The sequence below is a fragment of the Triticum aestivum genome, chromosome 7A, assembly GCF_018294505.1.
Source record: "Triticum aestivum cultivar Chinese Spring chromosome 7A, IWGSC CS RefSeq v2.1, whole genome shotgun sequence".
NCBI classification, from domain to species: Eukaryota; Viridiplantae; Streptophyta; class Magnoliopsida; order Poales; family Poaceae; genus Triticum; species Triticum aestivum.
Window position 1 is genome coordinate 316,324,346 of NC_057812.1, and position 72,089 is coordinate 316,396,434.

Here is a 72,089-nt window from a genome sequence, read left to right on the forward strand (position 1 = left end):
GTGAGGATGGGATGGATCCAATCTAGGATGAGTCGATTCCCCCCCTAAGGTGGTGGCTAGTCCTATTTATAGAGGCCTGGGTCGTCTTCCCATATGTTAGGCAGGAAGGGATCCCACAACGGACAAGTTTGAAGGGAGACAACTAGTACAAGCTATCCTGACAAAAGGTGGTCTTCGCCTTCCAAAGGCTCTGGTGGTGACGCTGTTGTGGGCTCCGCGTTGACCTCCGTCCTGCCGTCCTGCTGGTCTTGGTCTCGTTGCACCGATATGGAAACCTTTGCCTGATGCCTTGGGTATCCTCGCCCACGCCTGCCTCTTTAGCACGAAAGAGGAAACTGTTACACTGCGACCGCTGGCGCCCGCCTGGCCTTGGTCATCATGGGTCACGTCACGTGAACCTCGCGAGGTGCCCCTTGCATAGATATCTCTGCTCCTCAGGAGCCAGCCTAGTGAGGCTGCCCTTGAGGAGGTCTTGGTGTCATCCGGATCGCGAGGCTTGGTCCCTCACGAGCATCTTGAGTTGTTGCTGCCGAAGCTGGTTCGTACTGGGTCATTGGAGGAGCCACGCCATGGGCCGCAGGCAGGCAAGTCTGGGTACCCCAGTTCCTAGAATGTCGATAGTAGCCCCTGGGCCCAAGGCATGCTCAAACTTGGCTTCGAGGCGAAGCCAAAGGGCAAGTGTGGAGCACTGCGGGCCCCAATCGCCCGCGTCCTCGGTTGACGTGTGGCGATCGATGGTATGTGGGCGCCTCCACTTCCCCATGCAGCCTTGATATCCGCCAGGCTAGGTAGCCGCCATGGTCTACACAGCTCCACTTCCATCGCTAGCAGTGCGCTTTGCCAACTCCTCCGCCTTCCACAAAAAAGATGTCTCCTCCTCCAACCCAACCAGGATCCAACCCTCTCCATCTCCATGGCGCCGAGCTGGAAGAAGAAGGGGAAGAAGAAGCCCCAAGCCTAAGTCGCAGCGCCACCGAACTTCGAGCCCGCTGTCGAGAAGTCGGTGGTGCTCAGCCAGGAAGGGATGGACAAGGTTTGCCCAGCGCTCGCTGCCGACTCCAATGAGCGGGGGCGACGCTGGTTTGCCTGCATCCCGCGCTGTGATTGACAGGACGGCTACTGAGATACCCATCCATCTTCACATCCTCTGGGCTAGCCTGATTCCCCCTGTCTCCGCCTTCTTCAACGCCGTGCTCTCTCACTACCAAGTCAATGCGCTGCACTTGGATCCCCAGTACATCATTCTCCTTGCCGTCTTCACCTTCGTCTGTGAGGCCATGGTGGGCATTGATCCCTCCATGGCTCTCCTTCGCCATTTCTTCTTGCTGCGTCTGACTGATGCCCGCCAGCACTTTGGGTGCACCACAAAAAATGACATTTTCGTGATGATACGTGTTTGTCATAGTAGGTCACGTTTTCTGTCATGCATGTACATCAATGACAAATTTATGACAGAATCAAGATAGTCATACCTGTGCTGTCGTAGAAGTGTTCCATGACATTACGAAAATTATCATCACGAAAGTGTCCACTTCCATGATGATAAATTGCGCGTCATGGAAGTGTTTTCGTCGAGGGTGACCGACACGTGGCATCCACCATAACAAAACGCCGTTAAGCTATCGGGTCCGGTTATGGATCCGATAACCTGCTAATAGCCTGGACCAATGAGGATTTTCCACGTGTAAAATTCTCATTGGCCGGAGGAAACACATGTTGGCTCACCGTTGGGACAAATGTCATCCATTCATTGGACAGGAGGCGCCTATGATACGTCGACACATGGCACGGCCCAACAGAGGCCCATTCTGGTGAAAACATCAGCCCGTTTGATCAAAAGGTAACGGGCCAGCCCGCGGAAAACCTGTTAACGACCTATTCGTATATAGCCCATTTACGACCCGCTGACTCACGGCCCGTTACGGCCTATCCGAATTAAGCCCATTAGCTTCATCTGGGCCTTCCAATATGATTCCAGCCTGTTGTAACTTCCAGACCATGTATGGACCATGATGTCTTTCGGCCCAAACAAGACCATTTGTAACTCTTGGCCCATTAACAGCCCGTGGTGAATCTGGCCCGCAATGAACATTGTACTCCTTTATACCCATTAACGGCCCAATATTCCATTGGGCCGTTTCCAACCCGTGTTATCTTTCGGCCTTCTCAGGGCCCATTTATTCTTGGGCTCATTTCCAGCATTCGGTTACTTACAGCTCATCAATGGCCTTTTCTGCCTGTGGGCCAAATTTAGCCCGCGGTTACAATCGGCGCATTTGCGGCCCGTTACTCCGTTTGGCCGTTTTCATAACGTCATCAAATATGGCCGATTAACGACAGCCTATTATTCTCGGCCGATGAACGGACGATTCAAAATCTAGCCTGTTTACGGCCCATAATGCGGTCTATTATTGGCCCATGGTTGGCCTATCGATGATATGACATGTAGAAGGCCCATTGATGCTACGGCCCGTAGAAGGACCATTTATGCTAAAGACCATAGAAGGCCCATTCTTTCTACGGCCCTAAGAAGGCCCATTGTTTCTACGTCCCGTAGGAGGCCCATGGTAACTACAGTAAGTAGCTAGCCCATGGTTATTGTGGCCTAGTTTTAAAAATAGGTTATTGCGGCCACTAGAAAACCACAGAAAAAGAACAGCACTGACTAGAAGCAAACAAATAAACAAGACAAGAAGGAAATAAATAAGCAAGCAACTTACGCTAGGCTATCACGACTATTACACATATTACATCCACCGGGCATCAAAGTTCGCCACTAGTGCAAATATAAGGAACAAAGCAGCATATCATATGCATTGGTTGTCAAAGTTGGCGACCAGTGCAAATAAATGCCGCAACAAAATAAGACAGAACTGAAACCACTTCAGAAGATCTCAAGAAACAATATCCTGGGTACCCATAATGCTGGCAAGATGCTTAGCAAGCTTATTAACTTTCTCTTGTTTAGCGCTTAAATCCTCTAGCGCTTGCTGTTGCACCAGGAAGTATGCATCTGAATTCTGCAGGGATTTTCCCAGTCCTTCAGCTTCCTGTCGTACCACATCTGATCGATGTCTTTCAACTTGAAGTTGAGACTCTAGAAGATGAACTAATTCAGGCAGCGAGTTCGAAGAGCTTGTGCCAGCAGTATTGGCCAGTAACTCGAACACTACATCAAGACATGACTTTTGGGTTCTCTCACTGTCGTCAAGGTAGATTTTATCAGCTTTCTTGGAGACCAACAGAGATGTCTCACTATCTTGAACCTTATCTACATTACTTCCTTTACCATTGCATAATGGGGTACTGTTCTCCAATATTTTGTCCGCATTCTAAAAGAGAAACAAGCAGACACATCACAGGTTTACCATGTTGTATATGAAACTCATTTTGGTAAATCAGTTCAGTAGTAAAGTGCACAGGATAACAACATGAAACAAACATATATCTATTTACCATGGTCACTTTATGGTCTATATCATTCTAGTTTTTGTTGCCAAATCAAGATAGAGACACACTTCAAATAATATGTGTTCAAAACAAAGCAGAATAGACAAAATATAAGTGTGGGAAACTATAGAGCAATAACAACACTTGTAATGTGCATGACATGAGAACATAACTGTTTATTCAATTGAAACTCAAATCAACATAGAGCAAGTTACAACAGCAAACTAGTTAAAGAAACAGGTTTAAAACATACCTCTTGCGCCATTGGAGTTTCAATTCCATCCTTCAAATTTGAAAATAGTTGGTCTGAGTAAATATAGTGATGCAAGAGCAAAGGAGTATGAACTATAGCCAGAGAACCTAACCCGAGAACAATTATTCTTCTCCTTTAAGCATTGAGTTGGGATTCGGAGTGGTGGTCCTCGTGCTTTGGGCACTGCAGTTCCCTTACTAACTGCTTGTGTTTGGGTGCTCCATGGTGGAGACGGTGCTGTGTCAACTGGAACTGGGTTACTATCTGTTGGGGTAGGGTTAGAAGGGGTGTAGCTGGGGTAAGGGAGTCCTGTACTAAGGGGTCCTCGAGCGTCCGACCTATTGGACATGGGCCGGACTAATGGGCTATGAAGATACGAAGACCGAATACTCTACCCGTGTCCGGATGGGACTCTCCTTGGTGTGGAAGGCAAGCTTGGCATCCAAATATGAAGATTCCTTTCTCTGTAACCGACCTTATGTAACCCTAGATCCCTCCGGTGTCTATATAAACCGGAGGGCTAGTTCTGTAGACATATATCCTTATAATGATAGTCAGACAGGCTAGACATTTAGGGTTTAGCCATTATGATCTCGTGGTAGATCAACTCTTGTAATACTCATATTCATCAAGATCAATCAAGTAGGAAGTAGAGTATTACCTCCATAGAGAGGGCCCGAACTTGGGTAAACATTGTGTCCCCTGTCTCCTGTTACCATCGACCTTAGATGCATAGTTTGGGACCCCCTACCCAAGATCCGCCGGTTTTAACACCGACATTGGTGCTTTCATTGAGAGTTCCACTGTGCTGTCGTCAAAAGGCTTGATGGCTCCTTCAATCATCTACAATAATGCTTCCCAAGGGGAAACCTTCCTCCCCGGACAGATCTTTGTATTCAGGGGCTTCACACTGCGGGCCAACTCACTTGGCCATCTGGAGGAAATCGAAAGCTACACCCCTGGCCATCAGGTCAGGTTCGGAAACTAGAACTACGTCGTGGATATCCGCGGAGACTTGATCTTTGACGGATTTGAGACCACGGCATCCGCTCCCTGCCACCACGATGAACATGACGTGAATCTGTCATCAGACCATACCTAGGAGATAGTACCTGTAGCTGCTCTGGCCCTAGACCCGCAGCAGAACACAGCCTCCGAAGACAGGGAGCTCAATCCCGCCACGAAAGCCGCAGACTTAGTAGCGTTGGAGCCGCACACAAACCTAAGTTCAAGTGAAATCTGTGTCACTAGAACCATGGACTCGTCTCCGGCTACATGTAAGTGCATCTAGTGCCCCTTAGTGACTTTGGTGTATTGAAGACATATAGGTTAAGGGACTAATGTGTTTTTAAGTGTACACAGGTCTATAAGTCTATGAGGAGTTTGATATTTATAGAGAAAGTCGACCCCTAAAAATGAAGTTCTTTGACTTAATACTTTGGATTTCTGAAGACTTTCTGAAGACTTTGAAAGTGAAGAAATTGGTGCAATCCTGAAGACTTGGTATTCATCCGAGGAACATGAAGCGTGAAGAATTTTTTTTTGTAGTTTCATTTTCTCTTTCTTGAGTCATAGGAAACACCGTACTGTTAAAGGGGGTCGAGGAAATACTAAGGAAAAATTTCCATGTGATGCTCAACTCAAAATCCTACACCTACCAATCCCTTCGAGTGAAGCCATTGGAAGGCTCATATAGTTCAGTCATATTCTTCAGTGACAGAGACGAAGTTCTTCTGGTCTCTGAGGAATTTGTTCCGACTGAGGAGTTAGGAATTCGCTAGTGCGGATTGCCTACACAGTGAGGAACATGATAGCCCTGAGGAATTTGATACTCAAATTTCCAACCGTTGCTGTGCCTATGCGCCAGCTGTCCCAAAATATCTACCCACCTAACGGTCATATCATTGAAGGGCATTTATGTCTTATCATGTCGGGCTGCTCCCTAGGCTATAAATAGCCGCCCCCTACAACCACTAGCTGGTTGGCTGCTCTGAGAGAAACTGACACTTGTCATTTGAGAGCATCCCATCCTCCGAGGACTTTGAGCGAAAATCATCAAGTGAGGAAAACCCAAACCCAAACACCTACAAACCCCAAGTGATTGAGCATCACTGAAGAGATTGATCCTGCGTGGATCCGACGCTTGTTACCTTTGAAGACTGTGCTTCTTCCAGACGGTTAGGCGTCAAGGTCTAGAGCATCCAAGAGGAATTGTGGATCGCCGAGTGACCAAGTTTGTGAAGGTTCGAAGTCACCTGAAGACTTACCACGAGTGATTGGGCGAGGTCTGTGTGACCTTAGCTCAAGGAGAATACGGTGAGGACTGTGTGTCCTCAGGTTTAAATACCTAGCCGCTCCAACCAGATGTACAACTGAGACAGCAGTTGGAACTGGTCTACCAAATCATTGTCTTCACCAAGCTCACTGGTTCTATTTCCTCAACTCTTTCATTTCCTCATAACTGTGTTGAGTGCTTGTTCGTATCTGTGTTTGAAGACTTTGACTGAAGACTTTCTCAATTTCCTCAGTTCAATTTCTTCAGTCTGTTTGTCTTCATCCTGTGTTATCCTGTGTTTACGCTTTCTGTACTCTGTGCTTGTCTTCATTTCATCATGATGACTATGCTTGTGCTCTGTTATGTTTACTTTTGAGTACTTATTCCGCTGCTAGTAGTTCTTCGCTAAGGAATTTCCTCACCTGCAAATTCCTCAGTGAAGAATTCATAAAAATCGCCTATTCACCCCCCTCTAGTCGATATAACGCACTTTCAATTGGTATCAGAGCAAGGTACTCCCTTGTTCTGTGTGATTTTGGTTTAACCGCCTGGAGTTTTAGTTATGTCGACCGCAGGTATGATCAAGGTCTCTGCTGGGTGTCCTACCTTCGATGGGATGGACTACCCCTACTGGAAGAATAAGATGCGAATGCATCTTGAGGCAATTGAGAATGATCTCTGGTATGTTGTGGAAAATGGTGTTCCCTCAGTCACACCTTCTCTGAATGCTGCTGATGTGAAGAGATTCAAGAAACTCGACTCTCAAGCGAAGAATATCATATGTGGCCATCTAAGCAAAGGACAGTATGGAAGAGTGAGTGCGTTGGAAACTGCTAAACTTATCTGGGATAGGCTGTCCAAGGTCAATGAAGGAGTCTCAACACAGCGTGACTCTCGAGTTGATGTTCTTCGCAACCTCTTTAACCGCTTCAAAAGACTCGACAATGAAAATGTTCAACAAACCTTCGATCGCCCCACTAACATCTCAAATGAGCTTCAAGCACTTGGTGCCACTGACATCACCGACCATGAGGTGGTGAAGAAATTGCTGAGATCGCTTGATTCCTCATTTGATACTCTAGCATTGATGATACAAGAACATGCTGATTACAAGTCACTTGATCCCGCTGATATTCTCGAAAGGCTAAATACTCATGAGTTCCAGCTTGCTGAGAAGAGAGATCTCTATGGTTCGAGCTACGGCAGATCACGTGCCCTGAAGGCCAAGGCAGTGTCTGAATCTGAAGATGAAGATTCTAGTAGCAGCCTTGATGATCCTGAAGAACTGAGCCATGAGCTAGCACTGCTCGTGAAGAAATTCTAGAAGTTCTCAAGACATGGTCACTTTGGAAAATCCTCAAGGAGCAATGATTCCTCATCCAGTGACTACAAGAAGAGGCTTTGTCACAAATGTAAGAAACCTCGACACTACATTCAAGATTGTCCTCAGTGGGAAAAGGAATCAAAGAAGATGAAATACAAGGATTATAGTTCTGATGACGCGATGAAAAAGAAGAAATCCTCAAAATCTTCATCATCAAAATCCTCGAAGTCTTCATCTTACAAGAAGATCAGCTGCAAGAAGGCTCGGGCGTTCATTGGCAAGGAAATGGACTCTGAGGCTGAATCTGAGGAACATGAGGAAGAGGAGGCATCTGAGGAGTTTGAGTCTGTTGTGGCGAGCCTGGCCCTCGCTACTGCTTTCGTCAGCAAGTCCATCTTCAACTCTAAAGAAAATGGCTTCACCAACATGGCTGATGGTCACCATGATGACTACGCTCCCACCTATTGCTTCATGGCAAAAGGTACCAAGGTACTCAAATACCCCTCCTCCGAATCAAGTGAGAATGAATCTGATGAAAACCTCAAACCCAGCTACTCCAAACTTGCTAAGATTGCTGTAAAACAACAAAAGGCTTTTGAAAAGGTTCAAAACATGCCTGACAAAAGTGATGATATGTTGGGTGAAGAAATGGATCGCACTAAAACCTTGACTGAAAATCTTCAGAGACTTCAGTCTAGGTTTGACAACCTTCAAGGTTATCTGATCATGAGAAGCTTTCATATGAATTTCTTCAAAGAAAGCAAGATCTTGAAAAGCTAAGAGTGAGTTATGAAGATCTTCAGAAGGAGCGTGATTCATTACTTGCTCAACAAATCAGCGCTTCTCAGGAAGAATTTGTTCCTCCATGCTTGAAGTGCATTGAACGTGAATCTGCTAATTCTTCACCTGAATGTTCAAATGCTGCTAATGTTTCAAATTCTTCACCTGCCTCTGCTATCACTAATTCCTCATCTGAGGACATTGCTAGTATCACTGACGATGCAGGGCTGAAGGAATTGTACATGACAGGCATGTACAAAAGCCTCAAAGGGCATCAGACTCTTTGTGATGTGCTTAAAAAGCAGATCCTCAACAGGAACCCTAGGAAAGAGGGTATTGCCTTTGAGAGGAAACTCAATGCTGATGGTACATATTGGAAGCCTGAGCAGTACCCCAAAACCTCATGGGTTGCTGCAAAGGGACCTCCAGTTGATCCATCTAACTTATCTGGCTTTGCATGTGAATCTCCTCGTTCTGATGATGAGTCATTTGACTCCAACTATAAACTGTTCAAAAATCAGAATGGTGAAATATTTGCTAGATATGTTGGCACTAACTGCAGGAACGGTCCTCCTATGAAGAAAATCTGGGTTCCCAAAAGGTGCCTTGAAAGTCTTCAGGTGAATGTCCTCAGGACACCACCTGTGAAGAATAGGAACCCAGATCAAATTCTTCATATGGACCAAATTCCTCAAAAGGATCAAAGTCCTCATATGAATATCATCGTGCTAACAACTCTGTTTCGCAGGGAAGAGCTAAGGGCTATGAATATGAGCATTATTCTTCTAATCATTATGTTCATAAGTCCTCGAAGAATTTCTCTGCTTATTCATATGCTTATCCTAACCCCTCTTATGTGAAACGAAATGGACTGGCTTCTATGCCACCTTTCTCGTATGGAGCTCGCAGAGTGATGAACTCTTTGCCACCCCTTCAGATGTGGGTGGTGAAGAAAAAGAACTAATCTCTTCTGCAGGGTCAGGTCTCCAGACGTACGTAATCGTCTGAAGAATTTGCTGGAGACCTGAATGTGCCTGAAAGGACGCAGGCTAATCATGAAGAAATGAACTTTCATTTCTCATGTCCTCATACTGCTTTATCTGTTCTGTTGCTTGATGAAATTGATCTGATCAATTGATGTCATATTCTTCACTGACGAAGTATATGAGTTCGTAAGTTGCACTAATTCATCTGCAGGATGATCAACCCAAAGCCACTGAGTGGGTCCTCGATAGTGGATGTACAAATCACATGACTGGTGACAAGAATCTATTGATGGATGCTCCCTTATCACCATCGCATCTGAAGCATATCATCTTCGCTGACAAAGGCAAAAGTCAGGTATTGGGTCTAGGTAAGGTTGCGATCACAAAGGATCAACACATGGACAAAGTCATGCTTGTCGAGTCCTTAGGATACAAACTCATGTCTGTCTCAATGCTTTGCGATCTTGATATGGTTGTTGTCTTTGGCAAGTACCGTTGTGTTGTGGTTATGGAAGCTGACAATTCCAAAGTCTTCGAAGGCTTTAGGAGAGGAGACTTGTATATTGTTGATTTCTCTACAGGACCACAACCAGCCGTGTGTCTACTTGCAAAAGCTTCAGAAGGCTGGCTCTGGCATCGACGACTTGGTCATGCAGGCATGAGGAATTTGCACACGCTTGCGAAGAAGAAGCATGTCATTGGCATTGAGAATGTCAAATTCCTCAAGGATCACTTATGCGGAGCCTGTGAAGCTGGAAAGATGACCAAGGCCAAGCATCCAGCGAAGACAATCATGACTACCACTCGACCATTTGAATTGCTTCATATGGATCTTTTTGGCCCTAACCATTATTCTGCAGTTACAAATGATGCATCTCTATATGGCTTTGTTATTGTTGATGATTACTCTCGTTACACATGGGTACACATTGTCACTTACAAACATGAAGTGCAGGAAGTCTTCAAACGATTTTCCTCGAGGGCTTCAACCAACTTTGGTGTGAAGATCAAGCACATCAGAAGTGACAATGGAACTGAGTTCAAGAATTCTGGTCTTGATGACTATCTTGATGAACTTGGTATTACTCATGAGTTATCTGCTCCTTATACTCCTCAGCAGAATGGCGTCGTGGAGCGCAAGAACAGGACTCTTGCTGAGATGGCTCGCACTATGCTTGATGAATACAAACACCTCGTCGTTTCTGGATTGAGGCAATTGATACTGCGTGCCACATCATCAACAGAGTATATCTTCACAAATTCTTCAAGAAGACTGCCTATGAACTCCTCACTGACAAGAAACCCAATGTAAGTTATTTCAAAGTCTTCGGTGCTAAATGTTGGATTAGAGATCCTCATCACAACTCAAAATCTGCACCGAAAGCACATGAAGGTTTTATGCTTGGTTACGGAAAGGACTCGCACACCTACAGAGTCTTCAACAACGTTCTTCACAAGGTTGTTGAAACTGTAGATGTGCGGTTTGATGAAACTAATGGCTCGCAAAGAGAGCACCTACCTTCTGTGATAGATGAACCAGCACCTGAGGAAACTATCAAGTTCAAGGCTACTGAGGATGTCATTCCTACTGAAGAATCTGCTGAAGAATTCATTCCAGAACATGAAGAACGTCGAGCTAATGCACCTGAAGAAAATACTGAAGAAAATGGTGCTGAAGAAAATGCTGATCAAATTCCTCAACGACAACCAGCTCATCCTCGCATTGCAAAAGAAGTGCAAGTTGAAAAGATCATCAATGACATTAAAGCGCCAGGTCCTCTCACACGCTCAAAAGCTTCACATTTATCTAACTTTTGTGGGCACTATGCTTTTGTCTCTATCACAGAGCCCACTAAGGTAGATGAAGCATTTCTGGAGCCTGAGTGGATTCAGGCCATGCAAGAAGAATTACATCAGTTCGAGCTCAACAACGTCTGGGAACTGGTCAAACGTCCAGATCCTCGCAAGCACAATATCATTGGCACAAAATGGATCTATCGCAACAAGCAAGACGAAAATGGCCTTGTGGTAAGGAATAAGGCACGGCTTGTAGCTCAAGGCTACACACAGGTTGAAGGAATTGATTTCGATGAAACTTTTGCACCTGTTGCTAGACTTGAGGCTATTCGCATATTACTTGCTTATGCTAACCATCATGATATCACTCTATATCAAATGGATGTGAAAAGTGCATTCCTCAATGGTAAGCTTGAGGAAGAAGTATATGTTGCTCAACCCCCAGGTTTTGAAGATCCAAAGCATCCTGACAAAGTCTTCAGACTCAATAAGGCCCTCTATGGCCTCAAGCAGGCCCCACGGGCGTGGTATGATACTTTGAAGGAATTCCTTATGAAGAAAGGCTTCAAACCCGGTTCACTCGACCCTACTCTTTTCACTAAATCTTATGATGGTGAATTGTTTGTGTGCCAAATATATGTTGATGATATTATCTTTGGCTGTACTGACCAACGTTATAGTGATGAATTTGCCTATATGATGAGTGAAGAATATCAAATGTCTATGATGGGAGAATTGAAATTCTTCTTAGGTCTTCAAATTCGTCAACAACGCAATGGCATATTCATATCTCAGGAGAAATACCTCAAGGATGTACTGAGGAAATTCGGCATGCAAGATTGCAAAGGCGTCAAAATTCCTATGCCCACAAATGGCCATCTGTGCACTGATGAAAATGGTATCGACTTCGATCATAAGGTATACCGCTCCATGATTGGTTCTTTATTGTACTTATGTGCATCTAGGCCAGATATTATGCTTAGTGTTTGCATGTGTGCCCGATTTCAAGCTACACCGAAGGAATCACACCATAAGGCTGTGAAGCATATTCTTCGATATCTAGCTCACACACCAACACTTGGATTATGGTACCCCAAGGGCTCGGCTTTTGATCTCATTGGATATTCTGACTCTGACTATGCTGGTGATCGTGTGGACCGCAAGTCAACATCTGGTACATGTCATTTCCTCGGACGATCTTTGGTCTGTTGGTCCTCGAAGAAACAGAACTGCGTATCACTATCTACTGCTGAAGCTGAGTACATTGCCGCTGGTTCTTGCTGTGCTCAATTGCTATGGATGAAGCAAACTCTCAAGGACTACGGCGTCAACATGAAGAATGTGCCTCTCTTCTGTGACAATGAGAGTGCCATCAAGATTGCTCACAACCCAGTTCAGCACTCGAAGACAAAGCACATTCAGATTCGTCATCATTTTCTTCGTGATCATGTGTTGAAGGGCGACATTTCTATTGAGCATGTGAAGACTGAAGAACAGCTAGCCGATATCTTCACAAAGCCCTTGGATGAGAAGAGATTTAGCAAGTTGCGGTGTGAGCTAAATATCTTAGAATCTTCGAATGTTCTTTGAAAAGGACACTCATCCTAACACTTATGCAAAATTGATGACTTAGATGTGCAACACATGAAGAAACGTTTTTCTTCAATCAATGAAGAATAACACTCTAAGTGTGAATAAATTAACGAAGAATTTGATTCTCAGAACCCTACGACAATTGTACGCGGTGTCTGAAATCATCATTCTTATACGGTGGGTCACGCCACCACCAAAAGTTGAAAATCCTTCAATTTGAGTTTTTTTGTTTTGAAATTCCTCAGTTGTTCAAATTCTTCAACTTTGCATTGTCTTCACTGTTTCCGTCGTTTTTCTTCATTGGCTATATATATATATATATATGAGTTTATGTCCTCTACAACATTCACTTATGGCTATTTCTTCAAGTTGGTTTTTCTGCTAAGTGAATGTGATCGGACCCTTCCCCCTCTATGCTATACTCAACCAATCTGTTCACAAATTCTTCATGTGCATTCTATTTGAAACTCGTTCAAAATCTTCACTGTGTCCTTGCCAGCTGAAGAAATTGTGAAGGGAACTTTAAAACCTATCTTATCTAAATTTTCGGCTTTGCCGCTCAAACCATTCCGCATCCCACGATATACTTATCCTTTCACCCACGATCGCACACGATCTCCACCTCTTAGTACGTGGGTGACACATGTCAAGCGAATGAGAAGGGTTAGAGGCACGTTCGTCCAAATTCTTTGGGCGAGCAGTTTTTCACCATGGCTATAAATACTCCCCTTCCCCTTCCGCACTTCCTTTACTCCACTCGACCTCTCTCCAGCTCGAGCTTCTCAAACCCTAGTGCCGCCACTACATCATCGTCGCCGGTGAGGAAAAGCTTCACTGCCTCGACCTCATTGCCATCGTACTCGTGCCGGCTGCAGAAATCTTCACTCCGCCGCCACCGTAGTTGTCTTCCTCCGCCAAGTTAGGGCGTGGAAGATCTGCACTGACGAACTTCACATCTCCACATTCCAGTTCGTCGTGTTCTTTGTCCAGGGTAATTAAAAGTTACTTTTACTACCCTCTTTGATTCAAATTTTTTCTACAAAATCCTCAAAGGTGTTTTCCTTCATATCTTCACACACTAAAACACCTCACATGTCATCTGCTCTTGATTCGTTTCTCTAAGCTATGTTTTTCTTCAAGATTCCTCAAATGTGTGGATTTTCGATCTATACATCTCTGGAACCTAAGACAAAGAACGCTTAGTGAAATTCTTCAAGACTCACTTGGTCAAATTCCTCAAACTTGTTCTTTATAAAAACCTTCTGAGAACGCATATGACCTCTTCAAATTCCTCGCAACTATACTTTGTTCACAGGTACTGATGTCAGCTGCTGAATCACTAGGTTCTCATCAACTTAACCCATTTGCAACGTTCCTCGAAGAAAAGTTGCATACCTCTTCAGAGAATTCAATTGTTCAAATTCCTCAACTGAAGAAAATCGCTGATGGTAAGAAGCCACAGAAAGGAGGAAAGTGGCCTGAGGTCAACACTGCCTTTGAAATACCTGAGGACATCTATGCTGGGTACTGCACACCCACGGAGGAAGATAAAAATCAGTGCAAGGTGCACATTCAAAAGATTGAGAGGAGATGGGCAAGAGAGTGGAGGGAGTACAGATATGTCACTCCCAATTATATGAAGAAATTTGCATTAAATCATCCATGCCCAAGACCTCCATTGGCACATGGCCAAATAGCTGATCCCACCAGCCTCAAGCGTGGTGAGGATTATCCTGATGAATGGGCCAAGCGCCAGGCCAAGTTGGCCAAACAAGCAAAAGATGCAGTGAGGAAATTCAACGAAGACTCTGCTGCCGCTGCTGCTGTTGAGGCCTCTGTAAAGCCGAAGAAGGCCATGCCAAAGAAGCCTGCTCACAAGCCCAGTGCTTCACCAGCAATGCCCTCACGGACAAGTTTCTCAGCTATGCCCTCACGGCCAGATTCCTCAAAGCCCTCACGGCCAATTCCTCACGCTGCTCCTGCTTCTACAAAATCCTCAGCTCCTCCGCTGAAGTCTTCGGCTGCTCCGACGAAATCCTCAGTGCTTGTGCATCTCGCCACGTGCCAAAGGACCACAGGCATATCTATTGCCTCAGGAGCCTCTGCAAGTTCCTCAGCTGCTCCAAGTTCCTCAACTGCTCCCACTCTTCTAAAGAAGAAGACCACTTCTGGACGAGGTCCTCGACCAAGTCCTCACAAGAAACAAGTTGCTTTCCAAGTGCCCTCTGATGATGATGAAGCTGGTGATGAAGAACTTGCTAAAATCATCAGGGACAGGCAACTCAGGGCTGCTAGAGCCAAAGGCAGTAATGTGCCATTAATGCTGGATCCGAAGTTGATCCTAGACTTCATTGACTTGTGGCACAAGGACCCCAACACACCTCTGCCTGGGCTGAACCTCACTCCTGGTCAAAGTTATGTATTGACTCACTTCATTGATGAAGAGAAATGGAAATTTGAACAGGGAAGGAGGGTGAAGAAAGCACAGTACAAGAAAGAGCGCTTTCTGAAGCAAAACGTTCTCAAGCTTTCACCTGAAGAACTTGTTGCTCTTCAATCTGAAATTAAGAAACTGAGTGATGAATTTAATCGCTATTATGCTGACTTGCTAGGAGCCAAAGTCAGATTTGTAAATATAACTAAACAGTTCACTTCCAATGTTGCAGCCCCAACGCAACAGGAAATTCCTCAGGCTGAAGCATCTGCTCAGCCGACTGAAGAAAATGCTAGCACCACTGATGACAATCAGGCTGCTGAATAAAATGTGAGTTCCATGGCTGATGATTGCATTCCAGCCGCTGAAGAAATTGCCAGGGCACCCACTAGTGGTGCGCCTGAAGAAAATGAAGAAGTCAGGGCAACTGCGTCAGTTGTACCTGAAGAAATTCAACCCAATTCCTCTGCTCCTCCTGCACCTACACCAACTCCTATCCTTCCATCTGCATCAGATGTGAAGAAGACCAAGGCTACAGAGCGTGCAGCAGTGATGAAAAGGAAGGCATCAACTGCATCAGATTCATCAGCTCAGAAGAAGATGAAGCCATTGACTAGCTCGTTTGCAAACCCCATTGATGTTGTTCCTATCTCAACCATGCCATCAAAGGACCTTGTTCCTTTTGATGAAGAATATGTGATTCCAAGTGAATCTGATGAAAAGAATCCCTCTGCTGCTTCGTCAGAGCAGATGGATGAAGAAATTGAAGTGGATACAATCCCTTCAACACCAGTTGTCTCCTCGCCTATGCCTCAGTTTACTATTGAAGAGGCCAGCGTTGAAGAAATGGGAGACGAAGATGTGGACATTGGTTGTACCACACCCGTGCTAAGTGATGAATTTTGGGAAAGTCAGCACCCCAACTCTCCACTCTTCACAACATTGCAGAAAATTCCTCAGTCCCCAGTAACTACTAAACAAATGGGGTCTGATGAACCACATGCCACACCGTCTGTCCATGAAGAAATTCCAGCCACTAGTGCTGAAGATCATGTAGATGAAGAATTGAAGTCCCAGGCTGCCACTGAAGCAGCACCTGAAATTCCTCAGCCTGTGGAACCTGAAATCGAGATCCCAGAGGCTGTGATGCAATTGACTGACACTCCTCACCCCAAGCCAAAGGATCCATTCTCAAAGAAGCAGAAATTCAAGGCTGATGATTTCTTCGGCGAGCACGTGTTCTTCACTAACTACAATCCTTATGACTCTGCTCGTCTAAGGAGGAAGCGTTTCTGGACTGCAAGCCAGGCCAACTTCTATTCTTCACTGCTTTTCAACAAAGACAAAAACTTCTACCATGAGCATATTCCTCACGTGGATATGGAATCATTACCTTGCTTCTCTCCTGTGCTCAGTGTTCTTCATGATGCAAGCCTCCTCAACTTTTGCTCTGACATTGTTGATTAGAATGAAGAGCTTATTCTTCAGTTCTACGCTACATTGCATATCACAGGTGATCCTGAAGATATCAACACCTGGGTCTTGGACTGGATGACCGAAAATACTCACTATAAGGCACCAGCCTTTGAATTGCTTCACGCCCTGCCCATATAAGTCCACCCAGTGAAGGAGCTCGCTGCCTATATCATGAACCAGAACTCATAGCTCATTACATGCAAGTGTTAATGAAGCTTTTGAAGCTCGGTCAAGCCCCAAGGACCAAATTCCTCGTGAAGGATTTACTCTATGTGCCCAGAACCGTCTATCGCATTCTGACGAGGACAATGAGTCCCATCAAAGGCCACGACTCATCTGATGAGGAAATAGTTGGCATCATGAAGAATCTGCTATTCAACATCATTCATAGCATTCCTATCAACTATCACGATTTCTTCATGAGGACTCTGGCAAATGCTGCACTTTCTCCGTTTGAGCTGAAACCTTATGCACCTTGGATTATGAGATTCCTCAGGACAAGGTCTTCACTCAACTACAAGGATGATTTTCATAATCACCTTAGCTATCTGCCCCTGATTGAAGTCCTCAAGCAGGCTTTTACTTCAACTGATGAAAAGGGCAAGGCTCCTGCAGTCATTGATGAAGGCATTCGTCCATTGGATGGTCAGTTTCACAAAGCTGCATCTTATTCCACCAATGATGACTCTGCCACACATGACTCTGCTGCCAATGCACCCAAGTCTACTCCTCAAGCCACTGCTCCTCGTGTGATGACTGACCGTGAGCTTCTGCTTAGTCTTCACCAGAAGGTGGATCGAAACCATAAATGGGTTAAGCATCAGTTTGGTTCATTTCTTCGCAACATGACTGCTACACACAATGCAGTGAAGAAAAACCATTACTACCTCCACGAAGTCTTCGGTCGCACCTGGGCTATTCTATCACATCTGTATGGTGAAGAAGATCTCAAGAAATGGGTCTCAAGGAAGATTTTGACTGGTCTGCACCTCCACCGAAGAAATTCAAGAAGGTCAAGGTTCCTTCTTTGGTGTCCAGCTCATATTCTTCATCACGCGATACCGACGAGTACGAAGACTTGGACGACACTGCGGCAGGCCCTTCCACGACAAACGACCCCAACAACGCTGGCGCTCCTTCATCAACTTGATATTCTTCAGGGGCGTTAGTCCTCATTTTCGATCCTTTTGGTCATTCGATGACAAAGGGGGAGAATTTTGAGTTAGTCTTCAAGCGGGTCTGTCTATATGGGCGTTTTTTTGCTAAGTTACAACTCTCGTTCTTCTGAAACTTTATTGGATCGAGTTGTAAACTTAAACCCGATGGTGCTCTGATACTTTTGATGTGTTCTTTCTGCATGCTTATTCCTCATATATGTTAATGCACGCATGCTGAATTACATCAGTCACCATATTTCATCATGCATTTCAAATTCCTCATTATGATATGTCAAATGCGTGTATGAATTACAAGATATAGGGGGAGATCTCCTTGATTCTACTCTTCAAGTGTGCAATGCTTCAAAAGCAAATTCCTCATCATGCACATCTTCAAGGGGAGTTCTTCTATATCTTGTAATCAAATTCCTCAATATCAGTATTTACACTTCATATGTTTATCCCCGTTGAAAACTTAACCTATATTGTCATCAATCACCAAAAAGGGGGAGATTGTAAGTGCATCTAGTGCCCCTTAGTGATTTTGGTGTATTGAAGACTTATAGGTTAAGGGACTAATGTGTTTTTGAGTGTACACAGGTCTATAAGTCTATGAGGAGTTTGATATTTACAGAGAAAGTCGACCCCTAAAAATGAAGTTCTTCGACTGAAGACTTTGGATTTCTGAAGACTTCTGAAGACTTTGAAAGTGAAGAAATTGGTGCAATCCTGAAGACTTGGTATTCATTCGAGGAACATGAAGCATGAAGACTTTTGTTTTCGTAGTTTCATTTTCTCTTTCTTGAGTCATAGGAAACACCGTACTGTTAAAGGGGGTCGAGGAAATACTAAGGAAAAATTTCCATGTGATGCTCAACTCAAAATCCTACACCTACCAATCCCTTCGAGTGAAGCCATTGGAAATCTCATACAGTTCAGTCATATTCTTCAGTGACAGAGACGAAGTTCTTCTGGTCTCTGAGGAATTTGTTCTGACTGAGGAGTTAGGAATTCGCCAGTGCGGATTGCCTACACAGTGAGGAACATGATAGCCCTGAGGAATTTGATACTCAAATTTCCAACCGTTGTTGTGCTATGCGCCAGCTGTCCCAAAATATCTACCCACCTAACGGTCATATCATTGAAGGGCATTTATGTCTTATCATGTCGGGCTGCTCCCTAGGCTATAAATAGCCGCCCCCTACAACCACTAGCTGGTTGGCTGCTCCGAGAGAAACTGACACTTGTCATTTGAGAGCATCCCATCCTCCGAGGACTTTGAGCGAAAATCATCAAGTGAGGAAAACCCAAACCCAAACACCTAAAAACCCCAAGTGATTGAGCATCACTGAAGAGATTGATCCTGCGTGGATCCGACGCTTGTTACCTTTGAAGACTGTGCTTCTTCCAGACGGTTAGGCGTCAAGGTCTAGAGCATCCAACAGGAATTATGGATCGCCGAGTGACCAAGTCTGTGAAGGTTCGGAAGTCACCTGAAGACTTACCTCGAGTGATTGGGCGAGGTCTGTGTGACCTTAGCTCAAGGAGAATACGGTGAGGACTGTGTGTCCTCAGGTTTAAATACCTAGCCTCTCCAACCAGACGTACAACTGAGACAGCAGTTGGAACTGGTCTACCAAATCATTGTCTTCACCAAGCTCACTGGTTCTATTTCCTCAACTCTTTCATTTCCTCATAACTGTGTTGAGTGCTTGTTCATATCTGTGTTTGAAGACTTCGACTGAAGACCTTCTCAATTTCCTCAGTTCAATTTCTTCAGTCTGTTTGTCTTCATCCTGTGTTATCCCGTGTTTACGCTGTTTGTACTCTGTGCTTATCTTCATTTCATCATGATGACTATGCTTGTGCTCTGTTATGTTTACTTTTGAGTACTTATTCCGCTGCTAGTAGTTCTTCGCTAAGGAATTTTCTCACCTACAAATTCCTCAGTGAAGAATTCATAAAAATCGCCTATTCACCCCCTCTAGTCGATATAACGCACTTTCACTACAGGTTCCGAACCTTGTGCATCCGCGTACGTCGAGCTTGATCGGTCATCGATCGTCGAATTCAGCTCCGCGGACATCTTCCGACACTCGCCTTTGGGAACGTGCTAAACTCACTAAAAAATCTATCCCTGGCGGGGGAACTCAGCCGAATTATATCTGGTTCGAACTGGAGGTTGATGACAGAGAATTTCGTTTCCCAGCCAACTCCCACTTCATAGCCACTCTCGAGGACCTAACCAACATGCTCGATTACGGTTCCGAAGACATCGACGGTATGAACGACGATGCAGGAGAAGAGGAGGCCCAAAACCTGTCATTCACCAGATGATGGATGGCCACATCCTCATATAAATGTATACATGGTGGATGCACCAAAAGAAGATAGCAGCAATGACAAAGGGAATCCAGTTGAGGATGAACATCCTAAGACAGAACCAAAGCACTGTCGTCAGCGGTGCCGCTCTAAATCACGCCGCAGCAAATACAGCAACACCGCACGGGAGACGATAACACTCCGGACGGTGCCGAAGACAGAGAAGATCCCGACGAACGAACTGCCGAACAGGACGATCGGGAAAATGGGCAAGTTAGCCCTAACGAACAGGCCATAAATGATGACTCGGAGGACAGTAATTATCTTCCACTCTCCGAGGATGAGGTGAGCCTCGATAGCGAGGATTTTATCATGCCTGAGGAACCTCAGGAGCAGGAGCGCTTTAAGCGCCGGCTAATAGCCACTCTAAGGAGCCTAAAAAAGAAGCAGCAACAGCTTCAAGCTAACCAAGATCTCCTCAACGATAGATGGACTGATGTCCTAGCACCCGAAGAATACGGCCTCAAGCACCCATCCAAAATTTACTGGATGCGCAAATTGCTACCTCAGTTCGATGACGAGGCGCCGTCGCCCATACCATCACCGCAGAATGCGGCTAACCGACCACCACGCAGTCGGGACAAAGCGGCAACTCAAGCCGAACACCAGCCCACCCCACCTCACCGTAAAGGCAGACACAACACAGCTTGTGGTCACACATATGACTTTTGGCAGGACCTGCACAATAGAGCAGGACATACCAGATCGATCTACGGATCGCGAGGACGTGCCCCGACATGTGACGACGGCTATCTATTCGGACGAGACAAGCCTAGTCACACCCGGGCCGAAAACCGCAGACGGGCTCCATCGGAGCTACGTCGCAATGTGGCCCAACATTGAGGCGCCGCACACCCTCTTTGCTTCATAGATCAAGTAATGGAGCACGAATTCCCAGAAGGGTTTAAACCCGTGAATATCGAATCATATGACGGAACAACCGATCTCGCGGTATGGATCCAGGATTTCCTTCTCCATATCCACATGGCCCGCAGAGATGACCTTCATGCCATCAAATACCTCCCACTAAAACTCAAAGGGCCAGCTCGACACTGGTTAAACAGTCTGCCCGAAAACTCTATTGGTAGTTGGGAGGATTTGGAATCCGCCTTTCACGACAACTTCCAAGGTACATATGTCCGACCACCAGATGCCGATGACTTAAGTCACATCGTCCAGCAGCCCGGAGAGTCAGCCAGGAAGCTCTGCACTAGGTTCTTAGTTAAAAAGAACCAAATCGTCGACTATCCGGACCCGGAAGCCCTAGCGGCCTTCAAACATAGTGTCCGGGATGAGTGGCTCGCCCGCCACATCGGTCAAGAAAAACCAAAATCCATGTCAGCCCTTACCGCTTGGATGACCTGCTTCTGTGCGGGAGAAGACAGATGGCTCGCTCGTAGAAGCAATAGTGCCAGCGATCCGGGCACTTCCGAAGTCCGAGACGGCAATGGCATGCTGGGGAACATAGTAATTTGAAAAAAATCCTACGCACATGCAAGATCATGGTGGTGCATAGCAATGAGAGGGGAGAGAGTTGTCTACGTGCCCTCGTGGATCGTAAGCGGAAGCCTTATGACAACGCGGTTGATTTAGTCGTACGTCTTCATGATCGACCGATCATAGTACTGAAAGTACGACACCTCCGTGATCTGCACACATTCGGCTTGGTGACGTCCCACGAACTCATGATCCAGCAGAGTGTCGAGGGAGAGCTTCGCCAGCACGACGGCGTGATGACGATGATGATGAAGCTATCGGCGCTGGGCTTCGCCTAAGCACTACGACGATATGACCGAGGTGGATATGGTGGAGGGGGCACCGCACATGGCTAAGCGATCAATGATCAACTTGTGTGTCTATGGGGTGCCCCCTGACCACGTATATAAAGGATGGAGGGAGGAGGAGGCTGAGCCTCATAGGGCGCGCCCAAAGTGTGGAGTCCTACTAGGACTCCCTATTCCTAGTAGGATTCCACCTCCCACATGGAATAGGAAAAAGGGAAGGGAGAAAAAGAAGGAAGGAAGGGGGCGCCCCCTTTCCCCAGTCCAATTCAGACCAGTCCACAGGGAAGGGGTGCGGCCACCCTTGAGGCCTTTCTCTCCTTTCCCGTATGGCCCATTAAGGCCCAATACGAATTCCCGTAACTCTCTGGTACTCCGAAAAATACCAGAATCACTCGGAACCCTTCCGATGTTCGAACATAGCCTTCCAATATATCAATCTTTATGTCTCGACCATTTTGAAACTCCTTGTCATGTTCCAGATCTCATCCGGGACTCCAAAAAACTTCGGTCATCAAATCACATAACCCATAATACAAATCGTCACAGAACGTTAACCGTGCGGACCCTACAGGTTCGAGAACTATGTAGACATGACCGAGACTCATCTCCGATCAATAACCAATAGCGGAACCTGGATGCTCATATTGGTTCCTACATATTGTACGAACATTTTTATCAGTCAAACTGCATAACAACATACGTTGTTCCCTTTGTCATCGGTATGTTACTTGCTCGAGATTCGATTGTCGGTATCATCATACCTAAGCCATGTATGGAGTCCCTCCACTCCGCCGCTCCACTCTGGGAGCAGAGCGGAGCTGCAGTCCCTCCACTCCGCAGCTCCTCATATTTTGAGGAGCTGGTGGGTTGCCGAACAATGCCCTACTTCAATCTCGTCACCGGCAAGTCTCTTTACTCGTTTCGTAATGCAACATCCCGCAACTAACTCATTAGTCACATTGCTTGCAAGGCTTATAGTGATGTGCATTACCGAAAGGGCCCAGAGATACCTCTCCGACGGAGTGACAACTCCTAGTATCGATCTATGCCAACTCAACAAACACCATCGAAGACACCTGTAGAGCATCTTTATAATAACCCAGTTACGTTGTGACGTTTGATAGCACACAAGGTGTTCCTCCGGTATTCGGGAGTTTCATAATCTCATGGTTAGAGGAACATGTATAAGTCATGATGAAGGCAATAGCAATAAAACTTAACGATCATTTATGATAAGCTAACGGATGGGTCTTGTCCATCACATCATTCTCTAATGATGTGATCCCGTTCATCAAATGACAACACATGTCTATGGTTAGGAAACTTAACCATCTTTGTTTAGCGAGCTAGTCAAGTAGAGGCATACTAGGGACACTCCGTTTTGTCTATGTATTCACACATGTACTAACTTTCCAGCTAATACAATTCTAGCATGAATAATAAACATTTATCATGATATAAGAAAATATAAATAACAACTTTATTATTGCCTCTAGGGCATATTTCCTTCAGACTCCCACTTGCACTAGAGTCAATAATCTAGTTCACATTGTCATGTGATTTAACACCAATAGTTCACATCTTTATGTGATTAGTTCACATCTCCATGTGACTAATACCCAAAGGGTTTACTAGAGTGAATAATCTAGTTCACATTGCTATGTGATTAACGCCCAAAGAGTGATCATGTTTTGCTTGTGAGAGAAATTTAGTCAACGGGTCTGCCACATTCAGAGCCGTGTGTATTTTGCAAATTTTCTATGTCTACAATGCTTTGCACAGAGCTACTCTAGCTAATTGCTCCCACTTTCAATATGTATCTAGATCGAGACTTGGAGTCATCCAGATCGGTGTCAAAGCTTGCATCAACGTAACTCTTTACGACGAATTCTTTGTCACCTCCATAACCGAGAAACATTTCCTTATTCCACTAAGGATATTTTTGACCGTTGTCAAGTGATCCACTCCTGGATCACTATTGTACCCTCTTGCCAAACTCATGGTGAGGTACACAATAGGTCTGGTATACAACATAGCATACTTTATAGAACCTATGACTGAGGCATAGGGAATGACTTTTCATTCTCTTTCTATTATCTGCCATGGTTGGGTTTTGAGTCTTTACTCAACTTCATACCTTGCAACACAGGCAAGAACTCCTTCTTTGACTGTTCCATTTTTGAACTACTTCAAAATCTTGTCAAGGTATGTACTCATTGAAAATATATCAAGCATCTTGATCTATCTCTATAGATCTTGATGCTCAATATGTAAGTAGCTTCACCGAGGTCTTTCTTTGAAAAACTCCTTTCAAACATTCCTTTATGCTTTCCAGAAAATTCTACATTATTTCCGATCAACAATATGTCATTCACATATACTTATCAGAAATGTTGTAGTGCTCCCACTCACTTTCTTGTAAATATAGGCTTCACCGCAAGTCTGTATAAAACCATATGCTTTGATCACTTTATCAAAGCATATATTCCAACTCCGAGATGCTTGCACCATTCCATAGATGGATCGCTGGAGCTTGCTCACTTTGTCAGCACCTTTAGGATCAAAAAAACCTTCTGGTTGCATCATATACAATTCTTCTTTAAGAAATCCATTAAGGAATGCAGTTTTGACATCCATTTGCCAGATCTCATATAATGCGGCAACTGCTAACATGATTCGAACAGACTTTTAAGCATCGATACGAGTGAGAAAATCTCATCGTAGTCAACACTTTGAACTTGCTGAAAACCTTTTGTGACAATTCGAGCTTTGTAGATAGTAACACTACTATCAGCGTCTGTCTTCCTCTTGAAGATCCATTTAATCTCAATGACTCATCGATCATCGGGCAAGTCAATCAAAGTCCATACTTTGTTCTCATGCATGGATCCCACCTCAGATTTCATGGCCTTAGGCCATTTTGCGGAATCTGGGCTCATCATCGCTTCCTCATAGTTCGTAGGTTCGTCATGGTCTAGTAACATGACTTCGAGAACAGGATTACCATACCACTCTGGCGCAGATCTCACTCTAGTTTACCTACGAGGTTCGGTAGTAACTTGATCTGAAGTTACATGATCATCATCATCAGCTTCCTCACTAATTGGTGTAGGAGTCACAGGAACAGATTTATGTGATGAACTACTTTCCAATAAGGGAGCAGGTACAGTTACCTCATCAACTTCTACTTTCCTCCCACTCACTTCTTTCGAGAGAAACTCCTTCTCTAGAAAGGATCCATTCTTAGCAACGAATGTCTTGCCTTCAGATCTGTGATAGAAGGTGTACCCAACTGTCTCCTTTGGGTATCCTGTGAAGACATATTTCTCCAATCAAAGTCCAATTTGGACCAGTCCATAGGGAAGGGGCGCGGCCACCCTTGAGGCCTTTCTCTCTTTTCCCGTATGGCCCATTAAGGCCCAATACGAATCCCGTAACTCTCCGGTACTCCGAAAAATACCCGAATCACTCGAAACCTTTCTGATGTCCGAATATAGCCTTCCAATATATCGATCTTTACGTCTCGACCATTTCGAGACTCCTCATCATGTCCCCGATCTCATCCTGGACTCGAGACAAACTTCCATCATCAAATCACATAACTTAGAACGTTAAGTGTGCAGACCCTACGGGTTCAAGAACTATGTAGACATGACCGAGACTCATCTCCGATCAATAACCAATAGAGGAACCTGGATGCTCATATTGGTTCCTACATATTCTACAAAGATCTTTATCGGTCAAACCGCATAACAACATACGTTGTTCCCTTTGTCATCGGTATGTTACTTACCCGAGATTCGATTGTTGGTATCATCATACCTAGTTCAATCTCGTCACCGGCAAGTCTCTTTACTCGTTTCGTAATGCAACATCCCGCAACTAACTCATTAGCCACATTGGTTGCAAGGCTTATAGTGATGTGCATTACCGATAGGGCCCAGAGATACCTCTTCGACAATTGTTGTGACAAATCCTAATCTCGATCTATGCCAACTCAACAAACACCATTAGAGACACCTGTTAAGCATCTTTATAATCACCCAGTTACGTTGTGAAGTTTAATAGCAAACAAGGTGTTCCTCCGGTATTTGGGAGTTGCATAATCTCATAGTCAGAGGAACATGTATAAGTCATGATGAAAGCAATAGCAATAAAACTTAATGATCATTTTTGATAAGCTAACGGATGGGTCTTGTCCATCACATCATTCTCTAATGATGTGATCCCGTTCATCAAATGACAACACATGTCCATGGTTAGGAAACTTAACCATCTTTGATTAATGAGCTAGTCAAGTAGAGGCATACTAGGGACACTCTGTTTTGTCTATGTATTCACACATGTACTAATTTTCCAGTTAATACAATTCTAGCATGAATAATAAACATTTATCATGATATAAGGAAATATAAATAACAACTTTATTATTGCCTCTAGGGCATATTTCCTTCATGGCAAACCACAACACAGCAAACACAAACGTCGCAATGATAATGAGAGAACGCGCGACACATCGATCAACGCCGGATTCAGCGGCCCCAAACCCGGTCAACAGAAAAAGCCATTCAAGGCAAACAGAGACGAACCATCCAATTTAGACAAGATATTGAATCGGCCCTACCGGATTCATGGCAACCCTGATAAACCAGCCAATCACACTGACAGAAGCTGTTGGGTCTTCAAGCAGGCAGGCAAGGTCAACACCAAACACAAGGGGAAGAGGTCGCCCGGTGATAGCGATGACGAATAGACTCACCAACCAAATACCGGGGGTCAGAAGCAATTTCCCCCCGAAGTAAAAACACTGAACATGGTATGCATGACACACACCTCTATAGGGGAGCATGAGAAGCACTCGCTCTGAACTGAGGATCATACTACGGTTACTTCAGCCAAACTACAAAGCGGTCTTATTAAACCGCGTGCCTTGTCGGCCATTAAGCCACCGGTCTCCATTCAGCAAGACCGACCCATTTTGTAGCGGGACTAGCAGTTCGGCTTCCGCCACCCGCCTCATACACCCGCGAATTCTGTACCGCACATACATAACTATGCACTTAAAATACCATGGGCATTGGCGGAAGCACAATACAGACGGGCTTACAAGTACTCCCATAACATTCTTCTCTTTTTTTCTAATTACTCCTTCCTTTTCATTATCCTTCACCACAGGTGACTCATAGGATGGTCATCTCACTGACTCTATCGGAGTTCAGGTTTGCACATTCAACCAAAGGCTACTCCTTTTAAGGAGCCCCTTCATCGAGGAAAGGTGGCGCCGACGTGCGATAGGAGGTCCGAAACAACTTTTTGTAGATCGCACTCTCTATTTTGCGAGCCTGTAAAGTGCCTTATTCCTTAGCCGTCGACCCCTAGCATGTCAAATAGCCGGGGTTGTGGCGTTATTATATACGAAACTACGATTGGCATATCACTCAGGTTCCAGTGAACATAATCCGTATCCAGTACTCACTTTCATCTACAGAACTGAATTTTGCTCCTCTGATTATTTCACACACACACCCCAACATAACTTGCCAGGGGCTCGGGATGGGAACAAAAAGAGTTGCCAACAAGTCCGAATAGCTTTATAGCATACTTCGGCGTTGCGAGTTTGGCCTTATATGCATCAGCTCTGAATCATGTCTTGGGTCAATAGTTGGGTTGCGCGTCTCCTGTGCTTACTATCTTACATTCCGCTCTATCGGCTAGGGTAGTAAAGGGAGAACTACTGAGATTGTGTTTCTGGTTCATCTGGTTAAACACCTTAGTAGAGAAAGCCGAAAATTGACTGGCATGATGCGGCAAGAGCTGGTCAACCACTCGATGACTTATCAAAATCTTTCGCGATTCCATCTGTATTATACGAAGGACCTTTCTTCAGGTCATATATGTAACTCACCATATTGGGGTAACCGCGTACATACCAGGGTCTATATAGTAGACCCACCATAAAACTCCTATGGCTAAGTGAAAGTGTTAACGCCCTATAGTCTGATTGCCTAGTTCGCCACATTGACACCTCCTTCATGGACCAAGATGTTGGGTTAAGACTGATCAAGTGCTTTTCCAAATACCATCGTATTTACTACGAGGGGGCTAAAGCCGACGACTGGAAACCTTTCAGATTATACAAAAAATGGTCGCACAAGAGGAACCAAAGCTTTTAAGCGAATATCATAATATTATCATAATATTGTCTTTTACAATTTCAACACATTTCATTCAAATATCATGCATTTCGAGCACTGACCCTCTATCAAGTGGGCACCCTCTAAGACGTCCTCGAAATAATGCTCTGGTGCGTGATGGTCCTTGCCCTTGGGTGGACTCTTCGCCGCAATGTCGGTGGCCTTCATCTTCACCCAGTATGTCTTGACGCGGGCAAAGGCCATCCGTGCACCTTCAATGCACGTTGAACGCCTAATGGTGTCAATACGTGGCACCGCATCAACAAGTTGTTGCACCAAATCGAAATAACTATTCAGAATTGGCTCAGTAGGCCACATCCGGACTATGACGTCCTTCATGGCAGAACCAGATATCCTGTGGAGCTCGGCCCACTGGGCCATTTGTTCGTTCAGTAACAACGGACGCTTTCGCACGCCGAATTGTGACCAAAAAAGTTTCTCCGTTGCACACCCTTCCTGCACTTGATAAAATTGCGCCACATCGGAGGCGCTCTTTGGCAGGTCCAAGAATGCGTCTAGAGAGCTCCACATTTGATTAACCGGGGAATACTTCGGATCACCGAATTTAGTCTGTAATAAGAAAGGCTTACCAGCCACTATCTCCCCAGCTTGCCGGATCTCTTCCCGGGCCGCTCTAGACTTTGACCATGTTTCTCTCGCCTCTTGTAAGGCCTTGTCGAGATCGGCCACTTTGGCTTTGTTATCCCTCTCGAGGAATTCGCATTGGACAGTTGTTTCCTCTAGCTCGCGCGCCATGATAGAAATTCTCTCCTCACACTGGCGCCGAGAAGATTGTTCAGTTTTCAACTCGTCAGCTGCCTTATTGGCAGCCAAATTACTCATCCAGGCTTGCTCCTTGGCAAGGGCAAGTTCAGCCCGAAGGACCTCCACCGCGACAGCACCATCTGCAGTTATGCATGTCTCAGTATACGATTCTAGCTTCGTGCTCATGTTATCACACATACATATACTAACTGCCCTAGAACATACCTTGCGCCTCGTCAAGCCGCCTGTTGATAAGCGTGATGTCGTCATCCGCCTCATCAATCTTCCGCTACAGATCTGCAACCTCTGTGGTTCGGGCAGTAGCCAGGGAGGTAACAGCCTGTGTTCCAATTAGTCAAATTATTTCCTAGCATATCTTTTTCATCCTTTGATCGCCTCCCTTGGGAAGCCAATTAGAGTCTCATGGGCTACTATCTATACATAGGAGCATTTTGTGAATAAAACACAATCGAAAACATTATAGTACAAACCTCGAAGCCTCTTAGCAGGCTCGTGAAGGCCTCATTCAATCCAGTTTTCACGGACAGAACCTTTTCAACCACCGTACCCATCAAGGTACGATGGTCCTCTGAGACAGACGCCTGTCGCAGCATGTTCGTCAATATATCCGGCGGTTCTGGATCTCCGGAAGCTGCTGTAGCAGTACGGCCTCCCTTTGAAGGGATTCGTTTATCCGTCCCTGGAGTTGTCTCCGGCTATAAGCCGGACAACCCGAGGCCTTTATTGTTGGCCCCCAGGCCTTGGGCTACCGAAGTATCACCTTCGGATAGTGTCTTCATCATCTCCTGCACCACTTGTTGATCTAGAGAGACCCTCCGGGACGACACCTCGAAGTCGTCCGCCCTATTGGCTGAGGAGACCGGTGGAGGCGTCTCGCTCTCCAGCATCTCCGGGAGGAGATCCCCCGAGGAAGAAGATTGTTGAAGAAGACTATGTGCCAAGCTACAAAAACATATATTCTAGATGTTACCTTGGTCACATGAGAGGAACGGGATATGTTTAAAACACCCTTGTTCACTTACGATTTGGCTAAAGGCTTGTCCTCGCCGTGGAAATGCATGATGACATCGTCCTCCAAGCCCGAGCCGCCCGACAGGGGAACTTTGCCTCGCTTAGGAGCCTTTTCCTCCCGACCTTCAGAGGCGGCCCTTGTCTTACCATGAGGAGAAGGGATGTTGGCTTCTCCTTTACCTTTGTCTCTAGGTGATGGGATTTTGATCTCCCCAGACACAGCATCTGATATACCTTCGGGATGGAGGCCACCTTCGGTCCTCCCGCTCTCCGCCTTGTCCTCCTTCACAGGCATCTGGTACGATGCCGAGGCCAGCATCCTTGTTAATACGGGATCCGCTGAGTCTTCGGGAAGGGGTGCCGAACACCTAATTCGCTCTGCTTTCTTTATCTAGCCCTGGAAGAAGATAGTGTGATCAGTATCACATAACAGCATGCATAGCTAGAAATTGTTCGGGAGTCGAGTGCTTACCATGGTATCTGGATGGTTGTGGTCGAGACTGATGTCCTCGGTGGTGTCCGGCCACTGTTTTCGTTTCTCGAAAAACAACTTCCACATTCCTTTGTGCATAGTACCGAAGAAGTCTTGGACGGTCCGTGGTCCTTTTGGATTAAACTCCCACATACTGAGAGGCCGTTGCTGGCATGACAAAACCCGACGGACCAGCATTACTTGGACCATGTTGATAAGACCAACGCCCTTCTCAAGGAGGCACCAGATGCGGCTCTGTAGAGTCTACACTTCGTCAATTGATCCCCACTCCAGCCCCTTATTAATCCATGATGCAAGCTATAATGGAGAGCCAGATCGAAACTCGGGTATAGCCACCCACTTGGTACCATGGGGTTCAGTGACGTAAAACCACTCCCGCCGCCATAGGTTGGGAGTTTCGGTGAAAGAGCATTTTGTCCAGGGAGCATTGGTAAGCTTGCTCACTGTAGCACCTCTGCACTCCGCTTGTTCCCCGTCGAGTACCTTCGGCTTCACACTAAAGGTTTTGAGCCATAAGCCAAAGTGTGGGGGAATATGGAGAAAGGCCTCGCACGTGATAATGAACGTCGAGATGTGATGGAAAGAATCTGGGGCTAGATCGTGAAAATCTAGTCCGTAGTAAAACATGAGCCCCTGGACGAAGGGATGAAGAGTGAATCCTAGCCCTCGCAGGAAGTGGGAGATGAATACGACCGTCTCGTCGGATCTAGGAGTAGGAATAACCTGTCCTCGAGCACGAAGCCTGTGTGGGATCTCCGCGGTCAGGTATCTGGCCGCACGAAGCTTCGCAATGTCCTACTCTTTAACAGAGGAAGCCACCCATCCGCCCTATGGGCTGGGTCCAGACATGATTAGGAAGCTTGAAGCAATGAAGTCAAACCTCGGGTGCTAGAACTCGAAGTTGGAAGGGCTGAGGAAAGGGTCGGTGCAAAATAAGACGGCCCTTGGCCCATTTATAAAGGCAACGGATATATAACGCCTCCTCCTAAGCCTGAAAACCTGCCTATTCAGAAGGGATCATTACAATGGAACGGTTGGGTTACACACGCCCGTATTGATGAGCATCCCGCAATAAGGGGACATGATCTCTGTTTCGACAAGGCATGCCAATAAAAACCGTGCCCCGAAACGTGGAACATCAGGACAAGAAACGGTTTGAAATAATGAACGGGCAAGCATGATGTCATAAGAAGTTGTCGGCGGATTGGATTTGTGATATATTATACTCTCCGCGGTTGTGCGTGGTACTGGTGTTGCAGATCCGGACACGCTCGTCATGTCCGAAGACTATCTTGGAGTATTCGGAAAGGGGAACCCGTCTTGTAATGCCGAAGACAATCTGCGCGCCGGACACCTCGTCATCGAAGCCTGGTTCAGGGGCTACTGAGGGAGTCCTCGACTAATGGTTCCTCGGGCGTCCGACCTATTGGACATGGGCCGGACTGATGGGCTATGAAGATATGAAGACCGAAGACTCTACCCGTGTCCGGATGGGACTCTCCTTGGCGTGGAAGGCAAGCTTGGCGTCCAAATATGAAGATTCCTTTCTCTGTAACCGACCTTATGTAACACTAGATCCCTCTGGTGTCTATATAAAGCAAAGGGCTAGTTCGATAGACATATATCCTCATAATCATAGTCAGATAGGCTAGACTTTTAGGGTTTATCCATTACGATCTTGTGGTAGATCAACTCTTGTAATACTCATATCCATCAAGATCAATCAAGTAGGAAGTAGGGTATTACCTCCATAGAGAGGGCCCGAACCTGGGTAAACATTGTGTCCACTATCTCCTGTTACCATCGACCTTAGACGCACAGTTCGGGACCCCCTACCCGAGATCTGCTAGTTTTGACACCGACAGCAGGGGTACAGTTTGCGAGAGTCTGGGTTATGTGTGGTGGGGCTGGTTCTTGGGCAAGTACAACCATGGTTTTATGTGCATCAACGGGTAGCACTATCTTTTCTGAAGACCGTGCTATTACTCCCTTAGATACTGCCATCACCCTCTCCAATTCAAATGGCTCGTAAACAAGAAAAGTAATTGAATGTACAGACATTGTATGATAGACATGTGCAATGGATAGTGGGGAATAAAAGAGGGCATGAAATAATTCACATTTATGTTGTCCAACCAAACAGGATAGCATGACATAATTTCACATATATGATGGCTAACTAAATAGGATAGCATGACACAATTTCACATTATGATGGCTAACTAAAAAAGATGGAAAGACATAGTTCAAAATATGATGACTATGTAAACAGGATGACATGATATAACTATATAATGTGTTTATTAAATAGGTTGGCATGCCATAATTCACATACATGCCGCCTATGGAAACATGATAGCATGATATAATTCCCGGATAGAATGACATAATTCAAAATATGATGACTATAAACACTAAACAAGATGAGATGATATAACTATATGATGTCTTTATTAAATGGGTTGCCATGCCATAATTCAGATAGATGCTGTGTATGAACATGATGGCATGATATAATTCAAATATATGATTTATATAGTAAGCAAGTAAGCAAATGGCAATCCATATATGATGAAAAAACTAAGCAATGCAAGACAACATGCATGACATGGGTAATATAACCCTACCAAGTTTGAGGATAGACCTCAAGGGAAAATAGGACTGGTCATCAGTCTCTGAATCCTCCTCTGAGGAGCTCTCTATATCCAGCAAGATGTCTACTTCAGCATGTAGCATTGTCTGCTCTGAATACCTTGTTTTCACTCTAGATACTTCCATCACCGCTTCAAATGGCTGATGCACAGGAAGAGTAGTTGAATGTACAAACGTTGTCGACAAATGGCACATGTAATACATAAAAATGATAGCATGATATAATTCACATACATGATGATTGGCTTAGCATGGCATTGCATAATTCACATATATAATGCCTTTGCAACAAGATAGCATTGCATAATACACATATATAATCTCTTGCAACAACATGGCAATGCATAATTCACATATATGGTAATTAGACACTAAACAGGTGGCATTCACACAAAGCATGTCTAAACTATCAAATGACATAGCAATACAAGACACCATACGCACGATATGAGCAACACAACCCTGCCAAGTTAGAGAATACACCTCGGGGGGGGGGGGAATAGGACTGGTCATCTGTCTCTGAATCCTCCTCTAAGCAGCTATTTGTAACCAACGAGATATGCGTTTACTCAGATAGCATAGTCTGCTCTGAATACCTTCTTTTCACTCCAAAATTTTCCATCACCGTGTTAAATGGTTGATGCACACGAAGAGTAGTTGAATGTACTAACATTGTTGACAAATGTAATACGTAAGGAAAAAAAGGATGGCCTGATATAATTCACATACAACATGACTGGCTAAGCAGGATGGCATTGGAAAATTCACATATATGATGCTTGGCTAGACAATATGGCGTTGCATAATTCACATAAATGATGAATAAACTAAACAGATGGCATTCACACAAAGCATGTCTAAACTAAGCAGTTGACATATTTGATGAATAAAGTAAGCAATGCAAGGCACAATATGCATGATAGAACCAACATCAGCATGCCAAGTTAGAGCGAAGACCTCAGGGGGTAAATAGGAGTGGTGTTCTCCTTCTGAATCCCCCTCAGAACAGATATCTTCCTCTCGATTACAATCCGAAATGGGTGGAGGGGGCTACCTTTGCGCCTACCATGGAGCGACGTCTGCATGAAATTTTATTGCCATGCAAGGCTCTTCTCTTTTGCTCTACATGTTCAGTTCCATTGTGTACAATAACTGACATGCATAGGAATAAAACATAGTGAGATTATGTAAGGAGTGCATGCAGAAATCCAGAGTGATGGTAGAAAATTGTGGACAGACCCAAAACCAATGATAGCAGGTAGATAATGGCTTCTTTACAGTTTGTTTCCCACCCAACATGAAACTCGTTGTAGACACCAGAGATTAACTAGATAGTAGATAGATACTATTGATTGCAGCCCCGACATGTACCCCACAACCATTTAAAAACTCAAGTTTGACCATTAGTTTGGAGCTGAGTCTAATCGGTGAACAGGACGATAAAGTAGCATGTAATATTAAGCGATACATAACGTAAGCAGACACGAAAGAGTGCGACCTCTTTTGCGGACCCGTGTAGTCCTCGAGGTCATCTGCTCGGTTGATGATGGTAATGCAGTTGTCATGGCTACCGGCGGAGGGGAAGAAGATCTGAGGCGGCAAAAGACAGTCTAGAGGCTGGATCCCTGCTGTGCTGGACCCTTCTGTCATTGGAGCAGCTGAGCTTGGGTGCACGAGGGCGCAGCAGGAGCGGGACAAACCACACAAGGTTTTCTTTGACAACTATCTGTAAGAGAAGTAATTCTGTAAGGGCTCGTTTGAATTGGAGGATTCTAACAATGCAGGGATAGGAAATACACAGTAATAGGACAGGAATGGATGTGCAAAATAGAGAATTTAAAAACACAGGGTTTCTGCCAATTTGGGTGTTTGGTTCACAAGAATTGGAAGATCACAGGATGCAAAGAAGCACGGTGAGATTAAGTCAAACCACAAGAAAATGGACGGTTATGATGCTATTATGCTACTATCTCTTAGTCTTGTCCTTCATGAATAGGTATTTGAAAAGGAGAACAAGTGGAAATTAAAATCCATATGGTTTTTCTTTCAAGGAGACACTAAAGAAACAAATCCTATAGTTTTCCTTTGCTCCATTCCTTTGAACCAAATGCATGAATAGTAGTACAATAGGAAACTTTCCAATTTCTATGTTTTTCCTTCACTTTTCCTTTCAAGCACTGGCGATTCTACTAGGCAGGCTTGAGCAAGGAAAAGGTACACTAAAAAATTGTGCTACTTGCCTACTTCTACCCTTTTGGACCCAGGCCAGTGCCGTACTAGCTCAACTCCCAGGCCCATCGAAAAATGCACAGCTCAAACACACAGAGATAAATAATGATGGCATTCAAGAGAGTCCATCACGGATAGCTAAGTTGCCTAGTACCTCACTGCTTGTTATATAGTAGGAGAAACTAATCGTATTTCACGTTACTGCGTTTGCTCATTGGACAATATATATAACATGTAGAGTAAAAAAGAGATGCAACAAGTGTACAACCTCTTTGGCAAAGCCATGTCGATCTCAGCATGATTGGGTTGGTCGGTGAGGATGATCCGGCTGACTTAGCTGTCAGAGGAGGGGAAGAAGATCTTAGCCGTCTGGAGATGGAGCCCGGGGTACTGCTCCGCTGTGATGGAGGGTTTCATCGTTGGAGCAGCTCCGTTGAGTTGTACGACGCCGAGGCTGAAGCAGGACAAGAGAGACAATGTTAAACTGAGTGGAATTCTAATAGCATCTCCAATAGATAACGTAAAATACATAACCACAAAGTGCTAGGTGTAAAATACATCAGCCGCTCATCTCTGAACTTAACTGTCGAAACTGAATTTAACTGTCGAAACTGAACTTAACTGTCGAAACTGAATTTTGCCGTCGAAACTGAATTTTACTGTTGAAATTGAATTTTACAATCGAAACTGAACACACTAGCTAGTAGCAGAAAAGCAGTAGCATCAGCAGCACGTGCGAGAGCCAGGGTAGCTAGTCGTGTAGCAGCATCAGGTGTGGCTAGCCTGAGCCGCCAGCCACCACCAGCAGAACAGCCCCCCCCCCCCGCCGCCCGCGGCCGGCGGTGCACCGCTCCGTCTGCCCCGAAACCACTCCACACCGCCGGTCCGCCGCCGCCCCGGCCATCCCTCTAGGCCGCCCCGTGCCGAGTTTTCTCTTCGGCGATCCCCACGCCACCGCCCCACCACCGCCGGCGACCACTGCCCCTACCCTGAACCCTAAGATAGATAGTGGCGTACCTCTCCGGCGATCCCTCCTCTCTGCTATGGCTGGTTCTTCCTTAACTCCGGCGAGCCCCCGACCCCCTGAAATCGATTGACCCAAAAGTTGATTCAGTCGACTGAAGTGTAGCTAAATCGGAGCAGCATCGCAAGCAAGAGCAAGAGCGAGAGTAGCAGCGTGAGCAAGAGCAAGAGCAATAGAAAGAGCAGACCAAGAAGGGGACCGAGAGCAAGTGCAGAGCAGCAGCGCGAGCGAGAGCTAAAGCAACGACAGCTCTTACTGGTGTAGACGCCGCCGCCGAGGGAGCGACGCCATGGAGGAAGTGGTCGGCGACGTTGCTGTGGATGGAGCCGCACCGTGTGAGTTGCAAACACCACACATTACCACAAATTCAAATAAAATGTGAGATTGTTCGATATATATAGTATTGTTTAGATTGTTCGATATTTAGTTGTAAGCTGCAAACGCCACACATTATCACAAATTCAAATAAAATGTGAGTTTGTTCGATATATTGTATGGTTTAGATTGTTCGACATTTAGCTGTGAGTTGCAAACGCCATACATTATCACATTATGGTATAACATGTGCAAATCCACAACACGCGTATCACCCCTATATTCATGCATGCATATGTTTATAACAATATGATCTCCTATTCAAATATATGAATCCCCTTTCATATCAAATTATGATCTTTGTTAATCTCTTATACCCACACAATCCTCTAGCCTTTGTAGCTAGCACTAACTTTCTCTCGTGCATGGAAAAGCCCTCCTCGCCCTCCCCCTCCCCCAACATTCTGTCCATCGCGCCCATTCATTTTTTAGGTTGTTCTCCCATAGTCTCCATAACTTCTTTCCGACGCACACTGACCGATAAACCTCTCCAGCGTCTGCCTACAACCTACGTACACACGCACCTTCCATCTCCTTCTTTTTGTGTCCATGCCTCGTGTCTCTCATACGATCCCACACACATGTAAACTCTCGCCCCTCTTTTCATCGATCTCACAACCGCACACTCCTCCCCCTATCTAGCTAGTAGCTCGGCCTCTCACACCACCTCCTAGCTCCATTCTCTCTGTCTATCCATCTTGCTGGGTCTTATTCGCCTCTAACAAATGGATGTACACCGACCGATCTCCCGCTATACATATAGCTATCTAGGTCCTTAATTATAACTTGTTTTTCCCCACGCGTCGATCGATCTACCTCATTAGTTATGTCTCTCCCTTCCTCCGACAAACAACAATTGATCTACTGATCTAGTTAGGTTTGCTTATCAAACACATGGTTCCCCTTCGTCATCGATGCATGCGTCCCGACAGATCTATCACGCACAGGCACACATAGAAACAGATCCCCAATCTTATTGATAATATTGCAGTTCTACCCTCAGTTTGTCTAGTAGGCCTCTCCCACCATCTTCGAGAAGCAACTCCATCACCCATCCAACACTCTACCCCTCTCCCTCCCTCTCTCTCCTCTCTCTCTCTGTCCCAACCTATTTCCCGTCCTTCAGTTATGTATGGATGTTTACCCATCTCCCTCAAGACATAGTTGGGTCTTGCCTTCTCAACACATATACGAGTCGTTCTACCTCTTTAGTTAGGCCTCTGCCTCCCCTCCCCCCCACCCCCCACACATACCGATACATTGAGCGCTCTAGTCATGTCTCCCTGCCATACACAAACTTGCCCTATGCCCTCTGATGTTCTGGTAGGTCATTCGCCCTATATCTTTGACTTGCACACACACAATTTCGATGGCTCTCTCCATCCATCTCGTACCCACCGACTTGATCCTCTCTTTGACTCTATCGATATCTATGACCCCTCCTCTCTTCTTGTGGATCGCCCCCTTTCGCCATCTCTATATGATATGGATATTCCTCTATTTCACACACATTGCATGCAAAATATTGTTCGAGATATCATTGACACATATTCCCACAAATACGTTCACGAAATCACCATCCCCTAAAAAAACACTCACGAACGCGCACGCCATCTGTCTTGGTTTGTATCACTCTTACACACACCCACGTAGGTGGGGGACATGCACGAAGAGAAGAGGTGCACGCACGGTGCATGTACTCCCATCTCCTTCCCAACCACACCCGCGCGGGTACACGGTGGAGCTCATTTCTGTACGAAAAAGCAGCCCATGTGGTTATTTGACACGTGTACTAGTTGTTCACTTGATGGAGGATAGTCTACCACGGGTGAACAAACAAATTGCGACTTGACACATTATGTTAAAAAAGAGGCAAACCATGTAGGGCCTACCTTACAGGCAAGGCTCTATACACCGGAGTACTTTTGATGTGTCCCGTCAACTCGTAGACCGAGGAGAAGCTTGCTTAGTATGCTGTCTCCCCCACCCACGGGCGTGGTGGCTCGCGGGATGAGGTGAAGCTTGCTTACTAGTACACCTTACGCCCGCTCCCATGCCCACGCACGCGGTGGCTCGCAGGACGAGGAGAAAATTTTACTACTCCCTCCGTTTACTCCTCCTCCCTACCTTAGTTAGAGAGATTATCATATTGTTTGGAATATATGTCTTTTAGTAGATTTAGATTTCAATATGAACTACTAGTACATACTCCAAACACTGATGTGTATAGACGTATTTTAGAGTCTAGATTCACTCATTTTTCTCCGTATGTAGTCCATATTGAAACGGACGTTATAGTACGCACTCTCCCTCGCCCCTGGACCCTCGCCCACGTGGTGGACGTGCAACAATTCATCCGGTCTCATATAGCCAGAACGATATATACTGCAGTACCATTATTTCTCGACTTCCCGAAGAGGCGAAGAGCCAATCGCAAGGTTAATATTTTGGAGATGCCAAGCGCAAGGTTTATAGGAGAACGAGTAGTAGGTGCCGCGTCATTTATAAATAACGTTTTTTTCTTCAGTGGCACATATGCAATATAAATAGGTTCATATGGAGAGAAAAGGAAACTGCTCCACTATATACATAGGTAGGACGAGCCTACACGGTTGCTTGCTGGGATTGCTCTCTTCAGTCTTCACACTCTCTCGCACAAAACTACTGTGGCCACATCTCTAAGACTAGCCACAATGGAGAGTAACATAAACTAGTAACATACACATATCCCTAGACTATGTTACTACCTTCATAGTTGGTAGTAACATAAGTACGGTAACATGCAAAGCCTCATTTATTAGGTTATAGACCCATATTGCATTGGGACATGTGATGTTACAATAACTAGCTAAGTTACTCAAACTACCTCTCTCCTCATTAACTCATTGCCACATAAGCAAATTTGCTGAGTTGGACTTGATGTTACTACTGAAGTTACTCCCACTGTGGCTAGTCTATCATCCCAGTGGATCACGCCCGCCGGGGGAAGGGGTCAATGCTTAGTGTAGATGCAATCGCCGTCGCCGATGGAGAAAACCAACTATCGGCACATCCCGATCAGGGGTCACCACCGTTCTCTCTCACAAAGCTGGTGAGGCTGCCTTCGTCCATTGCTCACTACCGCAACGTGGGTAGTTTCCTCCTCCCGCCGCCCTCCTCTAGGTTGAGCTATGTCCCGACATCCCTCAGGTACAACTCCCTTTACAGCCGGCTTGCACCACTTCTCCAGCTGCCCACATCACTCCATGTGGATATTTATCTACTTCTTTGCCCCACACATACCTCCACTGGCTTTTACGTACTGTATTTGTGATGAGTTTATGTCTCATCAACTAGTCCCAGTAATCTTATTCTAATCATGCTTCTTCAATTTCTTTGCCACAGGGATGCTCATCTCGATTTTGGTGAAACTGCACAAAATGATACGATGCTCAAAGGGTTGTAAACTTATTCATTTCTTCAGAAGCTCCAACGTTGCCAGCAATTTAAAGCCTAGTTAGGGTTTACGGTTCAAGGGCTAGGGACTGCATGGATCGTTTTTTTCTTTAGCTGTCTCTGTTCCAAAATAAGTGTCAACTTTAGTAGTAGTACAACTTTGTACTAAAGTTTGCATAAAGTTGAGACACTTATTTTGGAATGGAGGGAGTACATATTGGCTATGATCTGTCAAGCATTGAGATGCAATCGCATGCATGTTAGTCTCCTTTGTATTTGATGAAATGTTGCAACAGGCAACCTTGGACGCAAGATACATGAAACAGAAGCTAGAAGCTTCATAGCATTGTACAAATTTATCTCGCTAATAAATTACAGTACGTACTATACTAGTACTATGTAAAGAGATAGGTGTTGCATGGTGTCTAGAAAATATGGTGATAGAGTGAGGTGGGCCATGCAATCACTGAGCCTCCGTGTTTTCACTACTCTCACACTCCTCTGCTGAGAATGGAGAAAATTGTAATCCATTAGTACCTCCTTTCGCCGAAAGCATGGGACGTCCAGTAGTCATACCACCTCAGCAATAATGACCAATGAGCTATCAAATCACATAGACCCAACAGTAAGTTGGACGGAGGGAGCAAGCATCACTCTTGAATCTGCTTCTCCCTTCAATGCAAGCGCCAGTGAGAGGTCGCGTACGCTCTGCCCAGGCATGAATGCGGCACCGATTCTTTAGAGCGGCGCTGACTGTTTCGGGTGGGAAGCGCGTGCGGGCGATGGAGGGGATTTAGATGGGCCAGGCTGGTCAAGAGCGGGCGTGGCAGCTATCCCGCCTGTCCCGACTGGTCGCCCGGAAACAAGAGGATGCACCGAATCTCACGGCTAAATCATACACTACACACCATCTCTCTATAGGAGTAGGTCGATGTGTCGCTCTCTCTAACACACATATGCTGTTAAACACACACGCCGAGGTAAAATGAGTCTATATCTCAATTAATGAAGACTTGCATGTTACCATCCATATGTTACTACCTACTATGAAAGTAGTAACATAGACTAGTAACATATGTATGTTACTAGTCCAAGTTACTCACCACTATGACCATCCTAGCAATGTAACCAAATGCTCCTTACTCTGCATTGTTATCTCCCCCCCGGAAACCCAATGCATGGAGCGCAACTACGCGTTGATGCATACGTGGCCCTGCATGGTAGCTAAAACGGTGTCTCTTAGTTGTTGTGATTAATTGTTGCGTTTAGAGACAGAAATCAGGGCTTTGATTGGAGGAAGGACCGGTCAAGTTTCTCCTTCTCCTCCAATCTGCTTGCACCTCATTTCAAAAAAAATCTCCTTGCACCTTGGTCCCGCTACACCTTCTAACGTGGCTTATTACACCTAGACGGAGGGAGTAGTACGAGATATGGCGGCACACTGACTTAGGTCGAATACAAGTGCCCAAAATTGTGTGCATGTTATAATATAGATTCACTTAAAATAGTATGTGAGCGAATAGAGGGATCAATTGGACAGTGTTCACGAGAAGTACCGAGATGTGTGAGGTAAGATACACCGCTGGTGATTTTAATTTTTCTTATTAATTTGTTTGTTTCACTCTCTGACTGGTGGGACCCAACGTACTACGTGGAGAAAATTAAGGTGATAAAGGCTGCATTATTTCTGTACTACCCACACTGCTTTATATACCAAAAGACCATACCACCAAAGCCACATGCCATGATTATGTTTTAAATCCCAGTGACTCCCATGCAAAAAACACGGCATGCTTGTCACACGAATGCAGGAATGCACTAAAGGTTATTTTCCTCTTGTTAAACATAACATGGGGGTGGTGTAGCTGGTTAGCCTATTTGCTCATCAAACTTAAGGTCTCGGGTTTGATAACTACACTTGAGCATAATTTTGGTTTTGTTCGACTTCTTTCTTCCACCCAATGATAGGTAGGCCCCGCATGACAGAGAGAGAATGTGCTCTGGGGCGGTGCCAGGAGGATTCTTTGACTAGCCAAAATGGATGGATACGGAGCTATATGATCTCGTAGTGACCGTATAATCACCTCATAACGTATACGCTGGCTGCAGCCTCGACGCTTGTTTTCTAGGGTTTGCACTCTTCACACTCTCCCTCCAGTATATATATACACGGTGGAGCCTCAACGCTTGTAGTTGCTCTCTTCACACTCTCTCACCCTCTCCAGATCTAAACAAGACTTCGTTGGCCTCTCTCTCTTCCCTCACTACTTGTCAAAGAGCCGGCAGGATCCGTCCGCCGGGAAGGGAAGGAGGCTTAACGCTGTCGCCGTCGGCGAGGAATGGAATCCACTACCGGCGCAGCTGTTCTCTTTCACCCAACGGCGGCGTGGGAGGGCCTCGGACCCCTTCTTCCTCGCCACCGTACATAGTGTGGGTCGAACGGCCTCCGGTCGCCCACCGAACCCCACCCCAAGAACCTTAAGGTATAATTTACTTATTCCACATGCATTGCCGTAGCTGCATGTGGGCTTTTTCTGCTTCTACACTCGAATCTAGGTGTTGGATCAAACAGGAAAGTAGTGGGGAAAGTTGTATAGCATGAATCTAGGACGTGGTTCAAGGAGGAAAGGAAGGGAGGCAAGTACTAGTACAGGCTGGCTATCCAGCACCTACGTTGGTCGAAAATGGGAAACAATGACAAACACAGTACGCACATCTTTAACAAACTAATCTTTTGTTTTTGGGGACAAGGCTGTAGTGTTTGAGCGGGACTAGATTTTCTACGCTCACATAGGGAAAGGTGTCTAAAGATAACAAAACTGGGACCAACACAAATATGCGCCTTGGTTGTTTTTGTTCTTTGTTGCAACAGACTGTGCATCACCCCTCCATACATCAGTAGATGCACATGGTGCTGGTGCGTCCACTGTCCCATGCAACTCTTTAGCTGTTGTTAATCTAAGGCCATGTTTGGTTAAAAACTCCCTAGTCCCTACCTGCTTGGTTCCAGGGACTAAACATGGACTAGAGGTTATTAAATGACATGCTAAAAGACCATGTTACCCCTAGTAATGAACTAATAGAGACAAGCTACGATGCGGGGCAGGGGCAACTGTTGGAAAAAGTCCCAAAAAGACTCTCCCTCGGGGTCTTCTTTCTTTAGTCCCTAAAAGTCCCTCCTGTTTGGTTTGTGTGGGACTGACATGGACTTTTTTAGTCCCTACACCAAAATGTCCCTGTAAACCAACACCCTCTAATAATGCCGCTGGAAAATTGATCCAATGCCACAGTTAAAAGCAAATTGCATGTTTAACGAATTTTATTGTTAATATAATCTCTTTGTTAATATTAATCAATGCCACCGTTTGAGAAATGCTATTGTCTTGCTTTCTTTCCCATTTAGATAAGTTAGATGCTTCTTTTTGTTGGCTTCTTTATCATCCACCGTTATTGACCACTAGTTGTTTCCTTTGCACCTCTGTGTAAACATGGTTATCTACTTCACCTCGTTGCTATTGTGACCTTTTGTTGCACTACACAAAACACTTTTGTTTTAAGAGGGGCTGTTTGGATTGTGACTATATTTTCCTTATGTTGCCACATTACTTTTGCCACACTTGCCTCACTTGCCAAACTTGAGTTGCTCAAATTGTTAGCCACACTTTGGCTTGCCTAAGGGAATCTTGCCACACTTTTTGTGTCTATGCCATGTGGGGTTCACTACTCATAAAAAAAATCTTGCCTTAGGTGTGGCTAGAACCAAACACCCACCTAACTTGGTCAAACTTGCCTAAGGTGAGGTGTGGCAAAGTGTGGCAATATGTGGCTGGAAACCAAACAGCCCCAGAGTGTTTTGTGCAGTTCAACCAAAATGTCACACCGACAACGTTGCTTGATCTTAGTGGAACTGCACAAGAGGAGATCTTACTTCCTATTCGTGTTGGGAAATTTGGTTCAGATCTTCTTCTTGTGAGTTGTTTGGATTCGGCGTCATGAGAGGTCAGTACTAGCCTTCTTTCACATGATTGTGCAGTGTGCTTTCATATCTTGTGCTACTTGTACGCTAATGTTGCTTGGTTTTAGGGAACTGCACAAATGGAGAGAAGACTTCCAATCTGTATTTTGCCACTTTCATGTGATAATTAACGTCGTTGTTTAGCGATATACTTGTGCTCCCTAATTGACATGCCAAATCTTACATTGAAGGCGAAGCTTGTCTGTTATTGAACCAAGTGATGAAGGGGTAGAACAAGCATCAGAAAAACAAAAATCAACTCCCGGTGTTGTAATGAAGCACTGGAACTGTGATGACAGAATTAATGATATACTTTTGCATCTTGATTTATTGCTATGGCTAGAACGAGCAATTGTTTTGCCACTGATTTGATGCCACTCTTAATGTAATATGTAATTATCTCTACTTGTGCAAACATCGATCTTCTTTGAAGATACCATATATTTTAGTGGAACTGCACAAGAAGATGTTGGAAACATTAAACTAATCGAGGAGTATATAGTAAGCATGGTGACCATAGTAGATAACAATAGATGGTTAGGGAGAAGTGATTGATCTGTATGCTCTACACAATAAGCCTCTTGATAAAGGTTGGTACTTGCCCACGGATTTCATCCATATGATTGAGCTTTCTCATCTCTATTGGTGTTGTGCTACTGTTTAGATACTATCATGAGAAAGTGGTATTGTCCTTGAGAAGTTCTTCATCTGTGTTGTTTTAAATATTTCCTTTCCTTTTTTTCAAGCAAACAAGGATGCTAGCATTTAGTTGTCCTCTTGTCTTTGCACAATTGGATCATCCTCCTCCTCTGAAGAATATGGAGTACATGAAGTGCCTAGTTCCAATTATGCCAGGATAAAGAAGCCAAGCCTCTCTTCTTAAGAAGGGAGCAGTTGAAGGATGGTTACATTATTGCCAACAAGAACAAACTAACTTCAGCTCAGAAGGACTCATGGATCTGCATCTTTGTTGCTATGATGGCCAGTACAATGTTGTTTTACGATTACTTCCGGTGAGTTTCATTTTTTTAAATGTGTGATCTGCATGGATCATGTAGGTTGACTGTTTAAACTGTCAATTCATAGTACAGTTTGCTTTATACTAATCACTTTTTTGTATTTATGCAAATAGGGGTGCTCATCTTGATTTCAATGGGAACTGCACAAAATGTTCACGAATACATCGAATATTCTCGAATCATTCATTTCCACCACAAGAAAGGAGGTGCGATATGTTCAAGGCGTTGCAACATATAAAGGAGAAATCATACAAGCTACGCACGAATTTGGTTGATTTTGGTGGAACTGCACAAAAATAACAGCTGATTTATTTAGCAGGAGGTGCCATGTCAATGTCCGAACTTATGGCAAACCATGCCCATTCCACAATCCTAGGCATTTGATATTTTCGAATGGGAAAACCTTGTCAAAGTTTGCTCATTGATGTACGCAAAACAACACACATTTGACATTTTGGAATGGGACAACCTTGTCAAATTTTGCTCATTGATGTTAGCAAGAAGACATGCGTTTGATATTTTCGAATGGGACACATTTGTTGTTAGCAGCATCTATCAATTTTTCTTTATTATTTAGTTGTGAAGTAAATATTGGCTCTGACATGTGAATCGCTGAGATGCATAGTCATCGATTGTTTTGAATGCTCTCTATGAATTGCCAGGCCTGTGTGTTGATTGCAATGTACAGGAACACTAAATTTTGTACTCCCTCTGTTCCTTTTTACTTAGCATATTAGATTTCTTTCAAGTCAGTTGATTTTACATTATGAGTGTTGATACTTTTTTCTGTAAGATTGGTAAAAGTAGAGATACTTTGACTTCAGACAAAACTTATACATAGACTAAAAAGGACCGGAGGGAGTACATGTGAAACTGCTGCAACCGAGGTGATCACCCTGGGAATAATGCTAGTATGTATTGTTTTGCATGTTCATCCAATGCTAGTGATACAAGAATTCAAACAAATCAAACTAAATTCATTCATACACTGTCGGATTTCATATAAACATGCCATATTTCATTACATTTCATACATTCTTCAACTAAAAAGGGGTGCGCTGGAGGTATAATTAATTAACTATAGCACCTGTGTCCGGCTGAGCCGAACAGAAGATTATTCTCCAGCGGACTGAGCTTCAGTTCCATAACAGCAAGTGCAGTTGCGTCACTTACATGTGGGCCAAATGCCTCTTGGGCCCACATGCCAGCGACCCAACTGCACCTGCAGTTAAGTAACCAAAGCAGCGTCCTTCTCCAACATAGCTCTCCAACTCCACGTCGCCGCCAAGAAGCTAATCGGCCATCAATGGTCAACCCGCCTAGCTAGGCTTAAACCGGAGGGTAGCAGCGGTGGACTTACTTGGACCCGCGCGGCGGCGACCGACCGTGTTCTACTCTTCCTCGTTTTCTGTGTGGCGCAGCCTCGTTGGCAGCGGGGCGGGGCCTCGACGGAGCCGACGATGTCCTCTGTCTTGTTGCCGGCGGGGCGGCGCTTCGGTGGAGAAGGGGAAATCCTCCCCCTCATTGCCAGCAGGGTGGGGCCTCGGCTGAGCCAGCGATGTCCTCTGCCTTGTTGGTGGCGGGGCGGGGCCTCGGCAGAGCTGGCGGTGTCCTTTGCCTCGTTGTTGGCACGACGGGTCCTCGGTGGAGCCGGTGGTGTCCGCCGCCTAATTGTTGGCGCCGTGGGGCCTCGGCAGAGATGCGGTGTCCTGTGCCTCATTGTTGGCGCCACGGGGCCTCGGTTGAGCAGGGCCTCGTCGATGCCAGCGGAGCAGGGACTCGTCGGAGCCGACATTGTCCTCTGCTTCGTCCACGGTCTCGCCAAACAACGCCTCGCCCGCTTCATCGCCCTCTTTGTAGGCGGCTGCAGCCTCCGCCACCCGCATGCGGTACCGCCAGCGCTTGAGGCGGCCCTCGCGGGCGGAGCGATACGAGTCGAGCAGCGCCTCCTGCTCCGCCCGCTCCACAACGATCTGCTCCTCCTCTTGTAGGTGCTCCTGGAGGAGATGGTGGTTGTAGGCGGCGTCAGCCTGCGCCTCCCGGAATTGCTCCTGACGCTTCTACCTCACAATGTACATGTATTGGGCACGGGCCTTGCCGATGGTCATGGTACAATGCACCGGCGAGGATGGCACGCAGGAGGGGGTTGGAGCCGGATCGTCGATACCATGTTCTCCATTGGGACGTCGTCGTCATCTGGCTACCTACCGGCCAACCAGTCGGCAGCAATGGCTGCCATATCCTTGTGGTATGTCATCCGCCCGTGCCGAAGAGTGCTGGAGCGCAAGGAATCCATGGTGGGAGTAGTGGTGTGGACAGGAGAAAGGGAACGGAGGCGGATGACTGTGGATATGGCTGGCGCAGCAGTTTATATAGCAATGGTGGGCGGTGGAGGGACGGACATGTGGCGCTGGAGTAGCCGCCTCGGCAACCGCATATCATAAATGTGGGGGGCAGATGGACGGACGGACGACACTTATGTTGTTTGAAGGCGGGGCAATCGCCTGCACCGGGAAGCAGGGCGGGTGACGCTGACAGTTTCGGGCGGAAAGCACGCGCGGGCGAGGGAGGTGGTCTGGGTGGGCCAGGGCAGTCAGACTCGTGCTTGGCAGCGGGTTGGTCTAGTAGCCGGGACATGATGGATTGCCAGCAAGCTCGTCGAGCTGAGCGACAACAATCAGACTATGGACATAGCTTCCGACCATGAGCCGGCGCCACTGTCCAAGCCGCTTCATGCCGTGTTCACCATAGAGCAGGTGCGGCCCTCTTCGACGCCCAAATGGTGGAAGAGCTACCAGCGCAGGAGGACCTGTGCTACCACCTCCATCTCCTCAATGAGTACCGGTGAACAAGCGAATGACTGCCATTGCGGACATGTGGCCCGATGATCCTGGCTTCCCGAATGAGCAGCGGCGCTGTATCAGACCATCCGTAGGGCCCGCATGGCCCTCTCCGCCGTCCTTCGAGTTGTTGCGCTCGCCGTGGCACCGCTGTCTGGCGTTGTCAACATGGTCAATGGCATGAGGAATGAGGAGATCTCTTTACTTGGAGAGGATGACAGCGGGGACCCACCAGGGCCATAGCCGCACGTACACAAGTGCCTCCTTATTATATACAACTATAATATTTTTTGCTTCCTCCTGGTTTCCTGACATCGCGATCCCACACTATTGTCAAACTATGTAGTCAATAAACGAGATAATTGCACAAGGAGCGGCCGACAGCTGGGACCAAGCAGCTCGAGCAGTATTTATGTTTTTGAGGTGTGAGCACTGCAGAGTTTTTCTTGAGCGATGTTTTCGTTGTTGTTCATAGGAGAGTAGGGTATTAACTAGGCGGGTTGTGGCATGTCTAGCCCAGGCCAGATATTTAGCCCAGATATTATTTCTTTTCAAGCTGAAAATGGCTAGCCCAGCTATACTTTTTTTGAGGAATACCTAGGCAAGGTCAACTTGTTATTCTCCGCCCCGCTGGGCTACAAATCTTTCCTAGGAGGGATGCATTAGGCTTAACAAGAAAATGGGCTTTAAGAAATAATAAATGGGATGTGATTATAAAAACTAGGTAGTAACAATATAAAAGTACACCAAACATGTTATTACTTTATAAAAAAATAATATTTCTAGATTTTGAACATTTTAATTTCATTAATTATTGCGCGCGCAATGTTTCGGTGGATTTTTACGTAATACAAATTTATATTGAAATTGTATTTAATGTGACTAGAAATTTCGGGATAAAAATATTTCGGATCCCATCAAAATGTGGGAAATGTTATTGAATTCTGTTTTGAACGGTTGGTTGAAATTATTAATCATTATCCTAGCTAGAAAATGGGTTGTACTTTTAACAAACTGTAAATGGGTTGTAGTAAATTCCATTAGAATTCAAAAATGGGTTGTACATTCTTACAAATCGCAAATGGGCTATAAGTTCTCTGCCACACACTTGTGGGCCTACTAAGTTGACGCGTATGCAAGGCTTTGTCAACTTATAGTCAACACACGGTTCTAGCAGCAGTGTCCGTTGGATGTCCATCCGACGGGTGTTGTGCTTCTTCTTCAATCTCGAATATTCTAGCTTCAGCCGCCCAAACAATGATTCCTCCCCCTGACATCTGGGGCGCACTGTTTCGGAGGTTGACCTATGGGCCTACTAAGTTGACGCGTACCAAGGGCTTTGTCAACTTAGTCAATATAAACGATTCTAGCTACAGTGACCGTATGATGTCCACCCAACGGCCATTGCGATTCTTCAACCTCTGGTCTTCTTGCTCCAGCCACCCAAAGTAGCACTGGTCATTTCGCCTACTCCTGCCTCCCATCGCCGGCTGTGCTGCCGCGGAGGCCTCACCTCCCCCTACCACTCCCACCGCTAGCCAGGCCCTACGGCGACGACATCCTTACTCCACAGCCGAACCAGTGAACCCTCGTACTCCTCTCCGTGTGGGCATCCACTGCCACGTCTTCCCCAGCTCCGCAACATCCCCTTCCTAGGCCTCGCCGTTGTCCACCGCCTTGGTGCTCTCGGCGCGGCATGGTCAATGTGGTCAACGACCGACTTCCATCGGAAGAGTACTGTACATGGAGGGGCTGGCATCTGGGTCCACGGCCGCAGCAAGGAAGTGCCTCCTTATTACGCGGAAAATAAGTGTTCCTCCACCTGACAGCAGGGACCCACCGGACGGGCCACCGTATTTTGTGAAAAAAAATATTCCCCCCTGACTGCTGGGACCCACCAGCTACATCTTCGCACGCAAGGAACTACGTCCATATTACGAGCAAAAAAATGATTCGCCCCCCTGACTGCGGGGACCCCCCAGCTACATCTTCGCACGCAAGGAAGTGCCTGACAGTCGGGACCCACCCGGTCGAAGCGTACGTAGCGTTGTCATTCTGGTCTCGAACGTGTACATACATACTGGTCGATCGGTCTGGCTGCAGGCTCTAGTGATGAACCGTGGACGTGTAAGGAAGGGCACGTGTGGTAGTAGAGGCGCGCACGTGTGGTAGTAGAGGCGCACATGTAGCATGTACACATATGTACAGTGGCTAGGGTGCAAGAAAGTAAATACGGCCACGTATGTACATACAGGCGGGGTCTCGAACGCCTACTCACACATACGTACGGCCAGGGCTCATGTACATGGCTATGGCTAGGTCGGAACGGGGAAACTGTGTCGTCGTCCTGTTCATGCGGAGGCGACAGAATGCGTCGTGTTCGTCGGGAGGCAATGGAACGCATGTTGTTCGTCGGGAGCAAACCGGCTTGGACGGAACAGGTGATGGAAACGAGGCCTGGCGTACCGCAGCATGGAGGAAACAGCCTTGTGTTCGACCGGCCATGGTGGAAACGGGGTCCTATTGATCGGGAGGGGTCTGGCATACCGCAAAACGGAGGAAACGGACCTCCAACGTTCGAAACGGGGTCCTGTTGATCGGGAGGGGTGTGACATACCGCAAAACGGAGGGAACAGACTTGTGTTGGAGCGCTACGGTCGAAACGAGGGTCCTGTTCATCAGGAGGGGTGTGGCGTACAGCAAAATGGGACTCCACGGGATACTGTTCATCTCCACCGTTGACCTCCTCCAACCTCCACGCGCTCCTGTTCTTCCACCGTCGACCTCCTCCAGCCTCCACCTGGGACTGTTCATCCACGGGCTCCTATTCATCCAGCCTCCACCGCACGCTCCTCCACCGGCTACTGTTCAACCAGTCCTCCCCACGGGGGTCCTGTTCAACCACCCCTCCACAGGCTACTGTTCATCCTGCCCTCCACCGGCTACTGTTCAACCAGCCTTCCACTGGCTACTATTCAACCAACCCTCCATGGGGTCCTATTCATCCAGCCCTCCACAGGGTCCTATTCATCCAGCGGCTCGATCGATCAGGGTACTATTCATCCAGCGGCAACGGCCTCTACTACCACGGGTTCCTATTCATCCAACCCCCACTGGGAACTGTTCATCCAAACCCCCTCTACAATGCTCACTGTTCATCCAGGGAAGGAGGCAGCAGTGTTCGGTCGGCTTAACTTAGCAGCAGTTGTGAAGGAATCACTCGGGTTCAGTTAACAGCAAGGGATCGATCAATTGCCCAGGTTCAGTAACGCGTAGCCTACAGTGCAGTCGCTCGGTTTGGGTTAGAGCCCAACGCCTCGCTCGGGTTCAGTTAGAGCCCATCACCTCGCACACACGCGCGTACGTACGAGAGAAACATGCATCGCTCGGCCCCCGACCACCCACCGTAACCGGGAACTCCCCGATATTTTCCTCGCCCTCGCTTCTACCATGTTTTTTTCTGTCATGGACAGCCCAAAGAATGTCATGTAGCTGCGTCTCCGGCCCACCCAGGACGAAAAGCCCATTTTTTGTCATGATTTTTTGTCATAGAAGTAGGACCCCACCACATCTATGATGATACCGGGTTTTGTCACAATTATTGTCATAAAAGTGTCATATGTTTGACAGAAAAAAATTGTTCGGCCCAAAATGTCATGGATGTGTCTTTTTTTGTAGTGGTGTGTGACCTCCAAGCCATTGCGACGACGGCCGGCTCGGGGATTGACTTTGATCTCTCACCAATTGTCGGTGGATTTCGGAAATGGTGGGTGTTCGTGGACGTTGGTGTGCGCAACCCCCTGCTCCTGCTCCCACGAGCTCCAGCTGTCCCTAGCTCCGACTGGGGGCACGCGAAGCTTGCTGACCGGTGGCTTGCCCACATCTGGCATCGACTGGCCAGGCTGAAGGACCTTGGGGTGACGATGCCTATGGTGGTGAAGGAGTTCATCCGATGCCGCATTGCTCCGCTTCAGCACCACTCTCGGCCGATGTGGGCCTTCTCTGGCTGCAGGGACCGCATGAGGCTCCATGCGCGCACTATTCCTCCCGAGGTGCGGCATACGGTGCTCGAGCTCCTGATGGGTGACCCCGCGCTAGCCAATCTGCCGGAGGAGGGCTGCCTCTTGTTCTGCTGCTCGAACAAGGTGGAATTCGTGAGACAAATGGGGATTGCGCCTGGTCGGCCTTGAAGGGCCCCGTGAAAGCCCCGTCTTTGTGTTCCCCCTGCCTGCTGCCATCTCGGCGCTCACCCCAGAAGCTGGCACAGGGGGGCGAGTGCCGGCGAACGCCAGCGAAATGACAACCGAGGAAGCGACATCGGTCGTGGCCACCGTGGTGGTGGCTCCCGGGGCTCGGGTGAGCTGCTCCGAGGCGACGGCCGCAAGGCTGTCACGGTCCAAGGCGCCTAGGGCTGAAGCCCTCGAGCCTTAGGCGAGCTTTCCTGAGGGGGAGACAGAGGGGTCGGTGTGGCATGACTCTCCCGAGGTCGATCCTTTAGGAACCCTGCAAGTTGCCTCAGGCGACGGCGATGGTGCCCAAGGCTTCGGCCAGCTCCGCCTGAATTTCGAAGCACTCCGCAAGAGGAAGGCGCTCCCAAGCCGCAATGGTGGCGCCTACCGCCCGTTGAAGCAGAGGAAATACGTTGCCAAAGATGAGTAAGTACCTCATCTACGTGATTTCCTGATTGATGCATCCTTTTCTAACCAAGGATCTTATGGGTCCCCTCAGCTGGAATGATGAGATCTCCTAAGGGGCGGCCCTCACTGGCCACCGGCTCACCATTGATCTTGAGCTCTGCTTGCCGGATCGCTGCGCGGGGCCTGCTCCTAAGGCGGACGCGTCGACCTGGGGCCTTGATCTGTCTTTCCTTGCGACACTTCTTTGCGCCCCGGCCTGGTGCGTAGCCGGCGTGCCAAGGGCTCCTCCGTTGGTCATCACCGGCGGCTGGGTGCCCCAGCATTGGCCTCGCCTTCAGGTGGTGAGGCCGCGTCACCTAGCACATTTGCCAAGGACTGCGAGGTGGTGAAGAAGGCGCCGGCCTCGAGCTCCCTGCAGGGGAAAGCAGGTCAGCTCGAACTTCCCCAGCAACCCTTGGCGCGGAGGACGGACTCAGCCGTGCCCTAGAGCTTGCGCCCGGACGCTGTGTCGTACGCCACGAGCTCTTGCAGGAGGCGATGGTTGCGCTGAGCCGCCTTGGACGAGAGCTCATGGTGGTTGACGCTCGCCTTGAGACAAAGGACCTCTGCCTGGCTCGTGAGTGGCACTGAGTTTTTTTGAGGGGGCGAAGCACCAAGTTTAAAAGGAAAATGTCGGATTGCGGGTTCCGGCAAACCCTTGTGAGGTTTGAACTCTGGGGTGCGCACAAAGGACTCTCTCTCCCTAGTTCGCTCGCTCAATGCTCTCACGACCTAGCTCGACGAACCTAAAGAACAAGAAACACAAAGATTTATACTAGTTCGGGCCACCTTGCGGTGTAATACCCTACTCAAGTGTGGTGGTGGTGAATTGCCTTGTGGGCTAAGGATGAACTAGTACAATGGGTGAACAACCTCAAGAGGAGAGGTGTTCTTGAGCTCGGTGAGCTGGTGGATGTGAGGATGGGATGGATCCAATCTAGGATGAGTCGATCCCCCCCCTATGGTGGTGGCTAGTCCTACTTATAGAGGCCCGAGTCCTCTTCCCAAATGTTAGGCAGGAAGGGATCCCACAATGGCCAAGTGTGAAGGGAGACAACTAGTACAAGCTATCGTGACAAAAAGTGGTCTTCGCCTGCCAAAGGCTCTGGTGGTGATGCTGTTGTGGGCTCCGCGATGACCTCCGTCCTGCCATCCTGCTGGTCTTGGTCTCGTTGCACCGATATGGAAACCTTTTCCCGATGCCTCGGGACTCCTCGCCCGCGCCTGCCTCTTTAGCACGAAAGAGGAAACTGGTACACTGCACCCACTGGTGCTGGCCTAGCCTTGGTCATCATGGCTCACATCACGTGAACCTCGCAAGGTGCCCCTTGCATAGATATCTCTGCTCCTTAGGAGCCAGCCTAGTGAGGCTACCCCCAAGGAGGTCTTGGTGTCGTCCGCCTCACGAGGCTTGGTCCCTCGTGAGGGTCTTGAGTTGTTGCTGCCGAAGCTGGGACGTACCCGACCATTGGTGGAGCCACGTCATGGGCCGCAGGCAGGCAAGTTTGGGTACCCCCGTTCCCAGAACACCAACAGAAAAAGGCGGTACACTCACAACACCCCTATCGCGGTTGCATTGCACCCGACACACTATCGGTCCTACACATGGCTCACGCAAACGGAACACGCTTCGGCTTGCCTCTTCACTGACAAGTGGGACTGCACTTGGAGAAACCAACCATGCACCAAACTCCCCCCGATCAGCGTGTGACCCCCCCCCCAAATTCGCCCCCAAATCCCAAATTCAACCGCCCTTCATCCAACTAGCCAATAATATTCCCCAAACCCCCGCCCCCGGCCCCCTCCACTCCATTCGCTCCGCCAAAGCCGCCCTCCCCGCCACGCCAATATGTCGGCGCTGCAGTTCATCGAGGTGACGCACGACGATCCTCTCGCTCCCACAGTATGTTCTCATAGACTGTCGTCCTCTAGCCGCGCCGTCATGGCTGGCAACGTTCTTGTGGAGAAGCACGGCGGTCAGCGCTGCCACCACTAGCGACATTCGCGTGGAGACACACGACGGTCAACTTCTCCCACAATACGCGCATTCTAGACTGGGGCCCCATGCATGTCGGCGTAGCGCTGAATGTCAGCTGTTAGACGCTGTTAATCTCACTGTTTTCCGAAGTAGTTTAAAGTCAATATGCTCTGCTTAAGAAGCTTCCATGCCCTGTTCTGCACTCGATCTGCTTAGCTGAGATGGCACGCCAAGCCCGATTAGTTGCTAAAATACCCTGCCATATATTTATTGTGACATAGATTGCCATGGTGTAGTAGCCAATCTGTTAGGTGAAATAGCTCTATACCTTTTATACTCGATCTTTGTTGCTGAGATGGCCTTCGATAGTTTGATGGCTGTGTGCTCAGCCTCTTTGACTGCTGAAATAGCCTATCATAATTTAGCACTTAAATATGTTTGCTGAATTAGCTTTACATATATTTTGTTACTTAGATTTGCTTGTCCAAATATCTTGCCATAGCTTTAGACATCGACCTAGGTATTTTTTTCTGGACTTCATAAAAAGCACATATGTTTTCCTGTAGTATCTAGTAGAAGAACTATTTTTTATGTCTAATAAATGGACAAGACTTGGATAAGTTATGCTCGAAGATTCTCCACTGCATATGTCGAGGGGGTTGAAAACTTCGTGAACTTTATCAGAGCTGAGTACGGTGGTCCGAAATCAGACGTGCTCTGTTCATGTAGGAGTTGTATGAATTCTGTTACAAGACCCCAGAAAACTGTGCAAAATCATCTACACTTGTATGGGATGTCGGTCACATATTCTAGGTGGGTTCATCATGGTGAAGCTGCGAACGTCAATGTTACTGGCTATGTGGAAGCAGCAGATCACCATCTTGATCTGCCTGATGCTCAGGTGGAAGAGGAGGAGGAGGTGGTGCTGGCGGAGCTAGTGAGTTTGACCATCATTGAAACAATGCTACGAAATGCTCGTGCATTTCGTGAACTTTCACCTGCAGAAGAAAAACGATGGGCCCGCATCTTGGAACAATGCAACGTGCCTGTCACCCCAGGAAATAAGATGTTAGTATTCTCAGGTATGGTCACCTTTCTTCAGGTGAAGACATCTGAGCGGATGACCAACAAATCATTCGATGCGATGTTGGTTGCTTTCCGCAAATCTTTCCCAGATGCGTCTAAGATGCCACACACCTACAGTAAAATGAAGAATTTCCTTCGTGAAGTTGGAATTGGATTTGATATGATCCATGTTTGTAAGATTAATTGTGTTATGTTCCGGAAGGATTATGCCAACTTAAGTGAATGCCCGAAATGAAAATCATCAAGATGGAAAGATGGCGATGCTGCGAAGAGGATTCCTCATAATGTTCTGAGATATTTTCAAATTATACCAATATTTCAGAGGTTGTTTCATGATGCTGAAACAAGAGAGGATGTACTGTGGCATTCTGGGAATTAGGAGTACAGAGATCAGAACGTAATGAGCCATCCATCTCATGGTAGTGACTAGAAAAGCTTCAATCAGAAACACAAAAAGTTTGCTGCTGATCTGAGAAACATTAGACTTGACTTAGCTTAAGATGGATTTAACCCATTTGGCCACCAGAGCGCCACATATAGCATCTGGCCAGTGCTTGTAATCCCTTACAACATGCCTCCAAATGTGTGCACCAAAGAATAAAACTACATGATGGCCTTGCCCATCCCAGGTCCAAAATGTCTTGGAAATGATTTTGATTTATTCATGGATCCTCTTATGGAGGAACTTCAACAGCTATGGAGGGGTGTTCTCACTCCAGACCTATATAGCAGCCCACCAGCTGATTTCTTTCTGCGTGCTGTTATAATTTGGTGCATCCATGATTATCCAGCTTTGGGCACTATGTCAGGGTGAACGACACATGGTTACAATGCATGTGTTCACTGTGACAGGAATCCACTGTCATACACAATACTTAGCAAGATCTGTTATACATTGGACACCGCCGTTTCCTTGCCAAGGACAAGCCACGTCCTACAAAATACCGAAGATACGTGTTCAATGCAAAGCTTGAAAACCGTGATGCGCCAAAGAGACTCACCGCCAATGAGTTGCAAGTGCAATTAGAGAAGGTCAAGCGTATTACACTAGGAAACCATCCAGATAATGGTAACGGGAAAAGGAAGCATGGAAGGGAAGAAGAGAGGTTATTGCTTACCTGTAGCATCGAAAGTATGTCTAGAGGGGGGTGATTAGACTACTTTACCAAAAAAAATCTAGCGTTTTCCCAATTTTAGTTCTTGGCAGATTTTAGCTATCTTAGCACAAGTCAAGCAATCTCCACACAATTCAAGCAAGCATGCAAAAGAGTATATGAGCAGCGGAAAGTAAACCATGCAACTTGCAAGAATGTAAAGGGAAGGGTTTGGAGGATTCAAACGCAATTGGAGACACTGATGTTTTTGTCGTGGTTCCGATAGGTGGTGCTATCGTACATCCATGTTGATGGAGACTTCAACCCACAGAGGGTAACGGTTGCACGAGTCCACGGAGGGCTCCACCCACGAACGGTCCACGCAGAAGCAACCTTGTCTATTCCATCATAGTCGTCGCCCACGAAGGACTTGCCTCACTAGCGGTAGATCTTCACGAAGTAGGCGATCTGCTTGCCCTTACAAACTCCTTGGTTCAACTCCACAATCTTGTCGGAGGCTCCCAAGTGACACCTAGCCAATCTAGGAGACACCACTCTCCAAGAAGTAACAAATGGTGTGTTGATGATGAACTCCTTGCTCTTGTGCTTCAAATGATAGTCTCCCCAACACTCAACTCTCTCTCACAGGATTTGGATTTGGTGGAAAGAAGATTTGAGTGGAAAGTAACTTGGGGAAGGCTAGATATCAAGATTCGTATGGTTGGAGTGGAATATCTTGACCTCAACACAAGTGTAGGTGGTTCTCTCTCAGAAAATGTGTATTGGAAGTGTAGGTATGTTCTGATGGCTCTCTCCATGAATGAAGAGTGGGTGGAGGGGGATATATAGCCTCCACACAAAATCTAACCGCTACACACAATTTGCCAAACTCGGTGGGACCGAATGGTTAAACTCGGTCGGACCGATTCAGCAAACCTAGTGACCGTTAGGATTTTCGGTGGGACTGAGATGCAACTCGGTAGGACCGATATGGTTAGGGTTAGGGCATAACATAATCTCGGTGTGACCAATTACACAAACTCGGTGGGACCGATTTTGGTAATAAGCTAACCAGAGAGTTGGTCAGGTAAACTCGGTGGGACCGATTCGCTCATCTCGGTGAGACCGAAATGTTACAAAAGGGAAACAGAGAGTTTACATTGCAATCTCGGTGGGACCGATCGCTCATCTCAATAAGACCGAAACGTTATGAAGGGAAACAGAGAGATTACAATCCCATCTCGGTGAGACCGAGATCCCTACCGGTGAGACCGATTTGCCTAGGGTTTGTGGCAGTGGCTATGACATTTGAAACTCGGTGGCGCCGGATAGAAAGACTCGGTGGGGCCGAGTTTGACTTTTGGTTTAGGTCATATGTGGATGTGGGAAGGTAGTTGAGGGTTTTGGAGCATATCACTAAGCATTTTGAGCAAGCAAGCCATTAAGCAACACCTCATCCCTCCTTGATAGTATTGGCTTTTCCTATAGACTCAATGTGATCTTGGATAACTAAAATATAAAATGTAGAGTCTTGAGCTTCACGCTTGAGCCAAACTTTTTGTCCTTAGAATTTTGAGGGATCCACTCTCCTCATCCATGCCATGCCATTCATTGAGCTTTTCCTGAAATATTAATCTTGGAATAATGTTAGCTCAATGAGCTATATGTTGTTAGGAATTACCAAAACCACCCAGGGATAGTTGCACTTTCAATCTCCCCCTTTTTGGTAATTGATGACAACATATAGATCAAAGCTTCGATAAATGATAATAAGAGTGAAAGATATTGTCGCTTTGAGAAGTATGTGAAAAGCAAGAGCTCCCCCAAAATTTGTGCATATCTTAAGGTTTGCTTTGGACTGCAAATGCACAATGAGTTAGGATCATGGGTTACTCTTCCATGTCACATACATCTTGGTGGAGCGCTCAAAATGATAAGAATTAAATACATGCACTCATCACCAAGCAAAGTGAATGATCATATAAGGATAAGTAAGATAATATCATCTAACAAGCATAAGTGTAGCTTATGATCAACCACATGATCATCAATGTCTCATAGATAATAGCATAGTATCTCAAGCTATCAAAAGACAAACAAAGTTCAACCAAGAAGACAAGAGAGAACAAAAGCAAACTCTCTCTCTCGAAGCCTATGATCTATACATTTTTCTCCCCCTTTGGCAACAAGTTACCAAAAAGTTCATAGAAAATGCATAGCACTAGAACGTCTCTCAAGCTTGGTCTTCAAATGGTGGTGTCCGGAGAATGCCAAGAACGAAGGCTTCAGTCGAAGTAGATGGAGCTGCCGGGGTAGGTGCTAGAGCTGGTGGCACTGAAGCTATAGCTGGTGCAGATGAAGTGACTCTAGTGTCTGGAATAGGCACTGCAGCAGACCTCTGAGCTCTAGGCACTCTGGCAAATGCATCAGTGGTTGTCTTGCCCTTCCTCTCCTGCATATCATCTTGAAGTTGCTCCACAATGGACTGAATCTCAGTTACCTTCACATCCAAGTCATAGAATTTTTGTTCCATGATTCTTTCCAAGCTCTCCTGATTTTGAGTTAGGGTGGCCAGTCCCTTCTCAATCCTCAGAGTGGATGCAATCAGGTAGCAAAGATGATCTTGCTTGCTTTTCAAAAAGTACTCAGATGCCTCCTCTTGAGTTGGCGTCTTGGCAGCCTTCTCTTTCTTTGCTTTCTCCTTCTTCTCTTGAGCTTGTACTGATGATGGTTCATTCTCATTCATCACAACTTGATTGTCCTCAAAGTCAGGATAGATAGGCAAGTGTTCCTTATCCAACAAGTATGTGCCTGTGCCCATCTTTGAGTTTATCAACTCCTGGATCTGTGGGGCATATCCACAACTTCTTTTCTAGTCAGCTGCAGTCCTCTTGATAGTCTCAATTATAAGGCTCATGACCTTGAACTTCTGTGGCACATCAAATATATGTAGCAAGTTAATTGCATGGCCTTTGATCATTCTGTGATCACCAGACTTGGGCAAGAGAGTGTGCCTAAGGATCCAATTGATTGTAGGCAGCCCTGACAGCAAGTGTTTTACTGACCCGAACTGGTGAGTCTCAAGATCATCTTCAGGAATCTCCTTGTACATGTTTGCCATAGAGTTGTGATCCATCTTCTTCTTGGCATTGACATCCAAGTCATCTTCTTCTTCCTTAGGAGCATTGATCAGATTTGCCCATTCCTCAATAGTTGAGTGGTACCTTGTACCTTCAGACATCCATACTTTCCTGCCATCTGGATAGAAGTGTGCTGTGGAGTAGAATTGCATTATGAGCTCCTCATTCCACTTTGTGAGCTTCTGCCCAACAAAGTCTGCAACTCCACAAGCACTGAAGCTGTCAAACACACCAGGATAGTGTTCCTCATTTTCCTTGATATACTTCCAGTCGACCCACCTCATTTCACACAATATAGGTTTCTTGTACAACAAGATTGTCTCATAGAAGTCCTGTTGTTCCTTTGTGTGGAACCTGTAATCAACATCAATCCTTCTCCTGGTAGCATATGGGCCTGTCTCTGTCGGAGTAATGGGCCACGGGTAGGCCAACCCGAGCCCCATGACCTTTCAAGACATCGGGGCAGGCTGCTCCCCTCAAGACCACAGGGCGAAGAGCCGCCTCCTGGGGAGTCTACGGCAAGGCAGCCGACTGCCCGCTCACGGCCGAGTCCCAGGGATGACTTCCAGAGAAGCTGGCTTTGGGGAGTCGGCCGGCGACTCCAACAAACCGTGACCTCATCGAGGGGGGCGGGGCAGGGGCGTGGCTGCAATGAAGCCCACTCCCCGCCCCTTACCAAGGGCAGGCATGGCTACAGCACGCCGTACTTGGGAAGATGTCCCCGCGGTGTGGCACTGTTGCCCAGGCGGCCCTGACATCAGCACCACTGTACCGGGTCCTGCGCCCATGATGGCTTGTCTGTACGGTCTGGAGGGAGCAGGGCCCACCAGCCAGCGAGACCTCGGGAGATGGCGGGAGCACCGCCAGTCGGACCCAACGGGAGTCGGCCCGGGGGAGTCGGCTGAGCCCTCCCCCAGGCCCACGCGCCATTAATCAAGAAGAGATGGGGAGTGGCCACAGTGATCGCCCGCCAGGCGGCGGAGCTGTTGCCATGACCCCATGACCAAGCTTGCATCATCAAGAGCACGGCTACAGTAATCAGCAGCCGGCAAGACCCGCCCGCGGCGGACACGGCCTGTCGGCTCCGTACCAGACCAGTCGGCGGGGCCCACCAGTCGGCGGGCCCCAGCAGTCAGCGGAGAAGTCGGAGGTCGGAGACACTGACGGCTGGGCCCGCGCCCAGTCACATTACCATTGTACCCCTGGGGGGGTAGGCCTATATAAACCCCCAGGGCACCCATGCAAAGGGTTGGATCCCAATAGTTCTATACCTCACCAGATAGAGGCAGAGAGCTAGCCTTGCCCTCTCCTACCACCATACACAGCTCAAGGAGCAACCGTGTAAACACTTGACCATAGTGATCATTCGGAGACCCCGCAGAGCAGCAGTAGGGGTATTATCTCCCCGGAGAGCCCCGAAGCTGGGTAAGATTCGCCGGCGTGCATGTCTTCGCCTCATCCCGTTTCCAGTCACCGGCGACGTTCTACTCGCCCCCACCATGATAAGCCATCCATTGGCATATGTCGCACCAAAACCCCGGCATTTGGCGCCCACCCTGGGGTGTGGTGCACCGCCGTCCGGAGATCTATTCTGGACGGGAACCCTTTTCCTCCCTGGCGACCGTAGCCAGCCAGGCACGCCAGACGAAGTTTGTGTCGACACACTGCGCGGCGTGGAGATCGCCTACGCAGCCAGCTCCTTGGCCGAACTTGTCGGCGAGGTCTGCCTCTCCGACGAACTTGCGTCCGACGCAGGCGTAGGCGGCCCCGAAAACCTCCTCGCGGGCCTCCTCGATCAACTCCATGTTTCCGGTGAGCCTGCCGTAGACTTGGAGTCCATAGGCTCCACCGACCCGATGCTGGTCGACTCCGACACCGCGTCGGTCGACGCGTTCCCCTCCAACGTGGTGGTCTACGACGAACCTCTCCCCCACTCGGAGAGCGATGGGAGCACCGTCACTGAGGTGCTGGTCACCAGTCATTACGAGTTCCCTGGTGGAAGGGCGCTCGACTAACTCGGCGCGGCGCTGCAAGACCTAGCTGCGCCCATTCCGGAAGATGCTGACGCGGAGACATTAGAAGCGCGCCGCCTTCAGCTTGTTGAAGGCGCAAAGAAGCTAGCCAGTGTGAGACGCTTGTCAGAAGCTTACCAACGGGAGATGGATCGCGTTGTTGGCAGCTCGTCGACTCCGGCAGGGCCCAGCCGCCTTGGCACGGTTCAGCAGCGCGGCGTAGCCATTGCCATCCTGTTTGGGGCTAGCCGCCCCGTGTATGCCACGCCAGCGGAGAACATCCGAGCCGCCCAGGCAGCGACGGATGAGCTGGACAATTTCGAGGGCGAAGAGGGCCGCCTCATGATGGAGTGAGTCCAGCGGCTCCTCGACGCGGCCGCCGCACAGAACGAGGCCGGCTGCCGCACGTAGGCGCCGCAGCGGCCAAACGACGACCCGCACCGAGATCAAGGCGCGACGTCTCGGATGCCAACTGGCGGTGCCCGAGGGAGAAAGGACAAGGAGCCGGCTGTCAGCCACAGTCGGACTCAGATTACCATAGAGCACGACCGAGACGGCCGCCCGAGAGTAGTGGAACGACGGGACGACTGTCCGCCTCCCCCTCCCCACAAGGAGAGGCGAGTCTCCCCGCCGCCTATTGACCATCCGACTCTCGGTGACTGCCTTGGCCGCCGAGAGGGGGTCGGAGAGAATGACGCCCGCCACCAGATCGACCGACTTTACCGGTCCCTGGCGCTGGAAGAAGAAGACGAGCTAGGTCCGCCTTGTTTCGGGCCCCGCATTCAGGACAAGCCCTTTCCCAGAGGGTTCACGCTCCAAAGAGACACTCCCAAGTATACCGGCTCCATGAAGCCGGAAGACTGGCTAGTCGACTACTCGACGGCTGTCAGCATAGCAAACAGCAACAAGTGTGTCGCCGTAAAGTACGTTCCGCTCATGCTCCAGGGCACGGCCCGGACATGGTTGAATAGCCTAAAGCCCCGCAGCATCAACAGCTGGGTCGACTTCACCAAAGCATTCGTTCGCAACTTCACCAACACGTACAAGCGTCCTCCCAAGCCTCGCCAGCTCTCCCTATGCGTGCAAGGTCCTGATGAGTCGACTCGCGACTACCTCACGCGTTGGGCTGAGCTCTGGAACTCCTGCGAGGGCGTGCACGAGGTGCAGGCCATCGAGTACTTCACAGCCGGGTGCCGAGAAGGCACTCTCCTCAAGCACAAGCTCCTCTGCGATGAGCCAGAAACCCTCGACGAGCTACTGATCATAGCGGAAAAGTACGCTACGGCCGACTCCTCCATGAAGACGGAAATTCAAATCAGCACGACTGGCAAAGTAGCTCCTCAGGCTCCAAGAACTCCGGCAGAAGACACCGACCGGCGACCACAATAGGGCGACCACAAGCGCAAGGCCCCGCAGCCGGCTTCCAGCAGCCGGCAGGTCGCGACCGTCGAAGCCCAGCAGCCAGGAGAGCAGTCTCCGCCCAAGCGACAGAAAGGCGGCAAGCCGAACTGGTTGCCGGCCTTCTCCTACGAGCAGACCTTGGATGGACCTTGCAAGTTCCACAGCGGCGCGAAGCCGTCGAATCACACCACCCGGAAGTGCCACTGGCTCACCAGGATCGCCAAGGGAGACGGCCTCCTGCCACCCTTGCCTGCTGGGCAGCCGCCTCCGCCCCAGCAGCCGGCAGTCAGGCTAGTCGGCGTAGTACAAGACAAGTACCCTGAAGAGCATGGAGCCTACGTGGTGTTCACCAGTGTGGCTGACGATCGACGCAGCAGGTGGCTGCAGCGACACGAGGTGAATGCGGTAGCCTCAGAGAGGCCAGAGTTCATGCACTGGTCAGAGAGGCCCATCAGCTAGAGCAGGGCTAACCACCCAGAATTGATGCCGAGTCCGGGCTCCTACGCCTTGGTCCTGGACGCCACCTTTGCCACGGACAAATGGGCCGCGCGTTTCTCGCGAGTTCTGATAGATGGGGGTAGCAGCATCAACATCCTGTACAAGGACACCATGGAGAAGTTAGGAATCAAGCAGAGACAGCTTCAGAACAGCCAGACTGTGTTCCACGGCATTGTTCCTGGGCTTTCCTGTTCACCAATCGGCAAGATCCTGATTGACGTCCTCTTTGGGGACAAAGATCACTTCCGAAGAGAGTCTGTTTGGTTTGAGGTGGTGGACCTTGAGAGCCCATACCATGCGCTACTTGGCCGGCCCGCCTTGGCCAAGTTCATGGCGGTCCCCCACTACGCCTACCTCAAGATGAAGATGCCCAATTCCAGGGGAATTCTGACTGTGGCCGGCGACTACCGGAAGTCGTCCGCTTGCGCGGCCGAGAGCAGTCGGCTGGCCGAGTCCCTGGTGATTGCGGCCGAGAAGCGACTCCTTGTGCGAGCTGTGGCAATGGCTGGCAAGCAGCCGGAGATATCGCCCGACCCGAAGGATTCGGAAGCCGAAGGTTCGTTCAAGCCGGCCAAAGAGACAAAGAAGATACCCTTGGATCCGGAACACCCAAAGAGGTACGCCGTCGTAGGTGCAAACCTCGACAGCAAATAGGAAGGTGAGCTCGTCGATTTCCTCCGTGAGAATTGGGACATCTTCACATGGTCTCCCAAAGACATGCCAGGTGTGCCGACGGAATTCGCCGAGCATAAGTTACACGTCTGATCTGATGCAAAGCCGGTCAGGCAGCCCCTGCGCCGCTTATCAGAAGAGAAGAGAAGAGTTGTCTGAGAAGAGATAGCCCGACTCCTAGCAGCCGGCTCCATTATGGAAGTTTTCTTCCCGGAGTGGCTGGCAAATCCGGTCCTGGTGCTAAAGAAGAACAAGCAATGGCGAATGTGTATTGACTACACGAGCCTCAACAAGGCCTGCCCCAAGGACACGTTTGCTCTGCCGAGAATTGATCAGGTGATAGACTCCATAGCCGGATGTGAGCTGTTGAGTTTCTTGGATGCATACTCAGGATATCACCAGATCAAGCTGAACCCAGCTGATAGATTGAAGGCCGCCTTCATCACGCCGTTTGGAGCATTCTGCTACCTCATCATGACGTTCGGCTTGAGGAATGCCGGCGCCACCTTTCAGCGTTGCATGCAGAAGTGCCTCCTCAAGCAGCTCGGTAGGAACGCCCACATTTACGTGGACGACGTGGTGGTGAAGACGGAAAAGCGAGGAACATTGCTGGAAGACCTCAAGGAGACCTTTGAGAACCTGCGCCGGTTCCAGATCAAGCTCAACCCCGAGAAGTGTGTCTTCAGAGTACCAGCCGGCCAGCTGCTAGGTTTCCTGGTCTCTGAACGCGGCATAGAATGCAACCCAGTAAAAATCAAGGCCATCGGGAGAATGGAGGTACCTAGCCGACTGCTGGATGTGCAGAAGTTCACCGGCTGCTTGGCGTCCATCAGCCGATTCATTAGTCGGTTGGGCGAGAAAGCTCTCCCCTTATACCAACTCATGAAGAAGACCACTTTTTTCGAGTGGAACCATAAGGCGGACGAAGCTGTCCACCAGTTGAAGAAGATGCTGACTACCCCACCCGTCCTGGCGGCTCCGACTCCCAAGGAACCTATGCTCCTGTACATCGCCGCCACCAGCCGAGTAGTCAGCACAGTCATTGTAATAGAGCGCAAGGAGGAAGGCAAGGCGCTACCTGTCTAGAGACCAGTATATTACCTGAGCGAGGTACTGTCGACCTCCAAGCAGAACTACCCCCACTACCAGAAGATGTGCTATGGCGTGCACTTTGCTGCCAAGAAATTGAAGCCTTACTTTCAAGAACATCCAATCACGGTGGTGTGCACGGCTCCAATTGCCGAGATCATCGGCAGCCGTGATGCCTCTGGTCGAGTGGCCAAGTGGGCCATAGAGCTGGCTCCTTACACCATCTACTACCAGCCCCGCACCGCTATCAAATCACAAGCACTGGCCGACTTCCTCGTCGACTGGGCCGAGACCCAGTACCTGCCTCCAGCACCTGACTCCACCCATTGGCGGATGCACTTCGACGGCTCCAAGATGCGCACCAGCTTGGGAGCCGGCGTCGTCCTCACCTCTCCCAAAGGCGACAAGCTCAAATATGCACTGCAAATCCATTTTTCCGCCTCCAACAATGTGGCCGAGTACGAGGTGCTCATTCACGGGCTTCGGCTTGCCAAAGAACTTGGCATCCGCCGGATGTTGTGTTATGGCGACTCGGACTTAGTGGTCCAGCAGTCGTCTGGCGACTGGGACGCCAAAGACGCAAACATGGCGATCTACCGTTTCCTCGTGCAGCAACTCAGCGGGTACTTCGAAGGGTGCGAGTTCCTCCATGTGCCAAGAAACGACAATGACCAAGCAGACGCCTTGGCACGAATCGGCTCTACCCGCCAAGCAATACCATCTGGCATCGCCCTTCAACGCCTCCTCAAGTCGTCTGTCAAGCCTTCACCAGAATCAGACTCCATCTTTGTGCTGGGTCCTCCTGAAGACGGCGGACCCGACTCCAAAGTTCCGGCAGTCGGAACAAGGACTTTGGCGGGCGACTCCAAAGCTGCCACAGTCGAGCCCGCCCCGGGGACTGCGGTGACGGACTTGAAGATTCTAGAACTCGGCCCAAGGACCGAGCCAGTCGGCCTGGGGACTTCATCAGCCCAACAAGCGGTTGTTGACTCCAGCCCGCCGCCTCCCAGCCCAGCCGCCCTCGTCCAAGTCACAGTTCTGATAGTCGACGAAATAGCAGCACCCTTATGGGCCCAGCCCATCCTCAAATTTCTGGTGAACAAAGAGCTACCAACTGATGAGACCTCAGCTTGGCAAGTACAACACCGGGCAGTAGCCTATACCATAATCAAAAAAGAGCTGGTCAGGCGCAGCATCATTGGTGTCTACCAGCGCTGCGTAGAGCCAGAGCAAGGCCAGGCGATCCTCAAAGACATCCACCAAGGCGAATGTGGCCACCATGCGGCTTTAAGAGCACTCGTCGCCAAAGCTTTTCAGCATGGTTTCTTTTGGCCGACTGCCTTGGAAGAGGCCAAGGAGTTGGTCCAAAAATGCAAAGGGTGCCAGAAGTTCAGCTCCATGTCGCACCAGCAGGCTTCCGCGCTCAAGACCATCCCCATTGCTTGGCCTTTCGCTGTTTGGGGCCTAGACATGGTGGGACCATTCAAAACAGCACAAGGTGGTCTGACTCACCTACTTGTTGCAGTGGACAAGTTCACCAAGTGGGTGGAAGTAAAGCCAATTAAGAAAGTAAACGGTCCGACTGCCGTGACCTTCATCACCGATATCACAATTCGGTACGGCATACCACACAGCATCATCACCGACAACGGCACAAATTTTGCCAAAGGCGCCTTGGCCCATTTCTGCGCAACACAGGGCATCCGACTGGACCTAGCGTCCGTCGCCCACCTGCAGTCAAACGGCCAAGTGGAGTGAGAAAACGGCCTCATCCTGTCCGGCATCAAGCCTCGGTTGATCGAGCCTCTGGAGCGCTCGGCTGGCTGCTGGCTCGACAAGCTGCCAGCCGTCCTCTGGAGTCTGCGCATGACTCCAAACAAGTCAACCGGCTTCACGCCCTTCTTCCTCGTCTACGGTGCCGAAGCCGTCATCCCAACGGACATAGAGTTCGACTCCCCACGAGTCACCATGTACACCGAGGAGGAAGCAGAAGAAGCACAGCAAGACAGCGTCGATCTGCTGGAAGAGGGCCGGCTGTTGGCACTCAGCCGGTCCAGCATCTACCAGCAGAGCATGTGCCGATACCACAATAGGAAGGTCAGGCCAAGATCTTTCCAAGAAGGCGACCTTGTACTCCAGCTGATCCAGCGAACAGCCGGCCAGCACAAGCTGTCGCCGCCTTGGGAAGGCCCTTTCATCATCAGCAAAGTACTAGGCAACGACTCCTACTACCTGATCGATGCTCAGAAGCCCCGAGCACACAAGAGGGACGACTCCAGCAAGGAGACAGAGCGGCCATGGAATGCAAATCTTCTCCGAAGATTTTACAGTTGATGCAGTATGTACCACGCTACCCTTTGTATTAAAGTACCAAGACTTCAGGCCCCCCGAGACGAGCTCGGGGACTGCCCTCTTTTGTCTATATGATAAAAATTATGCCTACAAGTATGTTACTCTTTGTCATGCCGCTTCGCACCGGGCTCGACAAGTCGGCCCGGGGACTTGCCGCCTTGCACTATGAAATGCTTCCTATAGCCAGACAAGTAGTGTGTAACATCTAAGCCGCCTTCTGTCAGAAGCCGTAGCTCGCAGAGCGACTGTACGGTGGGCAGAGGTAAGGTAGAATGGGTGATCGCACGAAAAATGGCTAGGGACTCAAAGCGTAAAACATAGCTCAAGATGGCTTCCAAGCCCTTCACGCAAACTGACTCTCGGACAGTCGGATTGTCGTTTTCTATCCAACTTGCTCAAACAATCTTAAAATCGGCTAAGTACTTGCTTTCCCAAAGTAGCCTAGTACTTGATCCAGCAACAGTTGTCGGCGTTCTGGGAACGGGGGTCCCCAGACTTGCCTGCCTGCGGCCTGCGGCGTGGCTCAAAGGGGGGCCCAACACGGCCCATCTTCATCAACACAGACCCAAGACCCTTGCGAGGGGCCAAGCCTCGCGGGGCGGACGACACGGAGCTTCCTGAGGCGCGGCCTCATCAGGCTGGCTCATGAGGAGGCGGAGAGATCAAGGAGGGGTACCTCACGAGGTACCCGGATCGTGGAAGCAGGAGACTTCCGAGACCGCCCCCAAGAAGAAGAAGACATCGTCCGGCCCGGCTCCTCAGGAGGCAGGCCCCTCTGGGCCTGTGCCTGCCCAGGGGGAACCTCCTTCCATCGCATAGGAAAGCGCGCCCGGCGCCCTCCTCAGGCAGGGCTCGGGGGCTCTCCCCTAGAGGGCCACCGACCTGGCTAGGGTCAGGAGGGAGGCGCTTGGGCACCACATGGAGGCGTGTTTCGAAGCACGTTTCCCTCAAGAAGGAGTAAGGCAAGGAGAGCCAGACCCTCAGGAGTTCGTCAGCAAGGCCATTCAGGAGCTACAGGAGTCAAGAGTCATGAAAGGCGGCCGCCGTCTACCAGCAGTGGCTCCCCATCCAGGCAAGGATGGTGGGCTGCGCGTGTACATCGACATACCAGGGCTCAACCGAGTCGCCTCTCTGGAGCACCTCTGGCCCTCGCGAGTGGGGCGCTGCGGAGGTCCACCCCACAGCCACGTTCGCATGCCTTACGGCTTGCCGAACGCGGCTGCCACGTATCAGCGCCTCATGAGGGGCATCATGGAGGCACAAGAGGCCAGGCATTCCACAACCCTGGCGGAGATGGAGATGGTCCGCGGGGAGCCGCCAGCACCTCCGGAGCCTCCCGAGGCCCCCGGGCCTGGGGCTCATGAGGATCGGCTTCCGCAGCCCACCGAGTCTGCTACACCAACACCCCTTCGTCCTCAACGTCATCAGGTGACATCTTTCAAGTTTCACTTCTAGCTGGGAGCGCCCCCCCAGGGCTGCATTATTCCCTGGCCGCGTGGGTTCGTCCCTACGACAAGTATCCCTTTTATTTCATGTTGTTAGCTTACTTTATTGGGGGCGCCCCTCGGGCTGCATGATCCCCAAGTCGCTCGGGCCTGACCCAGTGATGTCCGCCTTCCCAGCATCTATTTGAACGAATCCACTCCTTTGCGGCTAATGTGTTTTACCTAGTTGCCTGCTCAGCTGACGCCAACTAACGGAGCTGCTCGCAAACGGCACGATGCTTGCGCATGGGTCCGTCCCTGCAACGCCGAAAAACCTGAATGGCTGAGCTCTGGCCGCGGCAGCCCCGCATAGCGTCACCTCGTCAAGCCTTCAGTGCCTCATTACCCCTCGAAAGCAACCAATGGCTGACTGTCAATTGTCATGGCAACCCTCGTTTTCTTTTCTATGATGGGTCTACAGGATCTCTTAAAGGAGCTGCGTTAGGCGAGGCCCTTGCGGTGTCTCCTCCACTCTTGTCCGCGTGAATCGCTTGCACGTTAAAGGGGGGGTGCCTGAGCATCGCGACTCAGGGCTCCTACTGGCTCTCCAGCCCTCACCCTCTAGCCTTGTCCACGGCATCGCGACCTGGCATACCAGCGACGGCTGAGACTCGCTCGAGGGCCGGGACCCGAGGACGTAGAGCAGAAAGGGGAACAAAGGCGAGAGGGGAGAGACACACGAGGACCTCGCCGGGCACCCTCACGCCTGCCGATGCACGGACCCGGCGACACGCTAGAGAGCGGCCCCTGATTCTCGAGATAAGTCATCACCCGGAAGCGCCAGCTACCGTGGCACCATCCCCGCACCTAATGCTATCCCGTGTTAGCGACGCCGCTCTCCTTTCTCACCAAATGACGGCTGCTTGGGCGCCAAAGGGGACCTCCTGAGCATCGCGACTTAGGGGCTCTTACCGGACTCCGGGTCGCTCACCTCCTGGCCTTGACCACGGCATCGCGACCTTGCATACCAGCGAAGGCTGAAGCCTCCTTGGGACTGGGACCTGTCGGCGCAGAGCACCAAGCCCTCGTGAGGTTCAAAAGGGAGGACTGAGCTAAGACGGAATGAGCAACTTGCACAATTCTACGACAAGGGTTATATTAACAAAACAGGATCACAGGCACCTTACAAGCCCCCATGGGACGCGTTTTTGATTCCTCGCAGGGAACAGATCCTAAAGGGACACTAACTATGCGCGCCCCAGCAGAAGACGCCATCATCAACAGTGGGCCGTCAAGCACCGGCGCCAACCCCATCCAGATCAGAGTCGGCGGCGGCCTGACGAGCCCGCCTTGCTCCAGGAGCGGAGCCGGCTCGGGGGCTCGTAGTTGTCGTCGCTCGTCTCCGGAGTCGCAAAGAGCTTGCCAGAGTCGCTGGAACCTCTGACGCCTCCTCCGCCTGAGGAGCCGCCAAGGGAGTGGTCGGCGGGCCCAGTCCTCGCCGCAGCAGGGGCCCGGCCACCTCTCCCGGGGAAGCACTCCAGGTCGTTGTCCTCCCGCGTTCGTTGAAGATGGTGGCCAGAGCCGAGCTGACCTCGACGCGGCGCCCAAGGCCGCAGGCTATTAGGGCCCGCGGCGCTTCGCTCTTGCCCTTCCGCCTCCCTGCACGGCCAAGTCCGGGCGCGCCTTGGGCCCGGGGGCTACTATCGGTGTTCTGGAAACAGGGGTCCCCAGACTTGCCGGCCTGTGGCCTGCGGCGTGGCTCAAATGGGGGCCCAGCACGACCCATCTTCATCAACACAGACCCAAGACCCTCGCGAGGGGCCAAGCCTCGCGGGGCGGACGACACGGAGCTTCCTCAGGCGTTGCCTCATTAGGCTGGCTCACGAGGAGGCGGAGAGATCAAGGCGGGGTACCTCACGAGGTGCCCATGATGCAAGCCATGACGACCAAGGGCGCCAGGCGGGTGCCAGCCCGCGCAGTGTCCTCCCTTCCTCTTTGGTGCAAAGGGGGCAAGCGCAGCCGCGGAGTACCGAGGCATAAGGCAAAGGTTGCCATTTCGGTGCAACAAGACCAAGACCAGGAGGACTGCAAGACGGAGGTCATCGTGGGGCCCAAGACGGCGTCACCACCAGAGCTTTGTGCAGGCGAAGACTACTTTTGTCAGGGTAGCTAGTACTAGCTGTCCCCCTTCAAATTAGCCCGCAATTGTTGGCTCCCTTCCCGCTCGATATTTGGGAAGAGGACCAGGGCCTCTATAAATAGGACCAGCCACCCACAGAGGAGAGGGGGTTCGATCAGAGAGGGGGTTCGGAGGGGTTAAGAGGAGAGGTTCGATAGGAGGTTGAATCGGAGAAAGACAATCAGAGAGAGAGAGAAGGGTGGCTGAACTCCTCCCAGCAGTTCATCACCCCAGCCAAGAACAGACCCTCGCGAGGCTGTTCTTCCTTGTATCATTCATTATCATCAGCCCAAGATGCAATCCACCACACCACACACTGGAGTAGGGTATTACACCACAACGGTGGCCCGAACCAGTATAAACCCTGTGTCTCTTGTGTTGTTCTTTCCATAGCTTAGATCTTAGCGAGGCGGAGTGGTGCAGGTAGGTAGGAAGCCACGCGCACCCTAGTGTTCGAACCTCAAGGGTCTGCCGGAACCCAAAATCCGACAACAGTCTCCAGAGCGGCTGTCCGATTGGCAAGGCAGGCAACTAGGAGAAAGCGGCAAAGGAAAACAGCCAAAAGAACAATGAGCAAGAAAAGATAGACATATATATATAACACATGCCCTTGGCCGAATTGTCAAGCAGAGGTTTAGAATACACCCCACGGGTGGAATTGTGCGAATTAACAAGTTCTTCAAAAGACTACTGAAGCAGATAAAACAAAAGACACAGCGGCAGC